This window comes from Metopolophium dirhodum, chromosome 1, assembly GCF_019925205.1.
Source record: "Metopolophium dirhodum isolate CAU chromosome 1, ASM1992520v1, whole genome shotgun sequence".
NCBI lineage: Eukaryota > Metazoa > Arthropoda > Insecta > Hemiptera > Aphididae > Metopolophium > Metopolophium dirhodum.
Genome location: NC_083560.1, coordinates 39,055,974 through 39,128,062, shown reverse-complemented (window position 1 = coordinate 39,128,062; position 72,089 = coordinate 39,055,974). Strand labels below are relative to the sequence as shown.

The following is a 72,089-nucleotide window of genomic DNA, read 5'->3' as shown; positions in this document are numbered from 1 at the left end:
GTGACAGGTTTTTTAATACTTTTCAAACGTTATTGTAACAATATATTAGAAGCTATTGTATTCAATTTTCAAGCTTTTTCAGCTTTTTCTTGTCCGTAAACAGTTTAAAACAAATCAACATTTTTAACGCGTAGAAAATTCTAGCATAAACAAACCGTGAAAATGTTACCTAAATACATTATACGGTCATTTGTTTTAGAGTTACACCGAAAAAAAAATCGATTTTGTATGAAAATTCCCGTTTTTCCTTAATTTGTATGCTGTTTTTCCCGGCGATTTTGAAAACTATTGGAATTATGACCTCTCAAATGCACCAACTAGATTCACTTTCTCATCGAACAAGATACTGTTGAAGGAAATGGAAGCAGTTTTCCTGTCCCAAACGGTGACGACAGACACAATAAAAAAACACACATCATTGTAAAATCAACACAATGATTGCTCCACTTAAAATCTAATATACTTGAAAAAATATTTAATTTCTTTTTCATTGATTAGCAAGACTCAATAATAAATTATAAATTATATTAATATGTATAAGAAATAGATTTTTTTTAAAGATGTAAATCTTATATTATAAACATTATTAGCTATTTGTAGATTCTGAGCTGAAAATAGATATTTATTTTTAATTTTTAATTTTTAATTTTTTTTTTTGTGTCTGTCATCACGATTTGGGACAGTAAACAGCTTTGATTTTCTTCAACGGTAACTTGCTGGATGGGAAAGTGAATCTAATTGGTGCATTCAGGAGTTCAAAATTCACAATAGTTTTCAAAAACGCCGGAAAAATCGACAAAATGAATTTTGGTTTTTGGTGTAACTCTAAAACAAATGGCCGTAGATACACACTGAGATTTTCACTGGTTTTCGCTGGTTTATATTATCATTTTCTATAAGTAGGAATAAAAAGAGATTTCTGGAACCTCAACCTGCTGGCTCAACCCTATACCTGATGGATCAACCCGTGTACACCTCTGCTCAACCCATGGTTGCGCTTCTACTCAACCCACGGGTTGAGTCTTTCTATCACATTACAACATTCGCATACTAAAAAAAATACGAAAAAAAAAATTAAAGGTCATGATCCATTATGACTCATTCATACTCATCTTTATTTTTTTTTCGTGTTTTTGGTGATGTCGGAGGGTTTAGCTGGGTAAAATATAGTCGTGCACGTATGCGAGTGATTGTGATATCTGAATTCGAACCGCATGGATGTTAATTATGAATTGGATGATCTTTAATGTATCTTGAGTTAAACAGTTAACGTATGAAATCATCATAATGATAATAATTATATGTGTTTTTATTAAAATTACGATATTTGTATATGGATTTAGTATGAAAATAGTTTATATTTGAGGTATAAATATGTTTATATTTACGATCAATAGGCTGATGTTTATGAGAACTACAGAAATATAATATTTCTCGTGTGGATGCATCTAATATGATTTTTTAATACGAATATGAAGTTTGTATATATTTTCATTGAAAATATGATATTATTATACAAATATGTGTACCTATCAATTATTTAGAGTAAAGTCGAATACAATAAAAGCTATATTTATATCAGCATTGTAGACTGTTGAAATTATACATTTTTGCGAGATTTTTAATATTTACGTATCGTCTTATTCAGATAGTTTTATCAAGATCTGAATAGTGCCTACTGCCTATATGTGTTGGAGTATAAATATGTTTATTTTTATGATCAGTATGTTGATATTTACGATCGAATATAGAGAAATAGAATATTATGAATATATGTATGTATATTATACCTATACATAAAACCAAACTATGACTAATTATTTAATATCTACTAGAGATGGCAAGATATAGCCTAACTTGTGATGGTAATATACATGTGTTTTACATTATTAGTGAAGTAAATAGGTGAACGGGTATGGTTTCAGCATAAATACCCTCATGTATTTAACGATAATTGGAGACAAATATATGATTTCTATGTTACATTGAGTTATATTAATATATGGCGGTGGTGTTATATGCCTGTGTGTATGCACACGTTAAAATAAAAATATTATACAAGTGATATGACTGTTGTACGTGTGTGCTGATAAAATATATGCATCAGTCACTTGAGTGATATGTAAATTGTTGATGTGGAAGCACACATGCGTTTTCTCATATGTAAGCGTGAAAAAATGTTTTGCTTGAGACGGGAGGGTTTCGTTGGTGGTGACTGTGACTGGTAATGGTGCGTGTTTTTCCCGTGTATATGCATGAATTAATATATATATGTCAGTCAGATTATTTATAATATGTAAGTTGTTGTATGCGCGTTCGTGTATGCGTTTTCTCATGCACAGGTATGAAAAATATAGAACACGAGATCAGAGGATCAAGGATAAGTGATAGGTAATGATTAAGGATTAGTGATCAAGAGGGGTATATGTATAAATGTATAATAATAATATGGTAGGTGTGATAAATAATGTAAAAAATTAAATATTACACAAGTGATATGGCTTTTATATGTATGTTTCTCTCATGCGTTCTTACAATATGTTAATTGTTGATTAACAATAGTTAAGGTTCTATTAGCACACAAACATGTCGATGCATGACTAGTCCTGATGAATGTTGTTTTTCTCAGATGTATTACATAACAATTGATCAAGACGTTGTTTGATACATAATGTATCCGTTGATTCGAAAGTATAAAGGAGATATGAAAATTAATATACCGTTGGATATATAATATGGATGAGGCATCATATAAGTTTTTATATATTATTACCTAGAAGATGTTGAAATACCGAGAATTGTATGTTACTCAGATAATGATACTGCAATTTCATAATCCATTTAATGGATAAGTAAGAACCTTGTAAATATTTATTGTAAACCTTAATATTATTTTAATAATTGAAAATACTTTTTATACATCGTGTTTTTTTGTTTCATATAAATTATTTAATTCCCTATAAATATTAGGATAATCTACGTCTCACATTGCGTAGGTACTGGTGCGGGGTGTTTGGCGAATGTTGGTTGAGACGGCTGTGGTGTTACCTTATGTAGCATTATTACCAATAAATAAAAAAACTTTGTATCATGATCGGGGGGACGAGCAGTTAAATATAATATATCCAGGGAGAATCGTAGGATCCTATAGATATAAATACCATAGGTTAGGGGCAGATATGTAGATATCAGAATCTTAAATAATATATTTAAATTATTAGGATTCCATTTCAGTTATAATTATGGTTTATTGTCTACTAAACACTGACAAATAATAATACTCGCAAATATAATATTCCTAAGATATGTTCTATTATACTATGTGACTGTATCGTAGTCATATATAGTCGTAGTGTGTATTGAGATCTGAGGTGTATAGTAAACTGCTTTACTAATCCATGGTGTGTGTTTTAATATTAATGTATCGATCAGGAGTTAATCGTACATAAGGTAGAGTTTGTATTATATACATAAGTGTATACATTTTCAGTGTTCCCCTGGGTTCATTTAGACAATACATATTTTTAGCAATAAGTTATCATGACTGGTCGTGGCGAAGGAGGGAAAAGGTCCGGAAAAAGGATCGAGGTGCCAAACGTTTTCATAATTTTCAACAAAATGGTCCTTTTTAGGGCCACTAAATCATATTACTAGTTTTTACTACCAGCTGAGTGGAGAGTGCCCAAATTTTATTTGTAATACATTATTAGGTAATAGATGTACCTACTCAGTGCTCGAATGATGTAAGGGAGGGAGGGGGCACAGATTAATGCCCAAAATGTTTTTTATTAAAATGTGGATTTAAATTGTTGTTTGTCAATAAAATACCTAATGAATTTTAAAATTTTTAATAACAAAAATACTTTTATTTTTGAGAGTGCGAGTACCGCTCTCGGACACGCATACGCATAAATATTAATTGTCTAAATAATCGGAAACTACAAAATGATCACCACATACAACACTATATTCTATAAGTACATAATGTAGATGCAGTTTTTGTATTATGGCAGTCCAATCTTTATCTATATTGTCTTTTGGTAGGTACTAAACCTAACCTAACCTTGTTATTAATACGACATAATATAATAAGATTTTTAAAACGTTTAAAGTGTAATTCGTAATTATTACATCAATAATATTTTTTAATAAATAACTTAAGAACAAAAACAACGAAATAATTTATTAATTTTCGTATCAAGCAGCAGCGTATGGTCTACATTTGAAAATAAAAAAATAATATAATAATTTTTTTATTTTTATTTTTTTATTGGTCTAGAGCCCAGCAACTACGGCCATTAGCTATTGTAGGGGTTACGGTTGGTTTAGTTGGTACGTTTGGTTAGCAACACGTGTACCTACTTTATATTATTAAAGAGTATAATAATATAATTTAAAATAATATAGGCCCTAGTTTTCTATGTTGTCTTTTGGTAGGTACCCCAGGATTAAGTTTTGAATTCACTTTTAACATCGTTATAAATAATTAATTTAAATAAGTGTTTTACTTATGAAGTTTGATTCCTGGTATTTTAGAATTATTTGAGCAACATATAATAGAACACCAGTTTGACATTATTACATATTCATTCTTATAATATAAAATTCAAATTAAATAAAACAACTAAATATAACGAAAAATAATAATTTTGTTATATACAAGTTACGAACGTACAAGCTAATCATAGATGAGTTACATAATTTTAGTTATATAAACATGTTTTGCGCGGGTAAATTTTTCTTGGAGTATAATCCTTATGAGATATTTATCGATGGTTGCCTTTGTTCATATCGGCGGTATTACACATTATCAATGCGCAGTCCATTTGTTAAGGGGTCTATGGTTTGTTCTGTTAAGTTTTAACCGTGGTCGACTTTGTTTATACCTTTGCCGCTATCTTAATATCTCCATCTAGTTATACTATCACGACTTACCACCAGCTTAATCCGAATTCACTGGTCACTGCTGCTCACGGAGCAGGGTATTATTTTTTAATGGAACACAGGCAGCCGCAGCAGACCGTTCACCGTTCAGATCTATAAGCTCTCTTTGACACTCTTGGACATTTCGTTTTTTCAACTAACCACATTGTAAGTATTTGAACTTTTATTTTACTAACTTGAGATTATTTATTAAATATAATATTAGGCATTTTAAAATTATTGATGAATTACTAGATTAAAAAATAATAAGTAATAGGAATTGAATATAATATACTTTTATGTAGTAATTTCAGCCTAGATATGTAAGTGTCGGCCTGGCGAATCGCGGACATTTTCCCGACGACTGTTTTCTGGGTAGTAGTACATTTCTCCCCCCATTTTTTTTTAAAGTTTACTATTTAATAATAGGTATAATATTATTATTATTTGATATGAATATATTCATGCCTATTGTCTTATATTTTAAAATATTTTCTAAATACCTATAATAAATTGAATGTTGTACTGTTGGGTACAGCTGTCAAAAATAATAAAAATATATACAATTTGAATTATTATATTATTATAATATTGGTTAATAGGTAGGTACATATTATACTGTATGGTATTGATATATAAATATTATTTTATTTATTTATAAACAGATAGGTATACCCTTTAGTAATAAAAATTAAAAGTACAGTAAGTTGAATCTCAATTTGACAAATATTATACTGAAATTAAATAATATTATATTATAAATGAGTTAATATTTTTAAAATTAGTCGTATTCCTGTTTATGAATCCTAACATCTTGAATGATTTTTTAACTAAAGTATTAATATGTAATTATATACTACAATTCTCAATTTTACAATAAAAGTCATAACTAATGTAATAACGTAAAATAAGATAAAATAGAAATAAATATAAATATAAATACGACTCCTGTCGATAGTTATATTAAAATAGTAAAAGTTAGAATTGTAAAATTACGCTATTACCTTCCTCCAGTTGTTCGGAGGGCTCTCGAGATCGTGTATTCGAGAATTATATCAAATACACCGTACAATATGATTTTATGAAAAAAAGCACATAGAACCTAACTGGTGCGGGGTGTTTGGCGAATGTTGGTTGAGACGGCTGTGGTGTTACCTTATGTAGCATTATTACCAATAAATAAAAAAACTTTGTATCATGATCGGGGGGACGAGCAGTTAAATATAATATATCCAGGGAGAATCGTAGGATCCTATAGATATAAATACCATAGGTTAGGGGCAGATATGTAGATATCAGAATCTTAAATAATATATTTAAATTATTAGGATTCCATTTCAGTTATAATTATGGTTTATTGTCTACTAAACACTGACAAATAATAATACTCGCAAATATAATATTCCTAAGATATGTTCTATTATACTATGTGACTGTATCGTAGTCATATATAGTCGTAGTGTGTATTGAGATCTGAGGTGTATAGTAAACTGCTTTACTAATCCATGGTGTGTGTTTTAATATTAATGTATCGATCAGGAGTTAATCGTACATAAGGTAGAGTTTGTATTATATACATAAGTGTATACATTTTCAGTGTTCCCCTGGGTTCATTTAGACAATACATATTTTTAGCAATAAGTTATCATGACTGGTCGTGGCGAAGGAGGGAAAAGGTCCGGAAAAAGGATCGAGGTGCCAAACGTTTTCATAATTTTCAACAAAATGGTCCTTTTTAGGGCCACTAAATCATATTACTAGTTTTTACTACCAGCTGAGTGGAGAGTGCCCAAATTTTATTTGTAATACATTATTAGGTAATAGATGTACCTACTCAGTGCTCGAATGATGTAAGGGAGGGAGGGGGCACAGATTAATGCCCAAAATGTTTTTTATTAAAATGTGGATTTAAATTGTTGTTTGTCAATAAAATACCTAATGAATTTTAAAATTTTTAATAACAAAAATACTTTTATTTTTGAGAGTGCGAGTACCGCTCTCGGACACGCATACGCATAAATATTAATTGTCTAAATAATCGGAAACTACAAAATGATCACCACATACAACACTATATTCTATAAGTACATAATGTAGATGCAGTTTTTGTATTATGGCAGTCCAATCTTTATCTATATTGTCTTTTGGTAGGTACTAAACCTAACCTAACCTTGTTATTAATACGACATAATATAATAAGATTTTTAAAACGTTTAAAGTGTAATTCGTAATTATTACATCAATAATATTTTTTAATAAATAACTTAAGAACAAAAACAACGAAATAATTTATTAATTTTCGTATCAAGCAGCAGCGTATGGTCTACATTTGAAAATAAAAAAATAATATAATAATTTTTTTATTTTTATTTTTTTATTGGTCTAGAGCCCAGCAACTACGGCCATTAGCTATTGTAGGGGTTACGGTTGGTTTAGTTGGTACGTTTGGTTAGCAACACGTGTACCTACTTTATATTATTAAAGAGTATAATAATATAATTTAAAATAATATAGGCCCTAGTTTTCTATGTTGTCTTTTGGTAGGTACCCCAGGATTAAGTTTTGAATTCACTTTTAACATCGTTATAAATAATTAATTTAAATAAGTGTTTTACTTATGAAGTTTGATTCCTGGTATTTTAGAATTATTTGAGCAACATATAATAGAACACCAGTTTGACATTATTACATATTCATTCTTATAATATAAAATTCAAATTAAATAAAACAACTAAATATAACGAAAAATAATAATTTTGTTATATACAAGTTACGAACGTACAAGCTAATCATAGATGAGTTACATAATTTTAGTTATATAAACATGTTTTGCGCGGGTAAATTTTTCTTGGAGTATAATCCTTATGAGATATTTATCGATGGTTGCCTTTGTTCATATCGGCGGTATTACACATTATCAATGCGCAGTCCATTTGTTAAGGGGTCTATGGTTTGTTCTGTTAAGTTTTAACCGTGGTCGACTTTGTTTATACCTTTGCCGCTATCTTAATATCTCCATCTAGTTATACTATCACGACTTACCACCAGCTTAATCCGAATTCACTGGTCACTGCTGCTCACGGAGCAGGGTATTATTTTTTAATGGAACACAGGCAGCCGCAGCAGACCGTTCACCGTTCAGATCTATAAGCTCTCTTTGACACTCTTGGACATTTCGTTTTTTCAACTAACCACATTGTAAGTATTTGAACTTTTATTTTACTAACTTGAGATTATTTATTAAATATAATATTAGGCATTTTAAAATTATTGATGAATTACTAGATTAAAAAATAATAAGTAATAGGAATTGAATATAATATACTTTTATGTAGTAATTTCAGCCTAGATATGTAAGTGTCGGCCTGGCGAATCGCGGACATTTTCCCGACGACTGTTTTCTGGGTAGTAGTACATTTCTCCCCCCATTTTTTTTTAAAGTTTACTATTTAATAATAGGTATAATATTATTATTATTTGATATGAATATATTCATGCCTATTGTCTTATATTTTAAAATATTTTCTAAATACCTATAATAAATTGAATGTTGTACTGTTGGGTACAGCTGTCAAAAATAATAAAAATATATACAATTTGAATTATTATATTATTATAATATTGGTTAATAGGTAGGTACATATTATACTGTATGGTATTGATATATAAATATTATTTTATTTATTTATAAACAGATAGGTATACCCTTTAGTAATAAAAATTAAAAGTACAGTAAGTTGAATCTCAATTTGACAAATATTATACTGAAATTAAATAATATTATATTATAAATGAGTTAATATTTTTAAAATTAGTCGTATTCCTGTTTATGAATCCTAACATCTTGAATGATTTTTTAACTAAAGTATTAATATGTAATTATATACTACAATTCTCAATTTTACAATAAAAGTCATAACTAATGTAATAACGTAAAATAAGATAAAATAGAAATAAATATAAATATAAATACGACTCCTGTCGATAGTTATATTAAAATAGTAAAAGTTAGAATTGTAAAATTACGCTATTACCTTCCTCCAGTTGTTCGGAGGGCTCTCGAGATCGTGTATTCGAGAATTATATCAAATACACCGTACAATATGATTTTATGAAAAAAAGCACATAGAACCTAACTGGTGCGGGGTGTTTGGCGAATGTTGGTTGAGACGGCTGTGGTGTTACCTTATGTAGCATTATTACCAATAAATAAAAAAACTTTGTATCATGATCGGGGGGACGAGCAGTTAAATATAATATATCCAGGGAGAATCGTAGGATCCTATAGATATAAATACCATAGGTTAGGGGCAGATATGTAGATATCAGAATCTTAAATAATATATTTAAATTATTAGGATTCCATTTCAGTTATAATTATGGTTTATTGTCTACTAAACACTGACAAATAATAATACTCGCAAATATAATATTCCTAAGATATGTTCTATTATACTATGTGACTGTATCGTAGTCATATATAGTCGTAGTGTGTATTGAGATCTGAGGTGTATAGTAAACTGCTTTACTAATCCATGGTGTGTGTTTTAATATTAATGTATCGATCAGGAGTTAATCGTACATAAGGTAGAGTTTGTATTATATACATAAGTGTATACATTTTCAGTGTTCCCCTGGGTTCATTTAGACAATACATATTTTTAGCAATAAGTTATCATGACTGGTCGTGGCGAAGGAGGGAAAAGGTCCGGAAAAAGGATCGAGGTGCCAAACGTTTTCATAATTTTCAACAAAATGGTCCTTTTTAGGGCCACTAAATCATATTACTAGTTTTTACTACCAGCTGAGTGGAGAGTGCCCAAATTTTATTTGTAATACATTATTAGGTAATAGATGTACCTACTCAGTGCTCGAATGATGTAAGGGAGGGAGGGGGCACAGATTAATGCCCAAAATGTTTTTTATTAAAATGTGGATTTAAATTGTTGTTTGTCAATAAAATACCTAATGAATTTTAAAATTTTTAATAACAAAAATACTTTTATTTTTGAGAGTGCGAGTACCGCTCTCGGACACGCATACGCATAAATATTAATTGTCTAAATAATCGGAAACTACAAAATGATCACCACATACAACACTATATTCTATAAGTACATAATGTAGATGCAGTTTTTGTATTATGGCAGTCCAATCTTTATCTATATTGTCTTTTGGTAGGTACTAAACCTAACCTAACCTTGTTATTAATACGACATAATATAATAAGATTTTTAAAACGTTTAAAGTGTAATTCGTAATTATTACATCAATAATATTTTTTAATAAATAACTTAAGAACAAAAACAACGAAATAATTTATTAATTTTCGTATCAAGCAGCAGCGTATGGTCTACATTTGAAAATAAAAAAATAATATAATAATTTTTTTATTTTTATTTTTTTATTGGTCTAGAGCCCAGCAACTACGGCCATTAGCTATTGTAGGGGTTACGGTTGGTTTAGTTGGTACGTTTGGTTAGCAACACGTGTACCTACTTTATATTATTAAAGAGTATAATAATATAATTTAAAATAATATAGGCCCTAGTTTTCTATGTTGTCTTTTGGTAGGTACCCCAGGATTAAGTTTTGAATTCACTTTTAACATCGTTATAAATAATTAATTTAAATAAGTGTTTTACTTATGAAGTTTGATTCCTGGTATTTTAGAATTATTTGAGCAACATATAATAGAACACCAGTTTGACATTATTACATATTCATTCTTATAATATAAAATTCAAATTAAATAAAACAACTAAATATAACGAAAAATAATAATTTTGTTATATACAAGTTACGAACGTACAAGCTAATCATAGATGAGTTACATAATTTTAGTTATATAAACATGTTTTGCGCGGGTAAATTTTTCTTGGAGTATAATCCTTATGAGATATTTATCGATGGTTGCCTTTGTTCATATCGGCGGTATTACACATTATCAATGCGCAGTCCATTTGTTAAGGGGTCTATGGTTTGTTCTGTTAAGTTTTAACCGTGGTCGACTTTGTTTATACCTTTGCCGCTATCTTAATATCTCCATCTAGTTATACTATCACGACTTACCACCAGCTTAATCCGAATTCACTGGTCACTGCTGCTCACGGAGCAGGGTATTATTTTTTAATGGAACACAGGCAGCCGCAGCAGACCGTTCACCGTTCAGATCTATAAGCTCTCTTTGACACTCTTGGACATTTCGTTTTTTCAACTAACCACATTGTAAGTATTTGAACTTTTATTTTACTAACTTGAGATTATTTATTAAATATAATATTAGGCATTTTAAAATTATTGATGAATTACTAGATTAAAAAATAATAAGTAATAGGAATTGAATATAATATACTTTTATGTAGTAATTTCAGCCTAGATATGTAAGTGTCGGCCTGGCGAATCGCGGACATTTTCCCGACGACTGTTTTCTGGGTAGTAGTACATTTCTCCCCCCATTTTTTTTTAAAGTTTACTATTTAATAATAGGTATAATATTATTATTATTTGATATGAATATATTCATGCCTATTGTCTTATATTTTAAAATATTTTCTAAATACCTATAATAAATTGAATGTTGTACTGTTGGGTACAGCTGTCAAAAATAATAAAAATATATACAATTTGAATTATTATATTATTATAATATTGGTTAATAGGTAGGTACATATTATACTGTATGGTATTGATATATAAATATTATTTTATTTATTTATAAACAGATAGGTATACCCTTTAGTAATAAAAATTAAAAGTACAGTAAGTTGAATCTCAATTTGACAAATATTATACTGAAATTAAATAATATTATATTATAAATGAGTTAATATTTTTAAAATTAGTCGTATTCCTGTTTATGAATCCTAACATCTTGAATGATTTTTTAACTAAAGTATTAATATGTAATTATATACTACAATTCTCAATTTTACAATAAAAGTCATAACTAATGTAATAACGTAAAATAAGATAAAATAGAAATAAATATAAATATAAATACGACTCCTGTCGATAGTTATATTAAAATAGTAAAAGTTAGAATTGTAAAATTACGCTATTACCTTCCTCCAGTTGTTCGGAGGGCTCTCGAGATCGTGTATTCGAGAATTATATCAAATACACCGTACAATATGATTTTATGAAAAAAAGCACATAGAACGTATTGACTGCAATCCACATAAAATATTATATCATATGCCTTACCTGATTCGCAGTTGTTCGAAGACAATATTGTAAGAGTTTTAGGTTTTAGATAAGATAAAGTACTACTTCAAATACACAAATTGAATTAACGAACGCACTGATTATTGCTTGCATAAGAAGTCCAGTTGTCGCTCGTTGAAATCGGTTTTGATACTTGAGAGGTTGTTACTTGGTGGCTGGTGCTCATGCACTGATTTAAGGGACGCGAGGATGCTGACCAGAGAGTGGTGGGTGGCTTTTTCACTAAATTATCGTGGGCCTGGGAACTAGATTATTCTTTGGCGTCAGCATAAAATAAAATCACACACATCCTACGTAATATTGTTATGAGTGCGTGTCAATATCTTAGTTGTCGTTATCAATGGTTTTATTTGATGCGACCGATTTCTACAAGCGACAGTCTGGCTGTTGTTTATTAATCTGTAAAATTTTAGTTTATTATAATGGTGTGTGAGCATATCATTACATCCACCCTGCACTTTTTTGTGTTGTGCCCTCACAACACCACTCGTGGGTGAGAGTGAGTGCAATACAAATATTTAAGTAGAGGAGAGATTAAGTTAGAAAAAGTTGAAAGTTGAAAAATTAAAAGTTGAAAGTTGAAAGTTGAAAGTTGAAAGTTGAAAAAAGTTATACAATTTAAACTTGACATTTATATATATATATAAAGAAAACAAATTTTTACTATACAATCTAAAAGGGGCAATGTAAATAATATTAAAGTTTACATATTACATTGGAAAACAAAAAATTAGGAAGATAGAACTGAAGCTGAAAGTTCGTACTCCCCAAATTCCATTGATGTGTTTCTATTCTTATATATTTTATATTTTAAGTTCCCTATCTGGTGTTGTAATGATAGCTATACAGTTTTTTTTTTTTAAATTTAATATTTGTGTACAATATATTGTCAACATGACATGTTATGAATTTTTACATATTTTGGTTTTTATCCTATATATTCTACATAGTTTTAACTTTTAACTAATCTAATTATACATTTTCCATATTTACTTTGCTTACAATGTATTTAGTTCATAGACATTTTTTTTTTGTTTTTATGATAACTTAAAAGTTAAACAAAGTTAATTTTTTTTTTTATATATATTTTTTTTGGTATTTCTTATGCTTAACATTTATTTTCTTATTAGTACAAGCTTAAAATTATGTTTATTTTTGTATTCACTGCTTTAAATTGATCTTATACCTTATACTAACTTAACTTAAGTTAATCATTTTACATTTTTTTTTTTTTTTTAATTTTGTTTGTTTTTTACATTTGTTTTCAAGCTTATGCTGACTTAAATAAGTTAGAAAAATTTTTACACATTGTTTGTACTTGACTTGCTTTAACATTTTTTTATATCTTATACTAACTTAAATTAGGTTAATCATTTTACATTTTTTTTTTACATTTTTTTTTTTACATTTTTTTTTTTACATTTGTTTTCAAGCTTATGCTGACTTAAATAAGTTAGAAACAAGTTTACACATTCTTTGTACTTGACTTGCTTTAACATTTTTTTTTAAATTTCTTATACTAACTTAAATTGAGTTAATTTTTTTTTTACATTTTTTTTTTATACATTTACTTGCTTTAACATTTATTTTTGTGCTTATGCTGACTTAAATTAGGTTTTAGTGCTTAGGTAAGTAACTTAAGGTATGCTATTTGTATTTGTTATTATTATTCTGTAACTCTTGTACAATAGTTATATAATAGTCATATAGGTAGTCTTAATAATTCGTGATTTTTTTTTTTTTAAAGTTATGTTAGTAAAACAAAACATTTATTTGGGGTTTTTTTATTAGTCCTGTAGGAGGTTGATAGTATGATTGAGTCTCCCATAAGATTTGGTATTAATATTTTTTTTGTTTTCATAATATATAGTTTGGATACTTGTCAGGGTAGTATTTTTATTGTTAATTGGTTTATTTTACAAGTGTTGTGTGATTTGTGAATTAAAGATTAATGTTTTTTGTATTTTTAAGAGTGTTGGTTTGTTTGACCTTTTATTATTTATTTTTTTTGTTTGTATATCAATTGGTTTGTTAGGGTATTTTCTTAATTCTTTATTTCTTTTTGTATGATTTTCGATCGAAGTTATTTGTATTTTGTTTATTTTAATTGTTGTGTTTTTACCATCGTTTATCGTATCTTTAAGTTTTATATTGTGTATCAATGAAGCGAGTGTCTGTATTTCTTGTATGTGAATTTTATTATATTGTTGGGAATTTTATTGTACATTTTTGTTTTAACGGTATACAATCCACGATTCCCATCGTCGAGGACGTTTTCTCCTGGTTTGAATATAGGACATATATTATTGGCTTGATTTTTAGGTTGTATCATGTGTTTTATTTTTGTTTCATTTTTATTATTATCATTAAAAAAATGTATGAATGTTATTTATTATGTTAATGTGTTCTTTTGGTTTCCAATTGTGTGTTATTTTTTGTTCATCTTTATAGTATATATGTATTTTATTGTTAGTATTTTGAAATTCGGAGTATATTAATTGTCTTATAATAGACCAATTTAATTTGTCTATTCGTGAAACTAAGGTGCAGGGTATTGCAATTTTTGAAATATTTAGTTTTGTAGCTTCAAGTTTTAGATTGTGAATTGAAGATTTTAGATCCTTATATTTGGGCTTGTGATAGTGTAAATTTTTTGTTATTAAGTGAAATATAGTTTTATAGTTATTGATTATAGGTATTGTGTCCCCCACATTTATTTCTTGTAATGCAAGTTGTGGTTTAGTATCACCGTATATTTTGGATAATAAATTTGTTATCCCCTTATTCATTTTGAGATCTGCAGATATACAGTGTGCTATAGCGAAGTTATCTGGGCAATTAAATATGCTACCTGTTAATTCTATAATATTGTTGGTATTATCTATACTATTGAGCGCGTTTATATTATTGTTGATTTTTAATTGGATATTTATATTATTATTTAAAATAATGTTACTGTCTTTGAAATTGATCAGGGCATTATTTTTGATCAAAAAGTCATTTCCAAGTAAGATTGCGCTGCTTAATTTTTTTACTACGTGAGCGTCAATATTGAAATAGTTATTGTTAATTTTGATTTTAATTTTGGTTATACCTACCACGCATAGTAGTTCATTATCTGGTCCTGATAGCTGTAGTGTACTCGGCGTTATTGTATAATTACTGGGTAGTAGTTCTTGTCTAATACAACATATGTTTGCCCCCGTGTCAATTGTTATTGGTAAGGTAATATTATTAAATTGAGCTTCAATATAAATAGCATCGGGTGTACAGTTAATTTTATTTATATTTTGTTTCCGTATTTCTGTATTTAAAGATGAGCAATTATTAGAAGAATTTAACCTTGTATTTAATTTTTTTGGCTTGTTGTTAGTTGAACTTGAACGACAAGTGATCGCGGAATGTCCAAATTTATTGCATAATTGACTTATTATATTAGTTTTGTTTTTAAAGTAACATTCATATTCAGTGTGGTTATTCTTCGAGCATATCGAGCATTGTTTTGTGTGTGCTGAATTATTATTATTATTGATATAATTACTGTTATTTTCGTTATATCTCAATTTTAGTTTATTATAATGGTGTGTGAGCATATCATTACACTAATAACATTATCTAGACGAAAAAAAGTAATAGGTAACACTGCAATTATTTATATTTAGTTGGAGGTAATTTCGATGACTATTATATAAGTAACAAATTTTTTCAGATTTTACTGTAAAATTAGAGTATCATTTAAAAGTCAATCATATTATATAGCATTATAGACCACCCCAAAAATTATTTCGATATACGCCACTAGGGTGAATTGACTTATTATACAATTTAAACTTAAGATTATTATCTAGGCCATATCATGGGGTTTTATATTATATTTTAATTATAAAGCGAGTTATGAGTATATTTATTATTTTATGATGTACAATATTATATATAAGTATTTGCTTTGGGGATTTTGGATTGTATTCAACAGTACAGTTAGGGGCATAATTTTAGTTTAGTTTCCAAGCGATTTTTTGAAATTTGTTTTTTGCAAAATGTGTGTTTTAGTAAGCTTTTTTTAATGGTACTTTAAAAAAAAGTCGCTCGGACATAGTTTCGATGTTATGGTCTTCCAAAGTTAGCGATTTTACGTTTATACCAATGCGCGGAACACTATACTTTGTAATGCCGCGCAGGGGACTCGTCTCTCATGTTTGGCCGAGGAGCCAACGGGTGCCGCAAACTGTGTAATCACTGCACATATTATACAACATAACTTACCCTGCGACCTACTTGAGGTGGTGTTGCATAGCAAGTTGGGGGATATTTTCGATTTACGGAGCGGACCGACGGCGCCGAGGAGCGCAGCGACGAGTGCCACAAACTATGTAATCACTGCCTTATTTGAAGTGTCATAACTTCGAAACTTGAAAATCGAGTTTTTTGAAGTTTTTTGAACATAACTTCCATTAGAAGCTTGAGCAACTTTTTTTTAAAGTACCATTACAAAAAGCATACAAAAACACACATTTTACAAAAAAATAAATTTCAAAAAATTGCTTGGGAGCTAAACTTAATATAACATACACCTATCTAGATTAAAACATTATTATTATAATTAATTTCAGAATTTTCAGTCGCTTTCGTGACGTGTCAAGTCGCTTCCGCAAAGTTAGATAGTATAGAAACATAATTATGTAACAAATATTTTTGGTTAGGTATATAAATAATTTCATGTACTTACACATACCTAGTCACTGGACCACTTTTCCCGGACATCCACACGTCGTATAAGGATTGGTCTATGGACGACTGGTCACAATGTGACGACGACTGGGCACTTCGACATCCTTGAGGCGACTTCAAACTTTGCGGAAGCGACTTGACACGTCACGAAAGCGACTTGGCACTTAGCGCAGTTGACTGGGCACGTCGCGTCGTTGACTTGGCAGGTGGTGCAGTGGACTGGGCAGGTGATGCAGGCGACTGGGCACGTTGTGCAGTTAACTGGGGACGACTCAAAGTTGACTGTGCAAGTGGCGCAGGAGACTGCGCTCGTAGCGAAGACGACCGTGCCCACCTGGACCGTGATCGCCTCGGTTTTGGATTAACTGAAACATAGGTTAATCAATACATTTGAAGTTCCTCATTATTATTTAAAATATGAGAATTCTAAAATGTATTTACAATTATTGATCAGTAGTCAGTACCCATATAATAATAATATACACTAATAAATTCAATGAAGAAATATTTAATGAATTTGGAAGTTTTACACTATGGACTTATTATAATCAAAAATAAACCATAGTTAGGATATTTTAGTTAGATATTTCATTATGACTGATTAAAAACTGATCCATGGGCCTTAGGTGTGCCAGGCTGGGTAAATGGACATTTTCCTCCAGATATATTATTGATGCGGACATTTTTCCTCCATTTTTTTTTCAAAGTTAATTATTGACTAATAATATTGAATTTAATAATATACTTGATATTATTTATGGAACAATTCTAGTTTAGCTCCCAAGCAATTTTTTAAAATTTATTTTTTTGTAAAATGTGTGTTTTTGTATGCTTTTTGTAATGGTACTTTAAAAAAAAGTTGCTGCAGCAGCAGTGCTCAACAGTCATGATTGGATAACTCAGTGGCTACTGCTGCAAAGATGGCATTTGAATGTTTAACGCTTGGTGATAAATCACCTGTGGCTGGCATTAGTGCTGCAGCTGGTATTAGTGCTGCTGGCATTGGTGCTGCTGGTATTGATGCTGCTGGCATGTGTTGTACATCTAAAATAAATAAACGACGGCTAGGACCTTAGTAACGTACATACACGCAGTCAAGTCACTATATTTTGTAATAAAAAATTTTCAACTCCTATGTGCCACGAAACTCCCAAAAAGCGGAAGAAAAATTCACCAAGTACCAAAAGCCCTATTTTAATTTTGAAAACATATTTGTATTCCTTAATCTCTTTTCTAGGTTATGTAAGAAATGGATTTTTGAGTATTGTTGAGTACTTTGTAGTATTGTTTAATTAGTATAGTACCAAATTAATTTTCTTTTTTTTTTTTGATTTCACTTTTACTTTTATTTAGTATTGCTAAAAAAAAATTCGTTTCCTACAAAACACAGACATAAAGGGGAGAAATTCTTATATTTTTTCGAAATTCAAATTCCGCCACATTGTGTTTTTTCAATTTTTTTTTTGGCATAATATTTAGTACGAAATTTATACGAATTTGTACCATAAGAACCACAATTTGTATGAATTTATTTAGGAAGTTTTACGAGAATTTGGGTGGGGGGCAATAGAAACGTTTCCCCCATTTCCAAAACTACCTACTTATTTCTTAAACATTTCCACGTGATGTTTTAGTACGGATTTCCACAACCGTTCGTAAACATTTTCAAAAATCTCTTCCAGACGAAAAACACATTTTACTCATAATATGCTGTTTCCCCACAAATACACTTTTCGCACAAAATTCCTATGCTGATATTTAATACGTTTAACATCATCTTTATCAGTAACTATCAAGGCTAGGCAAGTTAATGATATATTTTAACTAAGTTAAATTAATTTAATTATAATTTTTTCAATTACATTAAAAATTAAGTTAGTAAATATTTTTAATACATCTATTAAGTTTGAGAGTAAGTTGACAAATACCATTAATTTAACTTAACTTCAATTAATAAATAATAAGTTAAGTCGATAATAATAAAAAAAAGAAAATATGAGGTATTATTTAATAAAATAAGTGATAATCACTTGAATAGTAATCATCATTCATAGGTATATTACTATTCAAACAATCTACGATAATCATTATTGAAATAATAAAAAATAATTAGTTACCAATAAGTAATGAATATTAAGGGGATTCGATACCGTGATTTTTTGTTTTTATTCTAACACACGACATAGTATTTTAGATCTCATGAAGCGATAAGAATTCTAAAAACAGATTTAATTTTGTCGCCAAGTCTACTAGAAAACCACTTTCCGACATTTTTGATTTTTTGATTTTAACTTCTCCGAAAATTAAAATGCAACAATTTTTAAATACTTTTTTAATATGACATTTTTAGGAATTCGGGGGATAATATCAAAAATGTGGGAAGTCAATATTGTCAAGTAGACTTGACGACAAATTCAAATTTGTTTTCAGAATTCTTATCGCTTCATTAGATTAATTGGTATGTTTGGCAAAAAACCTGTCTAAAATACTATGTCACACGTGTGTTAGACAAAAACAGAAAATCACGGTATCGAATCCCCTTAAAAGGTATTATGATTTATGAATATAATTCGTGGCATCGTGGGCTATAGATGTTCATATGAGTGACCTATGTTACCCCTATATTAATATTTATAAGTTACTTATTATACAATAGATTAGTTTTTATCATTAAACTTAAATAAGAAGTTATTTGTAAATATATGTTATTTTTTTCTGATAGTATTTTCTATATTCTGCGAACTTATATTAATAAAATTATTAATTATTATAAACCGAAAACTCGTAATAAACAAAATATTTTTCTAGATAATAGGAATATTCAAAATTAACTTAATTGGGAAAATAAAGAAAAGTATGAGTTGATTTAAACTTAATGTAGAGGCAAATGACTAATGAGTTAAAGTTAAGTTAATTGAAACACTGAACTAGTAAGTTAAGTTAATAAGTTAAAACTAACTTGACTTCTAACTTATTAACTCGTTAACGCCCAGCCTTGGACTAACTATAACTCAATATTTTAATAAAATAACTGCTTTGATGATCGTGGTACACTAGGTTTTCGTCCATGTTTGATATAAATAATGATATTCGATTACTCGCACCTAATATCTGTTTACAGTTAAATGAGACGTTTACCACAAACACAGAAACAAAATGAAAATGGAAGGAGTTATGCTTAAAAAAAATATGTATATGTATAAAATATGGTCAATATAATGTACCTATGCAATTTTGATATAATATTATATCAAAACATTTTTTAAATTTAATTTTTTTTCGTAAGTCTACTGGAATAGTAAAAAAATACCAGGGAGGGTTTGAATATCCCCTCCGTACACTACTGATAATATAATATACAAGTATATATTATGTAACTATAATATATATTATATATATTATAATTAGGAAATAACTAATTATTAAAATGTTGATGCTATGTCTAAAATAGAAAAATCAATCATCAAATACATAATTAATTGAAAAAGTGGGGAGATTATGTAACTGATCTACTGTACTGTAGGTACTTCAACATTGAGTAAATCACTAGAATGAAATGTAAAAAATAATCCATGTTTCTTGATAAAAAAAAAAACAGTTATATTATAGTTAATTTTTAATTATTTAATTACCTACCTATTAATCTATTTTTATTTAATATAAAATTGCATTTTAAATAATATTATTATAGGTACATATAATATTATATTCTCAGTTTTTATTTTTATTTTACGCTGTCAAAATTAAAATAGAAAATATCTAAATTAAAAAAAATATTTAATACAGATACTTTAAGAAAAATTAAAAATACTTTGTTGAAGTACTATTTTCAAAAGTATTTGAATACTTGTACTCAAGTACTTAACAACATTGAATTTACATAAGAATACATTTAACTGTTGAGAAGTAGTCGAGTAAGGTTCCTACTATAATAGTAACCTAAGAATACATTTTAGTATTGAGAAGTAGTCGAGTGAGGCTCCTACTATAATAGTAATAGTAAATTTAATTTTAAAATTAGTGTGTTAAAAAAAGTTGATAAAATAGTGCATTTCATTCAACAAAAATATCCAACAATGGAATTTGGTAGCATAGGTTTATCTCACGAAGCAATAAGTGACATTTGTAATATGTAACCCGTCGGAGGGATGTGACCGCGTCCCAAAAGCGTGAAGGAGCCACCCTCGCGACTTATTACTAAAGGTGTAAAAACCCCCGAGGGAATGGTCTTATACTCCCCGTCACACAGCTGGTTAATCAATTTGTAATATAATATTCAAAAAAGGTAAATGCAATAAAGATAAAAAAAATTGAGTTATGGCATTAAATTTGCTTTGAGGAAATCATTAGGAGCAAAATCAGAAAATAATTCAAATTTGCGTAAACAGCTTGAAGATAATGGTTACTCGAGGAATGATTTTTGTACATATACAACAGACATTGCTAATTTAGTATGCAAGCTATTAAAAGTTAAATATGATCATAGAAATCAAATCAAAGTATTCAAACGTTGTCAGTTGTTTTAAAGAAAATGAAGCTTGTACAAGTTCTGATGAATCATCTCAAAGGACATGTTAGATAAAGATAATATGAATGAAAGTTCGGCAATATGTGTAAAGAGAAAACTATTTACAGACGAAGAAATTGATATTACCGAGGAAATGTTAACCACCCCCAAGCGTAAATCAAATGTTTCATTTACTGGATGATTTTTAAAAATAGAAAAAATGCCATATTATTTTTTATTTATTTTTACAAGCTGTACTCCCATGAAATTTACTATTGCATAATATTTCAGCCCCCACGGCAGGCACAACGCTTAATATTGCAACCAGTTTTGCAATGGCAACGCTGGTACCCTTGAGGGCCCGCAACCGAACTATTACTAACTGCTTCCCTCAGTCTACCATTTGCTAATTTTATCACATTGTCCATATCTAATAGATTTTCTTCGCAAGCAGCTATTTCTTGGCGTGTGTAATTGTATTTAAGAAAACCATGTTCAGTACCTATAAAATAATTAGAAAATTAATAATTTTATATAGTTTGTATAAGTCGTGTTCAACTTGGGTGACAACTGCTAGTATATTTTGTGGAGAACCACGAGCTCTATCAACGTCCTGTAAAGTTACACGTACAGTTGTGCATATATCAAGTTGAGCAAAATTTTCTTTCGAAAGTTTCATCATTTTTTCTCCTTGTTTTTCCAAATTCTTTTTTGAATTTTTACGTGCAATACAAATATTTTCTTGACGATCATCTAAAAAATAATTTAAAATAATTTAATAAATTATAAAAATAATTTTTAAATATTTATAATTTAGTTTTATATGTGTTTTATTTAGAAAACGGATATTTATTATTAAGTAATAAAAAAATATTTAACTACCAAGTTCCGAATTTTTTTCTGCGATTTCTATGATTTCATCTCCGATTTTGACTTCTTCAGTGATTGGTTGTTTGGTTATTTTTTCTAAATCTTCTTCCGTATTGACCTCTTTTATTTCATCGTGAGGAAGATTAGATGACAATTCTAGCCGTGCAACCAAACATTGCCTCATATGGTGTTCTACCTATGCCTAACATATAAATAATAAACATTTGAAAAAAAAAAACTGTTTTTATTAACTATTAATAAAATGTAAATAGTACCTGAATGAAAAGCACTAATTTTTTTGAACTGAATGAATCTTAATGCCGATGGCCGATCGGAACTATTATTATCACCCATCCAAGTAGCTAGCATCTCTTGGACGTCTCTATTGACAGACCCTTGACTTTGACTATGTCTTGGCTTTCCGAGAACGATTTTGACTTCATTCCACATTATATGAAGTTAATTAATCACCGTTATCTCTTCCGTTATCGGATATTTTCAAATGTAATTTCCACCGATGTTATAATATGTATAGTAATTGTAAACTGTATAGGTCCACCTTATCTGTGGCCGATAAAGTTATATTGGTTTACCCAATTAGTACCAAAATTAGTTTAGCGATCACATTATCATTGCTCGTTGAACATCGTTTTTGAACATTATTTTATAATCAATCAACATTTCCCAAATCATACGGTTATTAACGTTATTAACTAGAAATTTACGATAATTCCCACATTCGTAGGTAAATAACGTTAATAACCGGCGAATAACGTTAATTTCCGAATAACATAATTTACCGTAACATATATATTATTATATAGAAATATGTATAGAAATTTAAAAAAATATTATAGGAAAGATACAGGATATCACTTATTAGTTATCACTAGGGTTCGGGACTTCTTGCACTTAAAATTATCGAAATATGCAGTCAAAATCGTCAAAATATGCTTTAAAATATGCAGCTAATTTTTCATTTTATTTTTAAAAAACGTATAAAGTATATTATTAATTATTATTATAAAAATGAAAATCTAAAAATTAGGTAGGTACTTAAAATGTGTACTAAATACTGCTGTAACTGTTGTGAGGTACTATTAATCTGATCTTGTTGGCGCTTCACTGCTAATTTATGTTTTTCTGTTTTTAAATTTTGTAAGACAATAAATCGCCTATCAACACCTACCTTCGTTTCACATACCTTACAAAATAAAATAATTCCATCCGTAGAGAAAATATTTTTTCCTAATTCAGATATATATAAGGATTAATTTTACCATTTATTTTGGGCATTTTTAAACACAAATTGATTGTAAAAAAAAAATGGCACAGTTAATAAAAAATAATGTAAGCGCAATGATATGACTAACGAACGAACACGTACTGCTTTTAATTTCATCGTACAATTCATACCCGGCTAACAACTGCTTACTTGGGAGAGTTTGAATTTATATTTGTTTCATGATAAGTCTGTTGGACTATAGAATTCATTAGGTTTTATCACAACTATACAATTGTCGATATTGTTGATAAAAAGGTTGATTATTAAGCGATAACGAGACTATCATCGTAAACAGACGTACGTGTTCGATACGACAGACTACGACCATCCAATTATGATTTTTTCCCGACAATTTTACGTTTATAAAAATATAAAAATGTGAAATATGTCCAAGTATGCTGAAAATTGCTCAAATATGTGCTTTCCTTAAAATATGTCAAAATATGCAAAAATATGCAAATTCAAACTAAGTATTTAAATTCGTCATTTCATAAAACAAATTTATAACTCACTTAGAATGTACTACGACCACTACAAAAAACATACAAATGCAAGAAGTCCCGAACCCTAGTTATCACTAATATAAACTTGCAACAAATCCAATAAAATAAAAAAATTAATATTTTTTATAACGGTAAGAAGTATTGATTTTATTTTTATACGGTGACAATTTGATATAATAAATAATAATATTACATCAGATCTTATATCCGTAAGCCGGCGCGTTGTGTAGGCAATTTCGGTACACGGCCTTTAATTTAACCTCCCCGCTATTATCGGTAAACGATCAAGCATAGATGAGTAGTTCATTACGACGTAAACTACGAGCAATATTTATTAACCTTTAAAAGTGAACAAAGGCTGCATATTCAAGCATTTTCAATCCCACAAGTGCACAATTTTATTACGGTCGTTGTACAGCTATTCCATAGTATAAATATCATAATTAATCCGTTATCCAGTTATGACTTATGGCTGATTCAGTCGTCATTTTACTATTATTATGAAGACATATTAGAACCGACAAAGAACGAAACCGATTAATATTGTTATGATCGATTGCTTTTTATTTGTGTGTTCGGTTATAGAAAAATGGAAAAATGAAAGGTTTGACTACACCGAAGGATGTCATCCATAAAGTGGTAAAAAAAAATTGAAACATGGATTAAGTTTAAGTAACTAATAGGATATTGTAAAAAAGGATTAAAATATTGAGTAAAAAATTGATTAAAACATTTTGCATAAGTACCACATGTCTTAAATGAAATGTGAATAAATAAATAAATAAATAAATCATATTCCATTGCAAGGAAATCATAATCGCAAAAATGATTTTATTTTAAAACATAACATTCCCTCATACCAGCTTTTTTGGTGAACCTATAAAATATAAACATATTCAAGGCTGGACAAGTTAACGTTAATTTTTTTTAACTCGTTAACTTAGGTTATTTTAAAATAATATAATTAAGTTAAGTTATAAGTTACTCGTATTTTTTTTCATTAACTCGTTAAGTTAAAAGTTTGGAAAAAAAGTAACTTAACTTATTGTAAAGTTAAAGTTTGCTATTTTGTAAAAATAAAAATACCAAATACATAATAATATGGTTTATTGGATAGTTTGTCTTTACGCACTAGAAAATTACTGGGTAAATTTAAAATGATACATCAAAGTAAAAACCCATTCAAGCATTTGCATTGTTCTTCGGATGAAAATTAACTTAATTTTGATACTTTTGAAATAAAATTTAATGAAGTTAACACGTTAATCTTGAAAAAAAGTAACTTATAAAGTTAAAAGTTAATTTGAAAAAAAAATATATTATCGAGTATATTTTTAATTTTTTAATATTAACTTATTAATCCATTCAATTTTTATTGTCAAGTTATAATACAAATAACAAAAAAAAAAATATTATATAATACCTAGTTAGACATTCATAAAAGTTTTTCTTTTCATACCAAACATTAAACTGTATATCAGGAGCCTTGCATTAAATTTTCACGCTTTTTTACTCAACAAATAAAATTGTATTGATATTTATAGAAAAAAAAACTAAAAATGTCCGTAAACAGCTCAAAACTAGTCAAAATTTCATGGTGTATAGAAAATGAAAACATAAACATTTAGTAAAATTTACATTTATCTACTGTTATTCGTTTTTGAATAACAATAAAATAACAAAACCGCTACATGAAAAATCTAATGAATATCCAATATTGTAAAAATATAAACTTCAAACGCTCATAAAAATTTAATTTGACTTGCTTGAAGACATTTTTTTTTTGATAAAAGTAGATAAACTTATGAATAATCTTGTATTACATTTTCAAATCTGAGATTTAAAAAGAAAAATTTTTTGAATTTTAAACTCAAAATAATTTGGTTATTTTCGTGATTTTTCCATATTTTGTCAAGATTTGAACTTTAAATGCTTATAAAATAACTGTGACTAAAGTTTTTGAATATTTTTCAACTGTAATTGTAACATTATAGTAAGAGCCTCATATTAAATTTTCAAGCTTTTTTACCAAACAAATAAAGTTTTATTGACATTCATAGAAAAAAATACTAATAAAATTGTAAACAGAAAATCTTCCTAAACAGTTCAAAACAAATAAAAATATTTTGAAAAATTAATAGTGTATAGAAAATGCAAATATAAACGACCAGTGAATATTTCAGGTATAATATAAGTCATTTGTTGTAGAGTTACACTAAAAACCAAAATCGATTTTGTGAAAAAGCGATTTTGCGTAAAAATGTCCGTTCTTCCTTAATTTTTATGTTGTTTTTCCCGTCGCTTTTGAAAACTAAAGGGAATATTAAATTTTGAATTCACCAATGCTCCAACAATATTAACTTTGTCATCGAACAAGATACTGAAGTAGAAAATCGAAGCATTATTTTGACTAATTATCGTGTAAACAGACACAAAAATAAAAAAAAAATAAATAAATAAAAAAAAACACACATCATTGTAAAATCAATACATTCATCATTCCACTCAGAATCTAAAATTTGAATAGAAGATATTGCATAAGTTTTCCAACCTGAAACAAACAAAAGTGTGCATAAACAGAACTTTATTTTTTTATGAGTTTTTGAACTTATGGTTTAACTTATGATTATACTAGATTTGATATTCAGCGGTAAATTATAGATTGATTTTTTATATTTTGTTGTATTTTCAAAACGAATAACCGCACTCATTGAATGTGTTTATATTATTATATCCATATATTTATATCAGCATTTTCCATACACTGTTAAATTTTCAAACTATTATGACGCTTTTTGAGCTATTAAAATCCATGATAATTTTTTCAAATTTTGTAAACTATTTTTCAGTTAGAAATTCATAACATTTTTCTTTTCATAGCTAAGATAAGAAAATGTAATAAAAGATTCTCAACAAAATGTTCTAATTATTACAAAACAATATTGAGTTAAGCTTTAAGTAACAATATTTTTTTATGAGCGTGTAACGGTCAAATGTCAATATTTTGTTGAATTTTGTTCAAAATTTGAACTTTAATTTAAAAAAAAAAATCGTGCCTATGTTATGAATCACATATATTTCATAAATTAACATAAATAAGTAGGGTTGGTAATGGGTAAAATTATAGATATACACAGTTGTAGATAACTAGGCTTAACTGCTATACCCATAACAATTATTGTTAATATCTAACTTTTAAGTGGACGCTAAACCCATATGCGCGGTCTCCGTCTTACAAACGCGTATAACATGGCAAGTTATGTGTTTTAAATAATCCATTTAACTCTGTTATGATTAATATTGCAGCGAATTGATCTATTATCAAATTCAGAATTAAGAGTATTTTCTATTGAACTTCGTAGGTTTTTTCTTATATTTTAATTTTAAAATAAGTTATGAGTACCTACTAATATAAAAAAGCACAAACAATTTTAAAATACCAACTCATAACTTTCTTTAAAATTAAAATATAACAAAAACCTTATGTGGTTCACAAGCGGGTATAGCGTCCTCTAATGCAGTGTTTCTTTAACCGTGTTCTGGAGAGGGTTCCGTAAAACTCAAGTGGTTTTCCAAAATATTCAAAAAAATAACTTTGAAAAAATCTGTATTATTATATTTTAATATTACATAATAGTCAAAACTACAGTATGGCATTGTGCTCTATTTATTAGTTTAAAAACAGACAAATCAATATTTCAATAACCGTAAATAATTTATGCTAAAAAAAATTAAACCACAATATTAAATAATACTAAAAAAAACTAGGATCTATGACACTATTGTAATTGGGGATCTAGAAATCTACGCATAATTTACAAATACAATAATGATTTTTTTAAGATATCCTTAAGAAAATCTGTTCACAATAACATAATATTACAATTTTATCACACAGTTTATAACTATTATACATAAATGTATTGTAACTGTTTGATTTTAATTTTTCTCCCAGATGGTATATGTATTACATTTTTTTTTTTAGAAATAAATATTTAATTTAGCACCAGATCAGCAAAACCACCAGTCAAGACACAAGCAAAAATTGTATTAGAAACAATACAAATATACAAACAAAACTACTGTAATAGTATAATAATATAACAATTTAATTTAAGAAAAAATAATAAAATATAATATATATCGAAATAATATTATGTATCTCACATATATGATTAATTAACTCCATACATTAAAAATGTATAATTAAATATTAAAAACAATGTTACCAAAGTTAAAAAATAACATAATGTAATTTCAACATACTCAACTAAATACTAAACCGAATGAATCTACAGGGATAAGGGAAAAATTTAATATTTCAAAGTAGACAATACATAACAATAAATAAAAATTCATACGAAGACATGGAAATGGAACCACGCATAAATTTGAAAATTAAACATACAAATATAAGAATCAACATTTTAATTACAAGATAAAATGCAAATAAACCAAAACAAGCAAGATACCAATACTTAAGTTTAATACTTAGGTACCTTAGGAAATAAAAAAAAAAATGAAGAGGAAAATAAGAATAAATTCCTATAACACCAAATAATAAACATACCACAGATTGTCCAAAGAGGAAAAACAACAAACATTTACTGCTATTTTTCGAAATAAAAGTATTAAACTTCAAACCAAGAGCAATCTCTAAAAAGCCTATTTCAACTATAAAACAAGGACTAATCAATAGATTTTCATAACTTTTTATTCATATTTATGTATATAGGCACACTTAAATAATTAATGTAAAGTAATAGGATTAAATTAGTATATTTTAAGCACAAATTTATAGTCAACAAAGTGAGTAAGCTGAGACAAGGACCTAGTGATAAAATAAGTTTTTTTTTAATAAAGCAATATTAGATATTTTAATATAACAATTATAGCCTTAAAAAAATTAGGGTAATTTTTTTTTAATAACAGGGACTGTTGTTTGTTGTATATTATCTTATATTATTTAATACATATGAAATATAGGTGGGAATAATTAATAATATAAATTATTTATATAGGTCAGCAAAGCAAAGCAAAATGTGCTGAGGCGACAATTTTTTGGTTTATAACATCGCTATACGCGCAGTTACAGACAGTCCCGTTGACACTGAGTGATTTGACGATTATATGTGAAAAGCGATGTTTTAGTACAGGAAAACTGTATGGAATTAGTATTTTGTTTTATTTTTAAATCTATAAACCAGAGTTTGAATATTATTTTAAGTGTTCTTCGTTCTTACATTTTAAATAAGAACATTTCTGGGATATACGTACCTATAGACTATAGTCAATGAAGTTTATTTAAACTGAATAGCGCTACGGTATGATATCCTGATGGTCATTCCAATTTTGGAGAAACGGACGTAGTATCAACAAACGTATATCGCTATGCCTCAACAAAACCAATAGTGCTAATCTGAATTTAGAGTCATTAGCTTAGAGAGTACGAAGGTAAGGCATGTAGGAGACTTTACCCTGAGCCACTCTATACGGGTGATATCACATTAGTTAAAAAGTATTGGTAGTTAAATGGACTACTGACATGCAAAAAAGATGACATTCAACATGTAACCATATATATTGATTTTAAATTATTTTAGAGCACCCCCTTTTAATGGACAGTATACACAATTGGAATGAAATTTGATGATTATTTAAAACTTAAATTTAATAATAATAAAAACAAAATGATGAATTTTACAAATATGATGTATATTTTATTCAATAATAGTGCTATTATTTGTTTTTTTTAAACCCAATCATAAAATATAAATAAATTTAAATAAAACCCTTACCAAAAAAAAAACTGTCGGTACATCAATATTTGTACATTTATAAATGATTGAATTCCAACAGAATTTTTTATTTGTGTAAATTGTTTATAATATGGTAAGTATCTATTATAAAATAAAAAATTAAATAATTTGTGTCGATTGATGAATATTGAGTTAGTGCCATAAGTTAGTGCTGTTAACTACCCAGCTGTTTCATCTTCATCAGAATCATTTGCGACAAGTGAAAGGAAGAATGAATTTAAAACTTCAACAGCTATAGTTTTTGTTTCTAAGTCTTCATTGAATCCAGCTTTACATTTGTCTTCTTTTTTCCATACTTCAAAAGATTTTTTACTTATAATTCTATCCTGATAGAGCTTATGAAACAGTTTGGATATCATTCCTTATAGAAAAACAGTGATATTAATAATAAATCTAAAAATTAAATAGTCGGTAACTAACCTCCAGGATGTTCAAGTGCAGCAGACATAATTTGAATGCCATATAGACATTGTATTTCTCTTGCCTGGATTTCAGGTTCTGGAAGTGTTTCAAACCAAATATAGTAGGTCAACAATTTCACATGAACATTATCAAAGAAATCCTCATATGCATGATTCGAATCTATAAGTTAAAAATTAATATTTAATAATCGAGTAACTATTTTAACATAATTCCAGAAAAAATGACTTACTCAAACATACAATGACAATGGCTATAGTTAATGCTCGGACAAATTGAGGGCATTTTATTATTTCTGCATTGATATTTGTCTAAATTTAAAAAAATTAAATAATTTAATAACAGTGTTTATTATCAACATATGTAACACAAAATACAATGAATTAATATTTAGATTGGTTGGTTAATAATTTTACTTACACTTATCCAACTATGCAATATATTGTAACTATATATAGTCATCTTCAATTTATCATACATAGCAATAGACAAAAGGAATACTCCAATTCGCTAAAAATTAAATAAATTAAATACAATAGAACAAAATAAACTTATAACATTTTTAAAAACTTACATCATTTTCAAAATAATTATTGAATTGGTTGTCAGGCATAAATATGTTAAGAGGAACATATTCCGATGCCAGCCACTTATTGTAAATCCACAATATACCACCTAGCTGCTGAAATGACAAACATAGTAGTATTACAGATCAAACAACCAGGGCATCATAATATTTAAAAGTTTATTACAAATAATTAAGTTATTATGAAATAAATGATAAAATAATATGTAATATATGAATATATGAAATGTATGAGTAAATAATTAACTCCTGCCACTATGGGCTACTAATGAGTTAAATCTAAATTAAAATAACTAATGATTGCATTGGTGTTGCCTAACTATAGTGTTATTTATTCCATCAAAAATAATATCTGTCAAATTTAGTAAGAAAATATCTTAATACTAAGCTTATATATGTCATACTTCAGAATATACTGTACATGTTCTGTAAATAAAATGAAAAATTAAGTTTTTCTGATAAAGAATTGTTCAACAATGACAACAGTTTAAATAGGTTATGGGAAGAAAATGCACTACATAGTTTAATATTAATTGGGTACAGAATAAAATAATATACTCAAAGACAAAAGTCTCTAATAATGGTATAAATAATGTAATTCAAATTACCATAAATTAAAAACATGACATATATGATGTAATGCCAATGCAATAATTGATCAATCTATATTTTAATTTATATTTGACTCACGAGTGGTGCATGGTTGCAGAAGACAAGTAAATACTTAATTATGCTTACCTCTGCCAAACAAAATTCCACACAAGTTAGTCAAATCCAAAATAAATAACGAGCAATAAAGGATTGCATTAGCAATACCCATTTATAGAGTTTTTTAGATTCTGAGCCGAGTGATGAATGTATTTCATATATAATAGGTTAGGTTTGGTTGTAAATGATGATAAATACCAAAATCATTATTTTACATTTAAATATCAAATTTTGTCAGTTAAGTCTGTCAATAATCATAGAAAATTGTGCATAATATATTTATATTGTTAGTTTTTTACATCTCAACAAAGAAAATATGACAACAAAAAAATCACATAAAGAATACCTTTTCGATCTCAAAATCTAAAATAATGAATTATTTTAATAACTACTATCACTTACTTCTTTAATGGTCTGCTTTTCCTCGGAACTAAGAATTTTATTTAATACTTCTATAAAAAATTTACTAGAATTGTCTGGTCGTATTGATGTACAAGAATCTTTTAAATTTTTGAAATCAAAGGAAACATTCTGTGATAGTAATGAAGGAGCTATAAAAAAATATATTTGAATGAAGGATGTTTGAACACTTCAATTACTTGCATAAATTAAAAATTACCAATAATGGCAGCAATATAGGAGAAAAATTGAGGGTAATCCATCAAATAATCATTCCAATCTTTAAGGACAGCATCAATTCTTTAAATTAAAAAAATTCATATGAATTAGAATGTTATGTACTCTAAATAATTAATTACCCCTGAGTTATGGCCTCCACAGAAAGAATTTGTTTAGATAAAAGTGCAGCAAAAATGTTTCCGGCCACTGTTGTTAGGGTAATTGGATTACTATCTAAAGTTATAAGTGACATTAATTTCACAAACTCTACATGCCTTGTGCGGATCACCGAAGTTTCATCTTCCGATAATGAATAAATTATATCCTATATAAGTAAGCAAAATTAAAATGTTGATTATAATTCAAATTATACCTTATTATGTGATAAATATTTTTATCTTAAATACATACTTCTAAATTTTGCATTTCATCATATTCAAGAAGCATATTTTTGCATTTCATATAAATTTTATTAGGTATTTTTAAGTCTAGTGTCAGAACTGGTTCTTCAACAGTTTCTTTGGACTGTGAACTAGAATAATTAATTGAAGGATTGTGTTGAGCAAATTGAGGCAGCATACTCGTTACTCCTGACAAAATAAAATAAATAAACAACTACATTTAAAAAACAGGTCAGTTTACTAAATGTCATACCAGACATCATTCTTTGTCCTTCTTCAGTTTTTGATATAACTGGCTTCCGTGATGTGATTCTATTTGACCATAAAAATAAAGTCAGGCTTTCATAAAAATAACTATAAACTTAAAAAATAAATATATTTACATTATTTGTGGAGAATTTGATGATTTTTTATTATCATCAAGAACTGCATGTGCGTTACTTCTAGTAAATGGCATGTTATTAACCGTGGCAAATGACCATTTAGGTGGGCCTAAGGTCTTAACAGATATGTTTTCCTAAATAAATGTATTGTAATTAATATTTTAGTCGAGTAGTACCCTAAGTATTGAAAATAATTTATTACCTTAAAATCTTGTAGTTTAGATTGGTCAATAGTGTAATTTTGTTGCTTATACTTGGTATTATTTTGAACAGCATTCCACTCTTTCCAATTTTCCCCTAAAAGAATATTTAAATGTTACTATCATATTGTTCAACTACATAATACTTATAGTATACTATAATATACTTGGTATAGTATATTATAATATTTATTAATCCATAATGTAATTTGACATGTTAAAAGTTAATAAAAATTAATATTGTATGAATTTATTATGTGTTTTTATCACAATGAGTAATTATTCAATATTTAATAATATTTTCAGTAAAAAGATTAGACAAAATAAATCATTAAAAAACTCCTCCAAAAAAATACTATAAAATTACAATACTTTTTAAATGTATTAGTATATCTAATACTGATTTGCTTATTAATCGAAATTTTAGATACATACGGCGACTTTTGTTTTTACCACCCCTGAATTTGTCATTACCACGACGATGATCTCGTTTTTCGTGTCTATTATAAGCCGGTGATAAAGATTGTTGTACAATTGCTTCATTTTTGACATCATTTTCTATTTCGTTTATCATTTTTGGTTTATTATCAGTACGCCTAGGTGTCCATTCATCCCTACGCAAATCAATGACATCTTGTATCATGAATTTTATTCTAGATGGAATCTTGGATTTTGTGTCTCTGGATGCTAAACCTTTCAGTTTATTAAAAGTCTCATCTAAATTGTAAGACTGAAACAATAAAATATAATATATACCTAGTTAGTTAATCCTAGAAATAAGAACATTTTCTATGTAACTTGGTTATTTACAATAATTTAAATTTTTAATTATAATATTCTACATTCTCACTTTCAACTTGCTTAAAAATTAAAATAGCATGAAAACCAATATAAACAACAAAGATAAGGTTTTCACCTTCAAGTTTTATAATGGGTAAATTAATTCAAATATTAAAGCTAACTTAAAATTAGTCACCTGAATGTCATCTTTCTGTTAAATGTTATTAATACAAAACCAATGTGTGGTACTATCCCATGCTTCTACTATAAAAGTTTTTTTTCCAAATTACTATAAATGTATGTGATGAATTAGAATTTTAAAATTATTCTTTGTTGTCAAGCTTAGCCAAAATTTAACAATATTACATGATCTCAAATGTATAATCAGACTATAATAAATCAATATTATTAGACATTTACCTATTATGTTTACGCTTATTTTATATGATTATTGAAAAATTATGCTGATTAAATTTAAAAAAAATAAATGAAATATTATCAAGTTAAGATTATTATTCCTAATTAACTTAATAAAATAAATAAAGTTTAAATTTACTTGTTCTAATTCTTTTCCAACAGTCTTTAATAAATTACATAAACACTCGAGTGGTTCTTCAACATGTTTGGTGACTAAATTCATGATGCAATACAGCATAATATTTGGGGTAAGAATTTTTTGTTTAAATAATTCACCAATAAATCTAATAACATACAATGAAAAATATAGAAACTTGATATCTTCATTTACCGTATATTATTATATATATTTTTACCGGCAATTTCCTACAGAACGTTTACGTAACTTTTTTTCATTTTCTTCAAATTCAAGTTGAAGTTCTTTCTTCTTTTCCTAAAAAATTATAATCATAACAAATTAATGATTCTTTTAGAATACTTGGATGTCATAAAAATTACTGAATCTTTGCAAGAATTAATTTCAGTGCGCTTTTTAGCAGAGTTCATTTCTTGAGCCTTGTCTAATTCGAATAGGCTTTGGCATTTACTTATTATTAACTTCTTAAAAGATATCGTTTTACCATCTTTAGACTTAACATGTACCGATTGCATAGCCGAACATAAAGATGAATATAGAGGTACAAAATGTTGTTCTTCTATTGCCTGAAATTTAAAATATACAAAACTTATGTTCATTAATGTGAATAATTTTTCAAAACTAATGAAGGACAGAATAACAATATTACTAAACCAAAATAAACCAAAATATTCTTTTTGACTGCAATTTTGTAAGCATAATTAATACTTCAATTTAAAAACTATTTACCAATATAAAGATGATCAATCAAGATTACAAAAACGAATTCAATTAATAAATATTTAAAACAACTTTTATAATTGTATACAAAAAGCTAATTTATGAAATAAAATAAATTATCCATCAATTGGATATATTAGTTCTAAAACAATTGTTTCACATTTCCAATAAGATGGACGTATATATTTTTGATATTTTTTTTCATATAAATTACCTTTTTAAAAACTAAATCAATAGTTTTCTCCAGACGTTCAATTGTATCAATAGGTAATGCCTTAAAATGATCAGTTAATAAAGACATGTTATCAGGAGTTATTTTATTCAAAATTGATCGAACGCTTTTGTATACTTCCTGAAAAAAAAATTAATTTAAATAAAATAAATAACAATAATATTGAGTTATTTAAAAAAAAAATCCCAAAATCATTATTGTTGATAAATTGTGTGGAAAAAAAATGTAAAAAAAAATATAAAAATCATAATTTGTTATCAACTAAAACTATAAGTTTGTTACTAAAAAAACTATTTAGATGTTAAACTTTGATGTACGAATCTAAAATAAGAAAATTGGGAGAAATGTATGACTTGAAGTTAATGAATGTGCAAATAAATTTTATGATGTTTTAAGCAATTAAATAATAATTCCAACAATAATGACAAATCATAAAAAAACATCGTATAATCGAAAAATTAAACCTTGGATAACGACAACTCCAAAATTCCATTAGAACAAGATATAAGTTATTAATTGAAACACTATTTTTTTTAAAAAAATCAACAATGTATTTGTTTTATGTACGTGCTGCCCACATTTCCCCTTCTAACTGGACATGATTTCGGCCTTTGTCTATGCATATTTCCACGGCGTGTCGGTTGCAATTGCTAATTAAACAATGTGTGGTAACGCCGACCGACTCGTTGCGTACATCTATGCATTTATTTTATCTTCGTCGCCTGAGTATTAAAGTTCTTCTTTGATATCTGTACGTTGCTATATTTTGTTTATTTATTATATCGTTATATTAATATACCTAGTCCACTTTATGACTTATTTAATAAAGTTGTTTATATGCAGGGCTGTACATTTTATGCACTAAAAAACCTTAAAAAATGCATTAAAAATGTCAAAAAAATTCAATAAAATATGCATTTAAAATGCAAAAAATGCCAAAAATTATACTAAAAAATTCACTTAAAATGGTTTTTAATTTAATTTTTAAATTTATATTGATATTATAGGATATTTTACATTAGTACATAACATTTTACATGCATAAAAATGTGTTTATTTAATAAGAAAAAAAAAATATTGATTGCATGTGAATTTTGTATAATGCTATTCACCTAAAACATTTTTAAAATTTTTTTTTTTATGTATTTATTTTGTTAAATGTGTATTCATTTATACAACAAACTTAAATATATTTATTTGTGAGTACCTTATTCATCTTAAGTCTTTACTATTGCATTGAACAAAAAAAAATAAAAAATTAAGGTTTTTTAAACATGTTAACTGGCGGAATTTGATAAAAATACCAGGAAATGAACTAAAAAAGGAAAATATGACCTAAAAATGCAAAAAAATTACCTAAAAATAAAAACGTCAAAATATTCAAAATAAAAGTTTCATAAATGGATTTGTAGTTATATACCTAATTCAAATTATGTACTTATAACGCTACGTTTCACAATCACCAAAAAAAAGTGCACTTTTCTTTTTTTAGCCAAAATTCACAGTCCTATTTATGAGTATATTATTTCTATCAATTTTTTTTAAAAAAATAGGTTAATTACGTACAAAATTGTAATAAATGAATGAGTAATATCTCGAGAAAAACACTACGTGCACTTTTCTTTTTTTAGCCAAAATTCACAGTCCTATTTATGAGTATACTATTTCTATCAATTTTTTTTAAAAAAATAGGTTAATTACGTACAAAATTGTAATAAATGAATGAGTAATATCTCGAGAAAAACACTACGTGCAAAAAACCTCGCTAAGAAAAAAAAAACAAAAATGTATATATTTGATGGGGTGTGATAATTTAATTAAAATAAATTAACTTAGCTTGGTTGCTACTTATAGTATGTACTTAAATAGTGTTATGGTGATATTGTACAATTATAAAATGGGGGTGTACATTTTTATCAGTATTATATGTTAAGTTATAGTTGTACATACTAGTAGCCGACAAGCTCAGTTAATTTATTTGTATTAAATTATCACACTCAATCAAATACATACATTTTTGTTTTTTTTCTTAGCGAGGTTTTTTACACATAGTGTTTTTGTTGAGATACATTTAACAATTATTTTGTAAATGTAGTTGAAAAAATAGAAAAACCTAAAGAGTCTGATAGTATACCGAATAATGGAACCAATCATTTTACAAATAATAATAATAATAATAATTAAGATAATATTAACTTATTAAGTACAATCATTTCTCAGAATGTGAAGTAATGGCTATAATCAAAAAATTAATAAAGGGGCTTCACCAAGATTTAACGGTATTTCTTTAAATATATTAATACACATTTTGGAATATACCTTAAAACCAATTACTTATTTAGTGAATTTGAGCTTTAACAAAGGTATTTTCCCACAAGTGCATAAAAATGTATTAGTTATTCCATGCATAAAACAGGAGATCCAAGAGATATCTCAAATTATCAACCTATTTTCACTAATAGGCCAAATATCCAAAATAATAAAATAAAACTACTAAAAATTCAACCACAATGAATTATTATAAATACAAATGCCATAAACAATTTGCATTCAATAGAACATATTAGTAGTCAAAATGCAGTTTCGTACTTGACCAATTTAATTTATAATTCGCTTGATAAGATGTCTTTAATTATATTTAGATATTGCAAAAGTATTTGACTCTGTTTCACATGTGATTTTATTAAATAAATTTAAAAAAATAAGTCATGAATAAGTTTTGATCTAGGTTTAAATCATATTATATTTTAAGCAATAGATCACAAGCAGTAAAAATTAACGAAAATATTTGTTAATTCTCAAAAAGTAAGAAACGGTATACTGCAAGGGACTATTTTAGGTCCTATTCTTTTAATGAAGGTAAATGACTTACTGGAATTAGACATAAATGGAAATATATGAGATTTTGTAGCTGACATTTTTGTTCTTTGAGGGTCATAATTGAATTGAAGTAGAAACAAGAGCAAATTTAAGGCTATCGATAGTTAATAAACTGTACATAATAAATAGCTTATCTTTAAATAACAGTAAATCCATGTTTATTTCATTTTCCTTAAGAGGACGCTACATAAATAATTGTTGTCTCTGTCTTACAAGTGCGGAACATACCAAATTTACGCTCAGCAGATCACGTTTAGCTTCATTTGTTTAAAAATTAGAGTGAATCGACCTATTATGAAACTTGATGATAAGAAAATTAACTGTGTTTGAATGATGGTTTTTTTACAATAATTCAGTTTTTAAGAGAGTTATGATCAATTTGATTTACACTTTATTATATACGCATAACTTGCTAAAAAATATAACTATCGTAAAAATCCCACATACAAACACAGATTATGTTCTTATCTATAATTTTCATTAAAGTTTGATTCCCTCTAATTTTTTAATTTACGAAGCTAAACGTGATCTGCTAAGCGTGAATTTTTCATGTCCTTGTAAGATGGAGACAACAAATTGCTGTATACAGTCCTCTTAAGTAATATAAATTCACCTAGAGAAATTATTTAGAAGTCACACTTAAATAAATGTTTACAAGGAAATAATATTAGATAAATATAATTAAATAATAGATTATTGTAATGTAAATTGCACTAAAATAAAAAGGTTACATTATACTAAATATTTAGGAACAATTTTTGATGAACATCTTAAATGAGTACCTCACATTGACACTTTAATAATCTGTATTATAAAATGTTCTTATGTATTTAAGGAACTTTTAAATATTTTAGACAGGTATTAAAATAATGAGAATAATATACCTAACTAGAGTGCAATCTATATTAACTTATGTCTTAATTATGTGAGGATTTGCATACAAAAATGCCATGGAACCAATACATGTAGTTCAGAGAATTCTAGTTAGAATTATGCTAAAAGATTATTATGATAACAACTTAAGCAAAGATGATTTATTTAAAATTCCAGGGTGTACACTCTAGATTAATTATATGATAAAATGATGATCATAGAAATACATAAAATAAATCAACTTCTAAAACCCAAATATGAAAAAACAAGAAGCACTACTGAAGGTAATAATTCAAGATTTAAAATTGTAATAAAACAATTGTATTTGCAGTTATTTTGCTAACAGTCCCATTAGTTAATGCTATTAACTATTAAAAAAAGCATTCTGTGAATGATTAATATTGGTTTTTAAGTTTTGTTTATATATAAAGTAGCTTCTCGTCAATAAGTTACAATATTATAAGTTGTGAACTCCCTACACCCACCACAATAGCTTCGCTTGAAGGAAGTAGGTATCGAAAAATTTTTATAACATTATATAAATTATTCAGCTGTAAAATTAAATTAATGTTACATAGCTAAAAATATATTATGTAATATTATTGTTTTTGATTTCAAATAAATAATAATAAAATATACATTGTTGAGTAAATTCTTTAAAATGTTAAATTTAATTCTAACACCTACATCATTTTTTTGTTCCTCTTCATTTTTCGTTTTTACTACTTCAGGCTTGGTGACTTTTTTAGCAGCTGTTGGAACCCAAGCATTTTCAGTCTGATTTAATTTAACTTCTTCTTTAACACAAATAGACATATGAAAACTGTTAGGTTTTGATGTTTTACTGGCTGTTCTTCTTTGATAACTAATGCGCTTGACACCTGGTTGCTAAAATTCATAATATTATATACAAAATTTTTAAATTGCTTTTTAAAATAATTATCAATTCTAAAAAAATAGAATAAAATCTAGTTGCATCACCACTAAGGTACCTCTAAAAAAAATTTAAATTATAAAATGCAATAAATAAGTTTAAAATATTAAAATCACGAATATTCATTTAAAAACTTACACCTAATGAATCAAACTGTGGTACACTAGATAATTTTGTTAGTTTACTCCAGTTTCTTAATACATTAGGCTTCTTTTGACAGACGGCTTCACTACCAAGTTGTATTAAAAATAATTTAGAATACACCTTATTTCCAGTTGGGTTTGTAACACTCCATTGTCCTATATAAATATATAATTAAACCTTTGTACTTGTGTAAACATGATAAGAAAACAAATAATAATCTAACCTTCGGTATACGGTAAATTGTCTAAATAACTAGGCAACTTTAAAGCTGCATCTTTAACAAGGGGTTCGTGTTGAATCCCGTTGTTTTGTGTTTCTTTCGGTTGTTGTACTTCCGGTTTTGAAATAATATGCTTTTCTTCTTCAGTTTTAGAATAATGAATATTATTCTCATTCTCCTTGGTTTTTTGTTGTTTTAAAATATCCTATAATATATAATTATATTTTATATTTAATATAATATATGAGTAAAGATTATAAAGCTTTCAGCTTTGTATAGGGTTAATTTACATTAATATTATGGGTGTTGAAAATATGGTACTAGACTATATTCTACCAGCCACAGGCTGTAAAATATATATCTCATCATAATGTATATTATATTAAAAATATATTTTACATATTAAATATTAAATTTCAATAGATATAGTGGAGTATAGAATTCCAATAATTAAGTTAAATAATAATTTTATAGTTAATTATTTACAATATCAAGTATTATATTACATTTTTAATTCTAGAAAAAGTATGAATACTAAATAGTTAATTTAACGATCATGCCATTTTATATACAGTTTTCTACTAGGCTAGGCGATTAACTTTTTACAACTCCAGACCAGCAACACAGATATTATTGCACAATTCTTATTTCACTCACATTAGTTTTTGATTCAATACCATGCTCAATAGTATTAGTTTCAATTGTATTATCTGCTTTCATTCCATCATTGGCATATAATTTAACCAAATTCTTATGTTGATTATTTTTGTTCTTGATATTAATTTTATTAGGTTTAACTATAAAATATAATAAAAATCAATTATATTAAGCTAATAGATTTTTTTTCAAAAAGGTAATATGATGATAAGAATTTAAATAAACCATAGCAGATGTTTTGCTCACAAGTCGTACATGCTGCCAGAATAGTCTGAAATAGCCCAATGATATAAATACTAAAAAGAGGTGAGAAGGTATACATTTATATGTTACTGAAGCATGTGTCATCATGCCTCTACAACTATAATATAATCATCAAAGCTATGAAATTAAAATATATAGCTTAAGATCAAAAATACACCATACATAATATAGCTTTCCAAATATTACAATATTGTTTATTTAAATAAATATAAGAATGGTATGAACTAATTGAAATATTTTATTTTTAAATTTAAGACAATTGAGAACCACTGGGTGATTTCTTTGAAATAGCTTTTCTGGTATTGTTATTGTTGTATTCTACTATTAGTAATAAACAACACAAATTTGTACGGTGTTAAAGACGTATATTGGAATCTATTGTGAGACCGTAACGTCGACTGGCGTGTATATGTCGGTCGGCGTCGTACGCGGCGGACAGTCCCCACCGCGTATATTATTATATAATATATTATAATTATTCTATTGCAGACGGTGCTGTATCGATATACGATATACAACAGTTATATTATGTGACTATACTCTTTACGAATAATCTATAATATTCTATATTATAATTTAACGGGATGAGTCTGAGTCAGTTCGGATTTGTGGTTGCCATTTAAATAATAAATTATAATACGAAAAATATTTATTTTTTCCACAAATTACGAATAACCTTGTAGGAATGTACAAAAACATCTAACCACTTTGAACATATTACTTACACATACACTTTACACATATTACAAACCACATTTTATAATATTTCATTTTTATGAAGACAGCTTAACAGTGTAGGTCTTAGTGTCCTATGGAATGTAGCGCAAAGAAATCAATGATTTGTGTCAATTTATTAGATATTGTATACAATTATACAACAATTATATGTGAGATATTTACGAGGCCGTGGTGGGGGTCAGGGGTATTGGACTGTGGGGGAGTCCTGAGAAAAAAAACAAATATATGTGACTGCAGCATAGTTATAGAAATTATACATTAATAGTAATGTTATTCTGACAACGGTTTCCATGTTGTGGTAAATATAAAATGCGAGATTTAGGCAATATGTATAAGGTACCTGTGATAATTAATATACCTTATTGTGATAAAAACATGATTTTGCTCAGAATAACTGATTATTGGTGGATTAGAGTGTATAGCAATAATTGTAAAGGTATAATAAAATATAACAATCTTATACATTTATAAGATTTTATGTAAACATTTTGATTTTTCTAATAGTCTCATTTTACCTTCAATAGCTTCAAGAGTAATGGGTGCACCAGTGAACACAAGTTTATTGTATTTTTGTCAATATTAAGTAAGTAAACAATAATTTGCTTTTATTATATTTCAGCAAACTTTGTTAAGACAATTTTTGAAAAATCCAATGATACAAATGTTCAGCGATTTGACCATCACAAACCTTCAGTTTCCGTTATTTCTCCAAATAAACGATCAATTTCACCGAATATAGATAATAATGTCATACGTGTAAAACTGTCAAAATAATCTGACAATAACAAAACAAAAAATGAACGACATTTTAACAATTTTGATATTAGATTTTATTTTAACCGCTCGTTAAAAGATGTAGAGATAGAAGAAGTTCTTACAAAAATTTGGAAGCTATAACCTACTTTGGAATTCTCTATTACTGTGATTTTTAGTGGTGAAGATAAACAATCCAAACGTTCAAAACATTTTATTATGTAGTGTGAAATATATTATGTAATATTCCATACGACTATACGAGTATATATTTAATTAAACTCCCTTAAAAAACTGTATAGGGTCATAGGTGCCTAACTGTTACAAGCTATTATAGTTTATACTAACTATGCATAATCTGTAGACACCCCTCCAAACAATTTTTAAAATACACCACTAAATTACGCAATATCATTTTCGTTTGACGTATTGGTATTATGTAAATTGTAGTTACCAGCTCACATTGAGGTCTGACTGTAATACCACTATACATTAATAAATATATAATCTGTTACGATGCACTCAATTCTAATTCCTCAAAAGTTGAAATCAAGGTCAAATTAAGATTAAACTATTAAAAAACAGGAGAAAATATTGGCAATTTTGAAAGCACGATATTAATAAATGTAATACCCTGTTCACTGAAATGTTTAAAAGTTTAAAATATGAGCTTGCAAAAAATAACAAATATTTGATAGCATAAGAGATAATTTCTTCAATTAATAATAAATAATCAAGTACTAATATGGGACAAAATCAAAGTCTTTTTCAGCAAATTTTCAAACTATTAGGGGGGTATGCTCACTTGTTATTTTGGTTAACAATCATTTTCTTATCATTTTTAAAAAAAATGTACGTGCACTGTATTCTCGACTTTTGATTTTGCCCCACACCTCCCGATTCTAAATCTACGAATGACTTCAGCAATCAAACCATCAACAAATATCTTTCAAATTGAGTAATAAGTTCTCTAAAAATGGAATTGGTATCATACGTAACCAATATTCGAAAGAAATCCATCACATTTCATTTTCAAATGAATTTCTGATGACATTTTCGCAATGATACATCAAAAACATGTAAAACCACCTTAATTCTAAAATAAATATAGATGAAGCTAAGATACATACATTCTCAAAGGTCTAAAATTGATTTATATGCTGAAATTTAGGCTAAATGCAAATATATTTATAGACATTTTAGCAATTTTAGCATGTTTAATTTTAAAAGTAGTGGAACCTCCATGTCATTTTCTACCCAAACAAGTAAGACATAATAATAAATAATAATAATATTAGACCTAATTGTATTGTGATAAAGTTGAAAAATATTAAATGATTAAAATAAGTTGGAAGCTGTAAATATAACACGAAAGAACAATCTTCTAATCCTGGAAAGCAATGAAAAATGAGTGTTATCACTCGCAGGCCAATTTTCATGGAACTTTTCTACTTTACCAGACACTCCCCTTTTTTTTGTTCATTTTTTGAGGGAACCAAAAATGTTGGTTGAATTATAAATTCACGTTTAAAATTAGTTTCAAAGTTATAGCTATTTGAAGTTTTAAAGTAAATAAGTTGTCATTTCTTACGCGCCTACTAGCTCTAATCGATAGATATATTTAGTTTTAACAAAAAAATATTAAACTATTACCTGATTTAACAGATTCTTTATCTGTATTATTTTTTAAAATAATAGGTTCATCTGAAATATTGGTGACATCAGCATTTGGCATATGTACTTCAAGAGGTGTAGTAGAACTTGGTAATGTATTTGTTAGTGTCGTTTTTATTTCGCTCTCAGTAGTATCTTCAGTGTTAATAGTTAAGCCACCAATATCAATATTAATTGAATCATTTATTGCAACAGGCACTTCTTCAATATTAGTAGAAACAACACTTATTTCTTTAACTTCTCTAATAATTTCTTCAGAAAACTGAGTGACAACTTCTGTGGCTTTTGATGGGATTATAGTGCGTTCAATTGCCAATTTTTCGACTTGTGATTGGAATTTTTTTTGAACTTGTTCTACTCCTTCATTATTCTGAAATACATATTATTTAAAATGTTATTATGTACCAAATTAAACATTGAAATTGATTCGTGGCAATAATTATGTAGTTGGATTAGAAAAAAAAAATGTGAAATGTAACTGAAATTATAATAAATAATCATGGGACGAATATAACATCAAACCATGAACCAAAAGGGAAAAAAATAATAACACCCAGGAAACTCATAATTGTTCATAATATAAATTAAAAAGAAGATTACCGGATTATTTATAGATAATTTAGTGTTATCTTTTTTGATGGCACTTTGTACTTGACTTTGGAATTGGATTTGAACTTTCATCTTTTCCAACTCATCAACCTTCTAATAATAAACCATGTATACACATTTAATAAAATAATACATTTTTATATAACTAGGTACTAGAAATATACAATTGTAGAAGTGTATTTTAATAAAATTTATATAATTTATAAATTTAAAATTATAATGAATATGAATAGTCAGCTTACTGGTGGTCCTTGTAATGAATTATTTAAGTCAACTTCATGGCCTGTTTGAGGATCAATTATTTTAATAAGAACTTTTTTCCGTACAGGTCTAGAAGAAGCTTCAATGGTTTTCATTGGAATAATTGATGGATGTTGTGACTTTTGTTGAAAAGCTTGTGTACTAGGGGCCATATCCATTGGTATGGACTGCATAATGAGAGATTTTCCATAAAAATTTCGAGCATTACCCATATCAGTTATTGGTGATGTAAGTTGGGAATAAAACATACCTGAAAGTTGAGACATCAAATAAGACTATAGAAATTGAAAATTCAACAGTATCGCAATTACAATTGGTAAAAGCATAAAGAAGTTAATAATTGTAATACTAACAAAAAAAATATTGATAACATTTAATACAAGTACTTAAGACAGTACTTTTAAAATCCGAGTGAAACTATGAATATATTGGTTTTATAATGTTAGGCTAGGTTAATATAATATCCTTAGAAATAGAGGCAGCATGACAGCTCTAATTACTAATAGGTAATAATTATATTAATAATATATCCTTGTAAATATAGGATGACAGACAGTCTCCACTCAGAATTGTGTTTTATTATATGCAATGCTTCAAATTCAATACATTCATTACAATGACTTTTTCAACGACAAGGTACATTAGAAACCTATTATACAGAATACTGCAGTTTGAATGTTAAGTTTTTTTAATTAAATTTTATACTTTTGACAAAATACAATACATATCATATGCAACTAGTAATGTAAAATTTCAGAAATTTAATATTCATGAAATTACTAAGGAGAAATTTTTAAATGGAGATTTCTGAAATTAAATTAAATTTTTTAATAGAGCTTACTTTTATACTTAAGACGTGTAAAAAATAGAAATATTCATTGAATTTTGAAGTATATTTCATAGCATTAAAATTATACTGTATACATTTAATTTATTTAAGCTTTTTGTTTTTAAACATAATTAATAAGTACAAAGGTAATTATAATATTTAATATTTGTGCCGTAGTAAACCATACGCAGTATTGTTTTTTACAACAAATTTAATGTAAAAAAAACAAATAATACTATTTGTTTCTTGTAAATTTCCTACTTATATCACTGATGCAACTAATAAAAAAAATATTAAAATATTTGATTAAAAATAAAATGTATGTAACATTAAGTTATTCACAAATAAAACATTATATTTTTGTAGTTATAATTCCCAAAAAACTGCACAATTAGAAAGTTATAATTAGCAAGAAATTAATTTTGGCTGGACATAGAATTAAGTTTAATAAATGAAAAAAACTATTTTAATAAAAACAAGTAATAATATTATCAAAATGAGAAATTTTGTAATTAGAAATAGAATAACTAGATTGTAACTACCTCGTTGATTGGTAGGATAGTTTACATATGGCATTAATACAGCTGCCTGTGAAGCCTAAAAGAAAATAATATAATGTTTCATTAGTAAAACAAACATTTGATAAAATATAATTAAATCAATAATTTAAATAAAAGGTGCAGACAAAATTAAGTTTATTGAATTTTTTCGACGTATTACACTCTCAATGGGGATTAAGACTTATCACAAAGGACGTGCTCTATTAAAAGTAGTCAATACTATCAATGCTGAAGTAATTTCCAAGAAAACCAACTTACTGGCCAACTGACCCGAATAAGATACCTGACTTATTAGACTTTTTCGTCGTCAAAAATATTTCCTCTATTTACATTAAAGCTGAGGGACTATTAGAACTATCGTTCGACCATATTCCTGTGTTACTTTCACTAAGCTCAAACGTAATAATGAAAGAACAACAAATCTTTCTCACCAACAAAATAACAGATTGGGATCTCTTTAGAAGTACCCTCGAAGAAAGCATCACGCTTTCAGTGAAGTTAAAAAAATAATCAGACATTGAATTGGTAGGTAGTGAAAAAATTAACTAATGGCATTGCTGAAGCAGCGAAAGCGATAGTACCAATATCACTGATGATTTTATTCATCGCAGGATATTATGATCACTTATCAGTTTAAAATTAGAGAACTTGTTTAACAAAAATGTAAGGCGAGAAGAATGTGGCACAGAACTCGACATCCAATAAAACAAATTGAAATTCTACGTGACAAAATCAATGAAATGAAGAACGAAACATTCAAATTGTATCTGAGTGGATTATTTAATAATGCAAATTTTGCAACGGATGATACTGATTACTCATTGTGGAAAGCTAAAAGATGCATCAAAAGACCTTGTACTCACGTACCACCTATTCTCAAAATAGACGGGCACGCAGTGAGCAAGATAGAGCTGAAGTATACACCCAACACCTTGAGAGTATATTTTATCCAAATAATATTGCTTTCAAACTTGATATGATACAATTTCAACCACTCCACGAAACAAGTGACAAAATACGGTTTTTCACACTTCTAGAAGTTGCTTATGAAATTGACAACATCAACTCAAAAAAGGCACCTGGTTTTGACAAGATCAGCTCACGCATACTTAAAGAGTTATCAAAGAAGGCGGTAATTCTTTTAACACATATATACAACAACATACTACGACTGGAATGTTTCTCTAAGCAATGGAAAAAGGCGCAAGTGATCATGTTTGCTGTGTTTGCTGATGAATGATGATACGGCAATTTTAGCAACAAGCAGTGATTAACAGACTGCGACTGAAAACATACAAACCACAATCAAACACATCTCTAACTAGAGAAGGAGATGGAAAATCAAGATCAATAGTGATAAATCGGTGCACGTAAACTACACATTATGTGAAACTGGTAATCTCCAAGTGTTGCTGGATCATATGACAATCCCACAAAAAGATTCAGCTAAATACTTGAGTATGCACCTTGATTGGAAGCACCACGTCCAATAGAAAAAAATGCAAATATTAGAAAAAATGAGCAAGCTGTACTAGCTAGCTGGAAGACACTCCACACTAGACCTGACAATCAAATGACTTCTATATATAACTTTTATCAAATCGATTTGGACTTATGGCATACAACTGTGGGGTTGTGCCAGAAAATCCAACATCGAAGTCATTCAACGCTGTCAGAAAATTGCCCTTTGTACCATTGTTGCAGTATACCGGTTCGACAGGAATTAAATCATCCGTCGAGATTCGAATAATTAACATCCATCCAGGACAAAATTAAGAAGCTTGCCAACAAGCATGTGAACAAACTTGAGTTGCATCACAATGCAACTGCTAAACAACTTCTTAACAACTCACAAGACATTAGGCGCCTCAAACACCTAAAGCCATACAATTTAGTTTAAGTGACTTAGGCTAAGGAAAGGATCTACCTCATTGGAGATACAACCCCAAACATGTTTATGTATAACATATATTTAAGTAATTATTATTATTTTATTATTACTAATAAATGAAATGTACTTACCCACAATGTATTGTATTTATAAAGACCTTTGTTCGCTTAAATAAAGATGCCATAGGCAGTTAAAAAAAAAATTTAAACAAAGGAAATTGCAAGACTGGGCAGTTAATGATACTTTTAACTCAATTAAGTTAAGTTAATTTTTTTTTTCAGTTTAATTAAAAATTAAGTTAATAGAAATTTTTAATACATCAATTAAGTTTAAAATTATGTTGACAAATAACTACACAATTAAACAATTTATACCTAGCACCTACAAATTACATTAAAACAATTTTTAAATTATTGATGAACAAAAAATGTTCTTAATTTATGAATGAGGATAGGAACTAGTTCCTTTATTTAAGCCATGAACGAGAAACGATTTAGTTCCTTTTTAACAAGATGAACGTGAACTAATTTATTTTTTAAAGGAACTTTTCAAACACTGTACAATAGGTATATTAGTTTTTATTTTTAAATATAAATACGAAGTTATTTGTAAAAAGATAGGTATATCTTATTTTTTTTTCTGATAATTTTCTCTATATTTTATGAACTTATAATAATTATTATAAAACGAAAACCTGTAGTTAACAAAATAATTTTCTGGATGATACAAAAATTTAAAATCAACTAAATTGGGGGGAAAAAAATATGAGTTGTTTTAAAGGTAATGTAGAGGCAATTGAGTTAAATTAAAGTTAAGTTAATAAAAACAATGAACAAACAAGTTAAGTTAATAGGTTAAAATTAACTTAACTTTTAACATAACTTCTAACTTATTAACTCGTTAATGCCCAGCCTTGGAAAATTTTAAGGTTCTTGTATTTAAAATTGAAAACTTTTATTGAATACATATATAAACAATAAGCAAACAGATTGTATTTATTAATAATATTAGCCGATTTTAATGAAATATATAATAAAAATAATATTATGTGCCAAATAATTCAATTTTATACGATTTATACTGGGAAATAAATACCGGCTGTGGAGTAAATGGGTAATAAGCCATATGATTAGTGGTTCCTTGATAAGCCACATCGTTAGGCAAATGCACCTATAAAAATAATGTCTCAACATTAATAACATTTTCGTTCAACCAAATGTTGAGTCATCATAATATTATTAAGTTAATAATTCTAATTTATGTTTTGCTGAACATAAATCTGAACAAAAAAACAATTTTATACAACTTAAGTTATGATTATGATTATTATTATTTTTGATTAACATGGATTATTATCGATTCACGTTAATCAATATTTAATAGGGATTAATATTGTATATTATTTAATTCCAATAAGAAGATAAGTAAAAATTTAGTTCAAAACACAACTACAGAAATAATACTTTTTTAAATTTATGTTAGTATATTATATAATAAACTATCAGTATTAATAAAGCAAAAGTTAAGTAAAATCATTTAAAACATTAATATCTATAAAGCTAGGGAATAACATTAATTATAATAAAATATTAAACATTAAATTCAACACAAAATCTTGATGTTATTATTATCATAAATTCATTACCATATTTGTTTAAAAAATATTGAATTTAATTTGTGCTTGAAAAAAAAAATAAAAAATGTCTATTAGTACCACAAAATACTTATGCCTCTTAACTTAAATTTGAGACTTGCAATCAAATTTAACACTGTAAATAATTAAAGTGGATTTATTATTTTCTGATGAATGTAATAAGATATTTTAGTTTATGTAATGGATATTATAAATTATAAAACATTTTTAGTACATATTTAGTAAAACCGACTTTATCATAAGGTAATAAAAATTAAATGACATAACATATCATAGAAAACAGAAGGGGTTTATCGAATTGTGCAACATAAAGACTGTGTAAGCCTAAACATTTCAGTAAATAGAAGACAAATTTAAGATTATAAATAAACATTTTTTATCAAATTAGTAATTTGCACTGAAAATTACCTGATACTGGAAGGGTCCATTTGGTATATGATGTGGTGCATTTGGTCTTATATGGTGGGGTACCTGAACACAAAGATCAAGCATTAATATACATAACAAAAATTAGTTTAGAAAAAGTTAGACACTATAATACATATTATACACTAAGAACTTTTGGGTACTCGTGTAGTATGCTATCAACCGTTACCTTGCTGGCGTACTATGATACCTACTGTAAAATGTTAAATGACAAAAAACTTTACGGTTGTTTATCGAATTTTACTATATTATTGCTGACGATCACCAAGTATTTTAATACATTATAAATTCTTATATTGTATTTACGTCATCTCAGAAAAATTCAAATTAATTGTCGTGTTGTGTTTTAAGAGGACGCCACACCGGCATGTGTTGTTTCTGTCTTACAAATGTAAAACATTGCACAAACTGTTTTGCGTGAGGCTGTATTCCAATCTAAACAACCAAATGTTCATACTATAAAAAGTAGAATATTTACTGCGCAATGTCTGTTTGGTTTAGTTCTGTTATTGAAAATAAAATGACGGTGCACAGTAAATCTTCTTCTTTTTATAGTGCGAAAATTTAGTTGCTTAACTTGGACTACAGCTTGAGTGTTTCCTACCCATGCAAAACAGTTTTTGCAATGTTTTACATGTGTAGGATGGAGACAATACATGCGGGTGTAGCATCCTCTTAATGGACCGCCACCATTCCTATTTTAGTTTATGGTTTATCAAATCTGTAGCTTAATACAGCGAGCTGGAAGGGCACAACACAGACTAAAATATCATATCTTAAAGTAAGTTATCGTGGGTCTTGGTGGATATTTACAAGTTATCCTGATGACAAGTTAGCTATTTTAGTATTATATCACCATTATAATATGTTGTTTATCAAGTCACAGGTACTTTCTAGTAATACAATTATATAAAAATATAACATAAATAATACTACACATGTCAGGTAGATAGGTAAGTAATAGTTTACGATAGGTTAGGCTACATGCGTACATTTTTTTGTTAGGTAGCATTATTCGGCAGGTAACACAAGTACCATTGTTTGTATTAACTTCAACAAAAATAGTATTCAGATCACATAGCGAGGTCATATAATTACTATGAATGACATTGTATCAATACATTCTTTAGTGGGTTTATTTTTTTAATTAGATACTAACAACAAAATAGATAAAAGAAAATAAACAAAGAGAAGTTTTATTTTTTTTTAGATTTACATTATTCACAGTCCCATAATGTTTACTCACTCCTCGCTTTGTCAAATGTAGCCAGGATCTTACTCATTAAGCACTAACCTTATATTTTGTTACTGTGTTAACAATCTTGTTATTATTTTACTTGATATCATGTAAGAATATTTTAAAGTTATTATGTAATATTATCTGCCTATATGTATATTAGTTAATTGTTCAGTTATATAAAAGTATAATAGTATAATAATCTAGTACTATTACTAATAGATTTAAATAGATGGTTACTAATTAAAGAAATAAAAGTAAAAAAATCAGTCAAGTTGATGTCGATCTGCTGTACAGTAGTAATTTAAGTTTATATTAAAACAGACAAATGTATAAAACAATTTCATAAACATTTAAAACTAAGTAAGTTAACAATTCAAACAAAAACGTTCAATTGTTTTAAAAATAAAATAAGATTTAATCAGATTCATTATCATCAGTATGACAATGACACTTTATCGAATCATATTATATATTTAATTAAAATTATTATTCCTTCTACTTTGATATTAAAATAAAATATTTACATAAAAACAAAGCAAATATTTATCACTTTGGCAGTGGTACAATCAACATTATACTGTTTAAATGGTAGTAATTAGTATTATATTATATTTTTTTCTATTTATATACCTAATTTATAATAATTAGAAATATAAGTTATTTATTGTTTATAAATTATAAACTATTTTAATACTACAATGTATTTAGTAAACTGTATCTACAAAATGTATTTTTAAAGTACAGATGTCATCAAAAGTTAAGCAGTAATTATTATTATTAAATTATATTTTTTCTGTTTATACAATAATTAAAATTATGTAAATATATTTGTTACTGTTATAATATTACAATTTATTGAAAGGCCAGATATTATTATAATATTATATTTTTTTTTCGGTTCATATACTTAATTTATAATAATTAAAACTACCTATATGTTATTTGTTATTTATAACTATTATAATATTACAATGTATTTACTGTTTACTATATTATCTAAATAATTTATTTGGAAAGTACAGGTGTCTCTTAAACTTATAAAGTCACTGAATTTTTTCATCAACAACGATTTATTATTTATTCACATAAGATTTTTTTTTCTATTTCCTATTTTAATTTTTAGTATTACTATAGAAAAAAATAACAGCTAAACATATTTCTATAATTAGTTGCAATGAAACGGCTTGAATAGCGCTTCAGTAGATAGTAGTCATGGATTACCTTGAGGGATATCCCATATTCACCGTTATGTTAATTGAACAATAAATAAAAAATACTCTTCTGCTACTTTTCGTCAATAAAATTTAAATATATTTTTAATTAAAAAAATTGTATTATTCCATGAACTTTAATATTTAAATAACTAAATGTTATATATCAAAATCTCTATTCGTTAATGATCAAGAGACATGTCCATGTTTTTTTTGAACATACACCATTTATTTTGATTCAGTTGAACCGGTTTTAGATTCTGAGCGTAGAATTGAATTTATTGATTTTACTACCATGTGTTATATTTGTGTCTGTCACCACCTTTTTGAGCAGTAAAACTCTTTAATATTTAACTTCAATATCTTTATGTGCCTATGTATTTATTGTTTACTGTACCCTATGACATTTTCAAAATACTTAGATTAATTTCAAGGGATTTATGCTACAAACCTATTACAAAAAATCATCGCATCATCACAAAACTAATACATTTATAACTCCCCTTAGAATCTAAAACTGGATTTACACACAGACACAGTACCATTCATGTTTAATTTAGTATAGTATTAAAGCAAACAACACATAGTTGGTTCTACTGAAGACAAATCTTATTTATTGTAAATTTGTAAGACAAAGTATGCGGGTGTAACTTCCTCATAAGTAACATATATTTGATTATATAAATAAGTATACACTATACACAACACACATGTATAACTTTTTTAAGATATTAATTTCCTTTTTGCAATTTAATATTGTTATTAACTACCAACACATAACTGTATAGACATTATTTAAGATTAAAATGAACAATTTTAGTTTATAGAAACTACTAATTTACTAATACAATTATTATATAAGTACTATATATTTGGTTATATAAAGATACTTACAGCTTGCTGTCTTTGAGAAATATTTGTAGGCTCCATTTGAATTTGACCTAAAATAATTATTAAATTTAAATTTAAATATCCTATTTTTGATTGTTTAAACATATTATATTTTACTTACTGTGGGCCATATTAGTCATATGATTATTTTTCATATCACTAATGTTACGTGTGCTTAGATTTACATAATGTCTTGGATTATGTGGATCACTAATTCTATATCCCGAATTTTGGACTACGACCGCCTTGGGAAACTGATTAGGGTCTGAAAAAAAATATATGAAATTAAAGATTTATTGATAATGATATTATAGCAATTTTTATTTTATGTTCAAATTGTATTCATAGAAAAAAGATATTTGAAAATTAAATTACATAATTAATCAGAAGTTACCAAAATTTAACAAAAACAATTATCATAGACAAAATATTAATACAATTTAACTATTATAGTCATATTTATTTTTTTATTTTTTTCATTATACAGGCCGGGTCCAAAGTAATATGAAGTATAAAAAGATATTTACAATTAATAATAAGTAATAATATAATAATAACTAAATGTAGTACAATTTATGTAATGATAGTAAATTAAAATAGTTAAAAGCAAATATAAATAAAATGCAACAAGAAAACTTGGCTCAAATATTAAATTGGAAAAGAGGGGTCATTATTGTCGATGCACATGAGCCGAATGATTGGAAAGTTGAGATAGCAGTTTGAGGATGAGAAAGGAATATGGAATGGAACAAATGAGCGTGTATGGCAGTAGACTGAAAGAAATACGAGATAGTAGTTCTGGCCAGTTAATTCTAGAGGAAAGGAGATTAGATAGGAAGGTTAAATTTGCCGAGTGACGATGATCGGCTAGACTTTCTAAAGAGAAAAATTGTTGATATTTTATAATAATAAAATGCACCACATTAATATTTTGTCTAATTAAATAGATAAATTGTTGTACAGCATATTAAATAAATATAATCGTACCATTCATGATGTATATAAATAAAAACAAATAAAAACATGTACAAATGTTAATATGTTATGGTATACCATAGAAGACCGAGATTGGATGTACAAATAATTCAATTGATTTACTTAAATTAATAATTATGATTTATGATATTAAACAGTAAACAACTTAGAATTATTTTGCGTTTACAATGGATGAACAAAAATATCTGGTTATCTGGCATAAGCAATAAATATGCACATGAAGCAACAGCTGTTTTTCCCCCCAATATCGATACCAATATCACGTACAGCGAACAGTGTTACCATGATATTATAATAGTATAAAACTTTTAATTATTATTATAAAATAATAAAATAAATACCTTTTATCATAGGTTATTAATAAAATGTGTATTAAAATGTAAATATTTATTATTAGCAACCAGCTACTATGACCGGCTTGTCTGCCTCCTCCAGTCACCTCTTATTACGTGACCGTGGGACGCGACGCTTGTTGCATACTTGCATCCATGATATTACAATTAAGTTAATAGGTATGTCGCGGCAGCTTATCCACCGTGTAATTTTGCTGATAGTCATTGGAAAAAACGAAAAAATATGTTTTCTTTTCTAAGGAATAACGTTTTTTACGAAAAGCTGATCTATGGCGAGATTTTGAATCATGCACCCCATCACAAGCCGAACCTACGATTGATTACTTTGACGCAAATATTGGATTATGTCACACGCTCGATTTATCCTTCACAAAAACCCAAGAATATATTTTTGAGGGCCTATGGTCTCGACAGCAGGCAGACTGGGTGTCCGGACGTTTGCAGTCTAACCGAGATGAACTATTATCAGATATTCACAACTGGAAACGACTGCACATAAAACGACAACAATTGTTTCAGTCTGTAAAACCGAGCTGTGAGAGCGAGGTACCGAAAACGCAACAAATAGTCGAAATCTGCCACCGAAGTTTGTATGAAGCCAACCTTGAATGCGCCGAACGGCGACGCCCCAACCGCACGTGGACCAACCACACGGACATAACTCAATATTAATAATTAATATTGTATATAATAATATTGTAATATAATATAATTAATAATTATAAATAATGTTATTTTTTCATATAAGCATATTTAGATTTCATTTCAATTAATAACTTTCATGTATAATTTATTTTTCATTGTATATTTATATATAATAATATGTATGATTTCATTTGAAATACCCGTCAAATGATAAATTAGATATCACGTTAATCATATTATGGTAAGACTACAGAGCCAACCACCAACATTGGCGTCAGTTATTACCACTAGTAAGCAATATAGTTTGAAAAGTGCATATAGGATTTTTTGGCAGATCTACCACAAAGTTATCTGATGAATTTTTTTTCACACACATCAAATATTGTAATTTTTACTGTCCAGTATATTTTTGAATTTGACACTATATTTACAAATCAATTTCCTACATTAGCACCATTACCAAAAGTAAGGTAAAAAAACTCAAAACTTTAGAGTTAAATTTGTATTTTGAACAGTCTGTGAACAATCCCCTCATTAATATTTGTGAAACTTATTTATAATATTTAGAATTTATACTACTTTGACTAGAACCAACCAAATTCGGAAACTCATCATACAAAAAAAATTACAAATTTTATGTAATATATAAATAATGTCATGTATATATTTTGTTATTTCATAATGTAATGGATCTTTTTATATAAGAACCTAATCTGTAAATAAAATAATGTAAAAATAACTGTTATTAACTGGTTATATTATGTATTTAATTAAATTGTAATTGTCTACCCTCAACCATAAGACATTAATATCTATACTTATAGACATGTCTTATAGAAGGTAGATAATTAATTGTACTAAAAATTAAATGTAATTAAATAACAAGTAGGTATGCATTAAAAAATGAATATTATCAAAAAAAAAAAAAAAACTACTTACAATTATTAAATGAATATTTTGAAAAATATACTATCCATGAAACATATATTCATATCGGATAACATTAAAAAAAAAACAAAAAAATTGCTGTTACATTATTATCTTATCTAATATTAGGTATGTATTAATAAATAATATACTATAATTCATACTTTATATGTATATCATATTATAAAGCATTTTTAAAAAAAAAAGTTGAAAACTTCAACAATTTTCATTAAATTACAATTTAGATCCATACAAATACTAACATTTTTCATACTCTAGCAGTCTAGCGGGTAGGCAGCAAACATAGTATAAGGGATACTGTAAGTTGTAACGGCCCAAAACTTCTCTTTATTTCTCAACAATCCCGTCTGGTGATTTCTCTCTCTATGCCCTGTCCATTAGTTTATAGGTTTATAGGTCTTTATATAATAAAAATGTAATGTTGGATTTTAGAATCACTAGATTCTTGTAAATTATATGATTTAGTGACAAATGTTATAAGTGTTATGACTATTCGTGCTATTGTTATAATTTATTACTTTATTATGTACTATTTGTAATTGGTAGTTTATAACTATAAGATTCTTTGGATAGAAAAAATATTTTAGATAACTGTGTAATAGTTTAGAACCCATAAAATATACAATAATTTAAAAAAATTCTCTATGAGTAATATTTTAGTTAGATTTTAGACTATTGTATATTAAACAATTTTTATTTTTTATTTTAAATGACTACAAACACCACAGACAACATTAAAATACGTAAAACATTAGTTTATATTTTCAGGTTAGGTTTTCCCAGAACAACCGAATGAAGACAGATATTAATAATTAAATTATATTTGAAATAAGTTGTTGGTACTCTTGCCAAAATAGTATACCTAGGATATGCCTAAATAAAATGTTATAATCAAAAAAAGAAAAATATATACAATATAAATAATTAGGGAGAAATAATTAATATATTTAGATTATTGGTATAATATTATTCATAATAATTATAATATTAGGTAAATCTTAAAATTAATTGTTAAAATTTTCAAATTAAATGATAGTTAACAAATATTTGAAGTGTTTATTAAAAATATTTTCTATCTGATGGCTAAAGATTATATTTAAAAATAAACCTATTAACAGTTAACGACTTGGAGCAGAGCGATGTATTGGTTTAAGAATGCAATTTATTATGTCTGACGTCACTTTTAGTAATAAATAACAATGCTTTAACTTCAATATTGATAATATTATATCCTATAAGTTGCATTCTGTAGCAAGTTGGATCAAGTTGCTATGTACTTGGTCAAAAATAGAATTATGTTCACGGTATGTGTATTTAGGTACATTTTATCTATTCCATTATAATATATAAAATTATAAACGTTTAATAATTCAATACCATTCATAATATTATTGTGCTCCTACCTAGTACTTTTCAAAATAATCAGGAAAAACTAAAAGAAGTAGTATTTACAGAACACCAGGTACATCAAAATCGATTTTTTGTGTTTGTTGTAATTCAAAAACAATTAACGTTAAATATTTTAAATTTTTACCAAGTACAATAATAATTATACTAACATTTTTAAGACATAAAGTAATTTAAAAAAATATGTTGACTCTTATTCATAGATATTTAAAATATTTGGCAATTTTTATTTTTTTACATAATATCTGAAATATTTTTTCCATTATTTAGTTTGACCTATGGTATTTATTAAATACAGTGGAACCTTGGTGTCTCAAAGTTTTAGTATATCTAATGCATGTGTTGTCTACATCTTACATACGTACAACTTGCGAATTGTAAGTTCATAATAATGCATTTTACTCTGTAAATTCTAAAATTAGAGTGAATTGACCTGTCTTACAATATAAAGGTATAACTAGTCTCTGTTTATGACCTTTTGAAACTGTACAATTTAAAATGATTATAACTGCTTTTTAATAAAAGCCTCAGAGATACCATAGATTATAATCTTACCTTTAAATTGTATAACAAGTGAATTCACTCTAATTTTATAATTTACAAAGTAAAATGCATTATAATGAGTGTAAAATTTGCAATGTTGTACTTTTTAAAATGGAGACAACACATGCACATATGGCATCCTCTTAATGACAATATTATAATGAGTAAGTATATCCTAATTTTTTACTTTTTAAGTAATTTGTATTTGTTTCAATTAATATTATAACATTCCTGTGGACTTGAAAGAGTTTAACCTCGAGCTTTAATAATATCTGTAATACCAAACATATTATTTATTGTTTATACATACATATAATAATACCTGCTTATCAAGGTACCCTTTTCACATTTATACCAAAAAGTATACAAATAAATAGTAGAAAGTCATTAAAAACAATATTTTTTTTACATTGTAAACACTGTTATTTACACAAAAATCTGTTAAATTGATGAGTTATCAATGGTTTACTAAACATATCTTAACAGTTAACATACTAAACTAACTACCTTAATACTAAAAGTTAAATAAAAATGGTTTGGTTAAATACAAAATTGAAAAATTTTCAACACAAGTTAACTTTTACAAACTTAAAAAATATCTGCATTCAAACATGTATTTTATGTAGGTTAAGAGGCTGTGATACCCGCATGTGTTATTTCTGTCTTACAAGTGTGTAAGGTAGCAAATTTTACACTCAACCGAACAAGTGTAGCTCAGTTAGTTTAAAAATTAAAGTGAATTGACCTCTTATAAAATCAAATGGTTAAGACTATTTTCTAGGCAAACTCATGGGCTTTTTATAATATTTTAGTTTTAAAGTGAGTTACGAGTCTTTTAAGATGTATAAACAATTTACAATTTTAAAATACTCAAAACTTGCTTTAAAATTAAAATATTATAAAAAGTTGGTTACCAACAATATTTAACAGTATTTAACAACTACATAATAATCTACACTTAAGATTATATAAGAGGTCAATTCACTCTAATTCTTAAACTAACAGAGCTACACTTGTTCTGTCGAGTGTAAAAATTGGTATGTCACGCACTTGTAAGACGGAGACAACACATGCAGCAGGTACTATGCCCTCTTAATGATACGTTATATTGTGCGTATTATATACAATACTTAAATGAACCACTTGTTTGGTACCATAAATCATCTTAAATATTGAACAGTACTGTATATATTTATTTATTTATACATACTATGTACGTCAGTGATCGTGACCATAACACAGAATACAGGTACAGATATATTATAATCATAGAACAATACCTAATGGATTTTATTATATTATTGCCTTACTTCCCAAGCCATAAACATATTTGAAGCCATTAAGCCAACAAAACTAAGAAGAATTGGGGCAAATGTGCATGCCTGCAATTTAAATTATGTGCACCGTTGCTACCCAGATCTATAAACATTTATAGATCTTGGATTGCTACAACCGTGATCACCATGATGGACATATAATATAATATCCTGGATACTGACAATTTGTCGTTTGGATTTTGGTAAGCTGAAAAGATTGTATTAGGATTTGTAGCAAAACTATGATTTGAACTTTTTTTTAGGGTCTTGTCTGTAGTCCATGAGAAAACTAACAATTAGAGGACCATTTGGATATCCAACGTCCCATTTTATTGGCATTTATCTAGCAAAATATAGTATTTTATGACTACAGAAAAGTATTCGTACAAAGTTTACCTTAGTTTAATTTAAACTCAAAAGCAATACTTTGTTTTCCAGAACCGCAACATTTATTAACTAGCCATACTCTAAGGTTGTATAATGTAGATATTAGACAAATATTTAAAAAATGATTTTGATAAATGACTTTAGAAAACAATAATGTTAAATTGTCTTTATTATACACTCTATTTTCATGCCATTTTACTTTTAATTTGAATGGACGGATCTTTTGTTTCAGTTTCTTACTGCCTAAGCAGCTTAATAATGCGGATTCTTACACTTGTAAGTAGAGATAAATACAAGAGTATCTCTTTTCTTAAATGCTTCAGTTCTTATATAAAAAAATGAATTTAAAAACATAAATTTAACTACTTAAATAAAAAATTACCTAGAGAGGCGTTCCACTGTAACATGTTTCTATCTTTTCGAATAACATTCATTTTCATGCAATTTTTCAGAAGTTTTAGCATTAACTAACTTGACATAATCTCACAAAAAACAAGTAAAACATATCAAATGAAAATAATATTCACAATAAAGCAACAAATCTTACTCGAGTTCCTATGTCTGCAAGAATAGTTAATATTAGATAACTGTGAGAATAATCAAACTGCTTTGGAATTATCAGAATTTTCATCTGGATGCCATCCAATATGCAGTATTAATCGAAAAAAAAATTGATGCTTGCACTCTATTGATGCATGGGTGCATGTGGAATATAATTATTAATTACCAATACATCTTGTAGGGCTAGTACAAAGAGAATGTACAAAGTTGAATATTATGTACCTATATATAGTGTCATTTAGCGTATGATTGGGCCCCAGGCTAAGGGAATTTCAATTGAATTACAAGCTTAAAAAAATAAGCCACCAAGTAAATAACCACACTGCTGTACAATAGGCTGTTTACGAATATTTTTTCAGTTTCCAATTTTTTTTGGTTTTTTTTCTAAAAATATCAATACAATTTTATTTGTTTTATTTGTAAATTATTTTGAGTTAGAAATTCATAAAAGATTTTCTTTGTCAATCTAAGATTTGAAGTTAAAATGTTTAGAACATTTGTAAAATTGCAATACAATGATGCTTGTCTTGGAAAATATAAAAATATTACATTTTAATAACAAAATTACCTTTTATTGCGTATATTATATAATTATTTAGGCAATATTTAAACGGTTATGAGGGAGGACTTCAGCCCCAATAGCCCACCCCTCTTGTATCCACTCCAGCGCACAAGTATTTTTTTTAACAGGTGAAAAGTTTGAATTTAATATTATTCAGGTACTACTCCATATGAGATCATAATCTTTTGGCTAATTAATTGGTGTTACTGAATAGTGTATCTAGTACCTCATATTTTTCATAGGTACTCATATTTTTGATTGTTTTCCACCGTTGACGGGCACATTTAACACAAAGTGCTTGGCATTGACTGTAATTAAATAGCAGATAATATATATTTTTTTTAATAGGTAACACGTTAAGTTCTTTATATGCAGTTATTTTTGTTTACATTCGATACCTAATATAATATGTATAATATATTAATACCTATAGTGTATAACACTACAACAATGCAAAGTTATTTATTCTCTGTGCGGTTTTTTAGTCAAATAATAATGCGTTTCTGTCACATTCCAAAGTTGACAAAAGCCTTAGAGATTATTTAATTCCTATTATATTTTTATTATTTTTTATTAATACACTTACATCTCATCGCATTATTTATAGGTAAGTATCAGTGGCGCGAGTGCGCGACTAGACACTTGGGGGCCCTAATATCAAATATAAAATGGGGCCCCCAACAAAAAAAGTAAATGGTCTTAAACAATCAAAGGTACATGGTGTACCGCTTCCTCCCCACCCATAAGGTAATCAAAACCTTTCCATCGTTAATTATAGTATATTATATATTAAGTATATAAAAAGCAAAATGGAAATTTTTGTTACGGGTCGGTTCCAAAAATGCCTGACCGATTTGGCTGATTCTTTTTTCGATGTGTTCATAATTAATAAAGGTTAATATGAAAGAAAATTTTAGGAAAATCCACCGGAAAAGTAGAAAACTTGAAAAGCAGAAAAATAAAAGTGGCATCATCTGTCCAGCAAAAAAAAAAAAAATTAATTAAATAATAATAAAATAATTGTATTAAATAAAAGTTTTAGTATCCAATTTATTGCTAATTTATTTATACATATAAATTTTTTTTAACGGGTAACAAAGCGCATGGGCTCAGTTAGTAATTTCATAACATTAAAAATAATTGTATAAACTAACTTTTTTTTTTTTAATATTATAAATTTATAGAATAGAATAAGTATTAATCTTTATAATTGCTTGAAAAAAATCATCTACAAAACGCTTTACAAAATATTGAGAAATACAATAGTAGAGAATATCAACTCTTGATAGTTTATAACACATAATATTATGATCTAACGAAATTCAGATGTGTCAGATTAAAATATATATTGAAGTATAGTATATTTTTTTATATACCTATCATCTTTGCCTACAGTTCAATTGTACAATTTATTAAAAAAATACCAACAAGTTTTGATATTTGACTCTCATTAAATCCAAACTGGTGGTTCTTTGTTCTTTTGCCTTGCGTTTAGCAAAACTACTTTCATACACTCTTCGTGTCGACATAATAATTATTTAAAATATACTGTTATTACACAAATAAACTACTTAAGAATACTTTACGATTACGTAAATAGAAAACAGGTAAATATATGTCTAAAAAATCTTTTATAAATTCGCCTTCTCACCTTTAGAACGTAGCGAATATATAGATACCTTACCAAAGTCCATTGTCCATAAACAATACGTATACTAAAATAGTAAATAGAATAATTAATATATACAGTATGCATATCATTAAAATTGAAATTATCATATTATATTCATATTATTATTTATTATAAGTTATAACACACACGCGAAAGGCACTACTAAATACATTTCAAGACTTAATACTCAAGATTCGAGACTGTAAACACTATAACACATCATATTTTATATTGTTAATTGATAGGTAATATTTGATATTATACATAGATGCGGGTGCCTGTGGAAATTCCCATTTATGATACATCCATCACAATGTAATTACAAAAAATATGTATTGTTCAACATTATTATTTATTTTAACATTGATTTAACATAAGTCCCTGTTATATTAATAATTAATAATATAAGGAGGCTGTTGATTGTTGTATACATTTTAGAACACTAATTTTGGCCTCCATTAATCTGTGGTAATGATTTTATAATATTATTAAATCAATAATTCGTAGTGTAGTATGTGTATCTAATATAGGTAATCCATACGCTATTAACAATAACAGTTATAGTTATTATTAAAATAATAGTATAGGTAACTACTATAGTATAACCATCTCATTTTAATGTAGATGTTTATAAAAAAATATAGGTAATAATAATAATTATAAAATGTGAAAAAATACCAAAAACCAATTTTTAAGTTTCACTTTGCTAACTTACCCGCTAGTTGCGCCATTGGTAGGTATGTATTTATATTCATAAGTAGGTATGGTTAAGTATAACTAGTCACCTATATGGTTGAAACAGTCAAACATTTAAAATATACATGGCAGAGCAAAAACCGGAAAATATTTGGAGAGCGGTTTAACTATCACATAGTGTTTTTTAGTCATATGCATTTTATGGAAAGTTCATATTAAAGTATTATAATGTGTTAAATTGTATGATATGACATTGTATTCAATTTTATTGAACATCGCATCCAAAGTTAAATAGGTACGTTTTTAATTGTGTTTGATAATAATTTGAAAACTTCAAATACATTGCATGCATATTATTACTTTATTAAGTTTTGCTGTTACCAATATTAAATACTTTGTTCTAGAATTATAATCATAATGAAAAAAAAAATAGTATGTTCACTTCTTTGACGGAGAATTAAAAGGATTTCGTTAGTTTAGGTACCTATACTGATTAGGTACTACAATATAAACAAAGTACACAATTGGTTTTTTTTTCGAAGTTTTTTTATTAGGTATAATAATTGTACTCAGGAAATGATTATTTAGGTTAATACCTAAAATGTATCAACCCAGCTGCCAGAAGTATTAAGGTTCGGAAAAATGGTTTGTAATATTGGCATTGCCATTCGATGCCCAGCGTCCTCCTCGTAATTGGTTAGATACCAATCTGGTTCTGTTAAATTGCAGTACTATGGGGGAATTGGGAATCGTCGCCGTCGTCTGTAGGTTTGATTGTAGTAGATCAGCCAAGCTGTTGCAGGAATCGTTCCCACTAACTGCAATTCGGAACATCGTGGCGTTTCCTCTACCCATATAGTGAATCTTTGGTAGGCATGCTAGGTAGAAAGAAATAGAAAATAATTAATCATATTATGTCAGGCAGCTCAAATTTAAAGGAAGCTCGTATCTTGAGCGGCTGGGTCAAAGGGGAAAATTCTATCAGCTCAAAATTACATCAATATTGTCGTTAACACGTTTTAGGGAGACAAATAGTTAATAATTGTTTAAGTATCTTAATATACATATTGTTTAAAACGTCTAATAAAATTAATAAAGAAAAAACAATTAGTCTAATGCAATACCTAGTGTATAGCTACAAATATTAGCAAATAAATGTATTATAGAGCGAATTTTTGTGTATACTTTATATTAATAATGTACGCTAAACGACTTGTGGGCCATTGCATAATATACTAGTAGATATATATTCAATATTATATATAAGAGCTTATTAGTTTAAAAATACAAGGTTTGTACACATCATAAATTAATTTTACAACAGCACTTTAGAATTTATTAATAATAAATTTAAAAAAAATATTTAGTTAACCGTTGCAAAAAGACAATAGTTGCACTTGTATGTAGAAATATAAAATGTAGGCATGGATCTCAAAGTTTTGTTTGGGATATTTATATTAATTAAAGCAAAAATATCAAGTCAGTCAATTTTGGAATTTATTAGCCGTTATTATTAACTATTATGATATTTACTAAATAGATAAGAATTTATTTTTACTTTAACAAAATTGCTGTGAGTTTTATTCTTTACAAGCATTTCCTATTATAGTGACTTAAGTGCATAACTACAAATTAGTGCAATCCACAAAACATTTCAAACCATCTATTATCTTTACTGGAGTTCATTGGAGTTAGGATCTACTTCGTCGTCAACAAAACAATTAATAATCATATAATTTTTTAGGTTGTCAAAAATAAATCGATGTCGATTAAGACGCAATATATTTTTATATCGGCTAAAGGATCTTTCCACGTCGACGGAAGTTATAGGAGCAAATTTAAAAGCCCCTAATTCAGCAAGACTAAATTGAAAAAAGTTTGCGTATCGCTACCGTTGTGAATGTTTGCAATAGTTTTAAGTGTCTTTAAACCTGGGTTTTTACTAAGTACTTGTTCAACTTTTTTCTTAATTTTTATTCCGATTTCCCCAGGGGCTTCTTTCAATTTGTTAACTGTGTTAGAGACAAATCCAGGTTATCAGCAAGAGACAAGTTTTGAGCTTTAAGTTTCGTCATAGAATTGGCACGGAATGTAGTATTGGAGGATATGTTCACTAAATTATTTTTTAATGAAGTACTTTAAATTAAATTTTTCGCGTTTTCTACTAAAACAGCAGTGTTTTGAAATCACATTTTCAATGACACTAAAATTGTCACAATAATATGCAGCACCTTGTAACCCAGTACCCCAGCGAGTTATCACTAGCTCTGGGGGAAGAGGTGTTTGGGGGTAAGTTTCTTTAAATACATTTAAGCAACTGGGGGCTTTAAGAAAAAAATGTGGACTATTGACTAATAGTTGCAACTTGCGATTATAATTAGTACACGGACCAGCTGGAGAAGATAACAACACATAATATAAAACGGCGATACATTACTAATTTTGTAAATAGCTCAATATTTAACAAAAATATTCAATATAAGTAAAATACGTAAAAATATGTGATTAAGATTAAATATTTAAAAATATGTAATATCAACTATTAATATTTATTATGTCAAGATAGTTACCCTAAGGTAAACAAATGTTTATCAATCAATAGAAAATAAGTGTATGTTTATTGGCTAAAATGTATTTCCATCTGTCCAGATTTATCCAGTGGCCCAGCTTTTAAAAGTTATTCGATAAACTGCTCAAACCCCTTATTTTTTTAATAAGAAACCAATCGTTCTATATACATTTTTCAACTTCCTGTAAATACATTTTCATGTGTGCTGCCGACATTATGTCATTATAGCTTAGACTTTAAACCAAAAAAATTGCAAATATACCTACAAAAAGTAGGAAAATAAATAAAATGCACCAAAATTAATAAAAAAATATTACCTTTAAACACAGATATACTGAAGAAATACATTATGATATTTGTACCTACCATTGATTTTTGCGTGACGTACCTAAGACAAATTTCTATTAAGAAGAGCTTCAAAAGAAAATATATATACCTATTATATATGCAAATGCATTAAGTTCCGGGCACTTAATATAATATATAAACCTATAATCTATATATTCTGAATTTATGCCGTATCCTGCGAAAACGCATGTTAGGTATCTACATTTATTTGTATAAAGAAATAATATACAATATCAAACCCTCTTACTTATCTGATTAATTTGTTATTATACGTAAATAGTGTATAATATAATAGGAGTCATGGAGACAGTAAAACCATTATTTAGACCAGTATTTCATATATTATAGTACTACTAAAAATACCAACATTGCTACCATGAATTGATGAATCCCATGTCCGTCAACTTGTACCTATTTATCCTGCCACGTCGTGCGGTGTTATATTTTGGTGCAAATTCGTGTGGATAGCGTACCAGGCTAGTCGCTACTCTTCTTGTTATATTTTCAATTCATTGTATATTCATATTTACTAGGTATATAGACTATTACAACATAATATATTAATAAAATACAAGAATAAAGAAAGAAATGAAGTATCGGTTAACATGTACCTAGTACCTATACACACACCAAAATGTATACTAATTCAACAGTACTTACATACCTGATAATATAAATTATATTTGTATCACCTTGGAATCCTATTTTGCACGAGTAGATCTGGTATTTACGATTTACACACATTGAGATCGGTGAATTGATTCTGGGCAACTGAGAGGTATGGATTGATTCCTGAGTTACCTCTCCTTACCGAGTTAATATCAGTTACGAAAATAATATTGTATTGTGAAGATCTCGGGTAATGACAATTTATATAAGATAATAGATTTTATAAACGAACATTATAGAATATTTGGTACGGTGTGTTTCTGATGGCTTTCCCAGTAGCGTACACAGATATTTTTCATGAGAGGATTAATATTTAAACAATTATATAACATTTATAATGTCATTTGATTCTTTTATCACAAACCACTTAAAATTTCAAAATTAATGGTTTTTTTAAAAAAAAATGTTTACATGGTTTCTAGTTGTTAAAAAATAACACTATTAAAAAATATATAATTATCTATTAATATTATCATTTTTTAAGTTTTTACTTTTTTTAATAACAACATTCAGTTTTAATTTCATGTTTTTCAATAAGCAGAATATTTTTCTAAGTATTTCAATATAATATAAATATCAAAATATTTTTAAATTTAATTAATTTTTATATAATAACTATACGTAAAGATTTTTATAATACGGTATTTTATTTTTTTGTATAATACCGTATTATGCTGGTATTATACTAGGTAGTATTATAGGGTGTAAAACTTTGCAGTGAGTATCATAAACTACTTATAGGAAATTGAACACATAATATAACCAGTGGCGTACCCAAGGGGACTTCCGGACCGCCACATTTCAATTTCTACATTTACTCAATTGTTTAATTGTAAATAGTATAATAGTAGGTTTATAGTGCATTTTAATTTCCCATTATATTCAATATACAAAGTTTATAGATTATAATATACAATGTATAAACAGTGTCATAGGCGTGCGCACGGGGCGAGCCGGTTGAGCCCCGGCTCGACCGGAATCTTTTTAGGGGCATAGTAAAATGATTGTATCTATTTATTATAATAATATGTTTAAAAATTTTATTTGTAGTGAAAATGAAATAAAATAACAATTATTTGTGTGTACCTCTTTATTCATATAACAAAAACATTGTGTACAAAATATTATGTACTATGATTAAATACATTAATAGGTTGGTTATAAATAGTATACATAAACATCGTGTTTATTTAATATTAAGATAAGCCGAGTGCGGACCGTCGGTAGATGCACTGCTGACTGCTCCACGGAAAAACCTATACGTTTATAATAATTAGTCGCTTTCAAATAGAAGACCGTAAACAAACTGACCTCTCATTTCTCAATAATCTATTCAGTTTGTTAACTCTTTACTGATGTCACTCAGTCACTGCACACTGGTAATGTGTTTTGTTTTTATACATAACTGTATTTATATCGTTTTAATTTTAACATTAAAAATATATGCCTAGAAATATTAGCACATATAATAATATGTTGTGTACGTATTTAACTTGATTATATTTATACATATTATAAATATTACACTTTTTATATTACACAAAATTTACATTTTACAATAACAATGTATGTTAGGCAATGTGTAAAAAAAATAAAAATAGGGGCACTGTCAAAGTATTGGGGCACTAATTCTACCAGGCTCGACCGGGAATTGAAGTCTGCGCACGCCTATGAACAGTGTTTAATTTGTACCAACGACCAGGTGCGACCATAGACATATAATACAACTAGATAGCCAACTATAATTTGTTATTGAAGCCGCGTCCCTATCCGGTCTGCTCTATGCCTAAACGTCAATCTTTCAAAACAAAGAGAAAATATAGACTTACCTGAAGCAATTAATCTGCCTGAGGATTTAACTAATGAGACAATGAGACAAAATACTGATGCCGTCTTTTCGGTTCTATTTAAGGACTTAAAAGAAGAATCTAAATGTCTTGATATATAAATTTGTATTCCAAGGATCTGTAAGCGTCAAACTAATCGCTGTAACATTATTAGTAAATCTCCAGAAGAATACTTCAAAACAGCAATATTTATACCATTTTTGGATTACTTTATTGATCAAATAAATACTCGTTTATTGAACACAAATCGGTATTAGGTTTTAAAATGACATTTTACAAAATTGATAGATTTTTATAAAGATTCGGATAATTTAAGTGAACCTGATATTGTAATAGAAGAAATCAAGTTGTGGAAAAATGTCTTAAAAAGTACTGAAGTAAATCAAAAGCCAAAAACTGTAATACAATTTCTACAATTTTGTGAAGACTTGTTCCCAAATGTATACAAGTTAATAAAATTATTATGTATCTTACAGGTCACGAAATATACTTCTGAGAGTAGTTTTTCTTCATTAAGAAATCTTAAAACATATCTCAGAAAAACTGTATCGGAAGACAGGCTAAATGGACTTAGGACTTTTAATGTTCATTAAAATGAAATCTTAACACCATATTTTGATATAATTGAGGAACTTGTAACAAAAAAAAAACCAGGAGATTAAAGTTTTAAAAGAATCGTATTAAAATTTTAATTTCCTGCTTTTTTAACATTATTTTTTATTGTTAATTAAATAATGTAATTTTTTATAACGTTTTACTATTAAATAAAAATTGATTTCAAATTATAGTACCTACCTATTTTAGTAAACCTTACTGTTTATGTGTTAGTGTGTGTATAACTGTTGTAACAATTACTATAAGTTAGTAGTAATTTGTTGGTTATGAATTAAACTATAACTATAATTTGAAAACAGATTAAATAAAAACTTTGGACCCCCTCCCCAACATTAAAAATTCCTGGGTACGCCTCTGTGCATATAACTAATGATCAACTTTAAAATGGATTGATAAAAACCACAATAATACAAGAATTATTTTACAGTAAATTATCTAATATTTAAAATCATGCTACCAATCCTGGTATAGGTACATATTACCTAGTGACATGGGCGTCCATATAAGGTTTATCAGGGGGGGGGGCAGTCATGACAATTTTTGAACCTTAGAAACTTCATATAGAATTAGTTTAATCAAATTTTACGCAAAAACATTAATTAAGTGGACGTGATACCCGCATCTGTTGTCTACATCTTACAAGTGCATAATATAGCAAATTTCACGCTCAGCAGAACACGTGTAGTTCTGTTGGTTTAAAAACTAGAATGAATTGACCTCTTATAAAATTAAAAGGCCAGATTATTATCTAGGCTTTTATTGATATTATTATTCTTACGTAAAATATGATCATCCATAAATAATATTTATATAGTTTTAAATTTGAGTATTTATTAAATATATAACCCACATTTAAAAGTACTATATAAGTAACTTTAAATTTGTAGTTTCCGTCATTTTTAATGTCTGGATTAAAAATATACCATACAAAATTAAATATAATCAGATTAAGTATAGGTTTTTGAATTTATATTATAGCTGTCTACTAAATATATTATTAAAAGAAAAACCGTATGAAAAAACTTCAGATAATAATATTTAAAATACCTACACCAAGAAATGTATACAACAAATTATACACTAATTGAACCTAAAATAAGTGGATAGGATAAGCTTTAAAATTATTAAATATCTGTAATAAAATTGAAAATTTAAAGTTATAAACTTTAAGTTAAGTATTAATTAAAAATAATTATCATCCATTCGAAAACCAAAGTTATTCAATTGTATGATCTAAAATAAAGATAACTTAAGTAAACAATTAATAGGAATATACTTACTGTACCTAACTATACGTTTTCTTGATGAATATAAAAAAACGTTGGTCTATATTGATTTTTCGGCAGATGTTCTGTGAAGATTATTGTGACTTAACGCACTTAACAGCAATAATATTTTGGGAGCACATTTAAATAGCACATCTGTTTTTTTATTAATCACTATTGGGTATTATCGTTAATTCAAATCAGAGTTCAAACGGACTTATCTACCAATTTGTATTAAACGTCTATTCACATTATTCATAAAAGGCTAATATCAGATTAATATTATAATGGTGCATACGTCTTATTTGTTCTATACCTGTTAATTATGTTATCAAAAAGGCGGATACGGCTAAAAGAAACATTTAAATGACAACCATCACGGTTGTAACTATAGAACCATGGTCCACAAGAGTTGGTTCATTCGATGTATTGATTTTACAATGATGTGTTTTTTTGTGTATGGTATCCTACATGAAAAGTACACTTTCAATTCTAAGACTTGTTTTTGATAGCAAATT

The 72,089-nt window shown here is 27.2% G+C and overlaps 1 protein-coding gene and 1 pseudogene across 1 annotated transcript; one reads left to right on the top strand and one right to left on the bottom strand.

The window, feature by feature from the left end:
* The first annotated feature begins 17,798 nt into the window (after nucleotides 1-17,798).
* On the top strand, nucleotides 17,799-21,587 carry LOC132938140 (uncharacterized; annotated as a pseudogene).
* An 8,433-nt stretch (nucleotides 21,588-30,020) lies between these two features.
* LOC132938130 (eukaryotic translation initiation factor 4 gamma 3-like) lies at nucleotides 30,021-55,166 on the bottom strand. Its single transcript, XM_061004814.1, has 31 exons — nucleotides 55,160-55,166; nucleotides 54,294-54,437; nucleotides 54,176-54,222; nucleotides 50,813-50,875; nucleotides 49,846-49,920; nucleotides 46,842-46,896; nucleotides 45,452-45,720; nucleotides 45,201-45,302; nucleotides 44,580-44,970; nucleotides 41,172-41,311; nucleotides 40,518-40,719; nucleotides 40,289-40,449; nucleotides 40,155-40,210; nucleotides 39,904-40,105; nucleotides 35,446-35,583; nucleotides 34,874-35,077; nucleotides 34,732-34,808; nucleotides 34,515-34,659; nucleotides 33,614-33,908; nucleotides 33,181-33,275; nucleotides 32,979-33,112; nucleotides 32,849-32,916; nucleotides 32,606-32,784; nucleotides 32,335-32,519; nucleotides 32,196-32,275; nucleotides 31,979-32,127; nucleotides 30,857-30,964; nucleotides 30,703-30,792; nucleotides 30,515-30,593; nucleotides 30,283-30,444; nucleotides 30,021-30,223 (listed from the first exon to the last, which is right to left on the bottom strand). Exons 1-31 carry the CDS (start codon nucleotides 55,164-55,166, stop codon nucleotides 30,021-30,023), a joined length of 4,305 nt encoding a protein of 1,434 aa, XP_060860797.1.
* Between the last annotated feature and the right edge of the window lie 16,923 nt (nucleotides 55,167-72,089).

Excerpts from the sequence above, each read along its gene's own strand:
- LOC132938130 (XM_061004814.1), bottom strand. Across the intron at positions 32,917-32,978 it reads TCAAATTCTCCACAAATAAT|GTCAAATAGAATCACATCAC; the intron begins GTAAATATATTT and ends TTTATTTTTATG. Across the intron at positions 30,445-30,514 it reads CATTGTCATTGTATGTTTGA|ATTCGAATCATGCATATGAG; the intron begins GTAAGTCATTTT and ends TTTAACTTATAG.